We start from the raw sequence: 72,089 nt of genomic DNA, 5'->3' as shown, positions 1-72,089 counted from the left end.
ATGCAGTAACGTTTGTACATTATACTGCAAGGGAAAATTAAACAAATGAAGTAACCAGCAGAGAAGTAGATTTAAGTAACATAGGCTATATAAACGCAAGCGCACACATATATATATACATATACATACATGTGGATGTGTTTTCTTCTCAACCCCAATTCCCGATTCCTTCCATATTCAACCCGAACGGTAAACACAACTAAACAGCTAAGAGACATTTTTAAAAGACAGCATCTGGGAATGACATTAGCATCAAATGGCTCTTACCATGATGACTGCCATTTGGAGAATATATAGATCCTTCCATTCCAGTCCATTATGTCATTACCGCGCCCAGAGAGAGAGAGAGAGAGAGAGAGACTGTGGGAAATATCACACAACGAAAAGTAAATGGACTCATTATTAACCGTAACGGGATTCGATAAGCGATGCTACAGAGGCGATGGTATCCTGTTCTCTCTCTCTCTCTCTCTCTTCTCTCTCTCCTCTCTCTCTCTCTCTCTCTCTCTCTCTCCTTCGGGTTTGATGTAGCTGAACCTATTTCTCTCACTCTGTCTCTCTCGTTCGGGAATGACGTACCTGAAACTCATTCTCTCTCTCTCTCTCTCTCTCGTTCGAGATTGACGTACCTGAACCTCTCTCTCTCTCTGGTTTGACGTACCTGAATCTCTCTCTCTCTCTCGGGTTTGATGTACCTGAATTTCTCTCTCTCTCTCTCTCGTTCGGGATTGACGTACCTGAACCCCACCCCTTTTCTCTCTCGTTCAGGATTGATGTAACTGAAACACTCTCTCTCTCTCTCTCTCAGCAATCCTGCAGTCCCCCTCCCCAAAAAAGAATCCTTTCACGTAGCGTAAACTCCTGGTGTTCCCTCCTGCCGACGAAACGGCAACGCAGGCCAGGGGTCAATTAAAAGTCCCGCCACAGAGGAAAAGGAAAACGCACTGAAACAGCAGCCTCTATTGTCCGCCGAAATTATCAGGCGGCTTCAGGCCTGATTCCAACGGTGATCCCTGAAATTTCAGGGGACGGGGTTCCTGCGGCTATGTGCGCGCGATGCTTTTGTTCCGCCTGTGTGGAGACTCCGGTAGTGAATGTTCAGATTTTATAATAATTTTTGTTTTGTTTACCCAGTTCCGTGTGAATACTTAGTTCAATAGGTCTTCATCTACCAGTAATGATAATAATAATAATAATAATACAATAATAATAATAATAATAATAATAATAATAATAATAATATATATAAACAGGCAGACTGCAGCAAGTGAATGTTCTATTCCATGATATTTTGTTTGGTTGAAACATAGTTCCATACGAATAGGGTTCATCTTCTGAATAATAATAATAAAAATAATAATAAAAATAATAATTTAATAATATAATAATAACAATAGTATATTTATATATATATATAAATAATATATATATATATATATATATATATATAAATATATATATATATTCATTCTGGTAAGCAAAAGGTTAACAGACAGACAACCAAAACAAACCAACTCGACCTCTAAGAGCGCGGAGCAGCAGAAGTATAACTACGACAACGCGACAATGGGCTTAAATTAATGATAACAATTCGCCTTAAAGAAAGAAAAAAAAAATAGGCAAGATCACTGAAGCAGCCGGGTGTGTGTGTGTGTGTGTGTGTGTGTGTGTGTGTGAGTGCGTGTGTGTGTGAAGGGGCATGCGCGCGCGCGCGCAAAAGCGCTCCGCTCATGACGTTAACCTTGAAAATCAAAGCGGTTGGGTCATTGACTCTCCGGGGCCGACCGAATCAATGGCTGAATTAGCCGCACATGCAACGCACGCATATGACACACGCACATGAGTCCATACACACACACACACACGGCATTATCCCATCAGCAGCCCTGGCCGGCACTTTTATACATTTGCACAATTTATGCATTCACACAACTTATACATTCGGATCGATTTTCGGAATCTAAAAAACCTGATACTGTTGTCACGTCATGGCGAAGTTCTTTTTCTTTTTTGTTCCTGGTGTCGTGAAAACAATTTCGTGGCTCCCCCTTCCCCCCGCCCCAAAAAAAAACAGTCCACCGATTTCCAATACGGCACTGATGCCTAGCTGAGAGCCTACCCTTAAATTCAATATGTAATTCAATATATTTTTCGCCTGTCAAAATGTTCATGGATACCAATACCGAATGGCGTACAATAGACGTGTATATTAATATTACATCATTATATTTACGTACAATATTACTGGGACCGGAATACTATACATCTCAAACCAGTCTTGAAGTTAAAGCAGTCGAGCCCAGGGGTTAAAAATCCTCTTATTTAGGCAATGTCTTCATTAAAATAACTATACTATATTATATATATATATATATATATATATATATATATATATATGCCTTTACTATATATATATAAATACCTCGTGCTAAAAAAAATAAGCTTAAAATTGAATGCGTGAAGAGAACTTAAAGTGAATTTCCCTAAAGATGTTTTATATTGTTTAAACTCACATCATTTTTGTTCTTTGCTTTTCATCTGACCAAGAAATATGTACACTAACCACATATACCTGTAAAGATCAACACACTACACGCAGCAATGGCCTCTCAGACAGGTTCCCATACCAAGATCTATACCGAGACGTCATAGGTATACCGGTATTCATAACAAACATAGATACATACGGTAACTATAAGACCCCGGAAATAATTATGCAATAACGCACAGGCCACAACCACAAAAAAAATCTTACGCGATACCATAACATTAGCAGAAACACAAATGTCACAAATTAGCATAATTACAGTAATGGTATACCTACATATAGATACAAAAAAGTATTGGCGAATGAGGCGAGGATAAAAGTACTGGCGAATGAGGCGAGGATAAAAGTACTGGCAAATGAGACGAGGTTATGCCACGTTCATCTGTATTTGATAAATGTTACACACGACCGCTGTAAACGCTGCTGACATTACAAACACCGTCGCTCGTTGTGGTCCCGATGCCAAATACCTCCTGTACCGTGCATGGCAAATCAAGTAGGGAAGGAGAGAGAGAGAGAGAGAGAGAGAGAGAGAAGTACAGCATGAATTTCTTTGTATATTTTAGTAAGGGTGTGTAGTTCAAGCATGAATTTCTTTGTAGACTTTCTGAGAGAGAGAGAGAGAGAGAGAGTATACTTTTCTGTGTAGAAGCATGAATTTCTTTGTAGACTTTCTGAGAGAGAGAGATTTAAAGCATCAATTTCTTTGTATACTTTAGTAAAAACGAGAGAGAGAGAGAGAGAGAGTGAGAGAGGTGGGTAGGGTTGGGGTGGGGGCTACGAACATTCTTTACCCCCTGTATTTTTGGCACGGGATCTATTGCAGAAGAAGCGGTGGCAGCAGTTGGGTCCACCCCGCCCAACCTCACCCAAACCCAAGACCCAACCCATCCTGGGACCGCTGAAGACACCGTCGAAAATAACGGTCCCTAAATTTGTCCAAAGATAAAAAAAAAAAAAATAATAATAATAATAATAATAATAAATACATATGATGTTTTTCTTCTAAAAATAACTAAATAAATAAACACCAATGATGTTTTTCTTAACATTATTTTAATAATTCATATCTGCTGTATGTCACGACATCCTTCGTATCACTCGATCTCTCAGGCCTCATTGTAATCCATTCCCGTTCTCATAGGACCCCCAAACGCGCTTTACAAGGACGTTGGCTCCGTACCCAAGGCGGCGCCCCCTCCCCACAAACACACACAGACAGTTACGGGTGTTTTTGTTAACACTGTCTGGCATTCAGCGTTGATCACCCGCCCAATTCCTGACCAGACCCAATGTTGCTCAAGTTCACCGATTGGGAGAGACGGAAACGTGCAGCGGACAGGTTGCTAGTTAGTGATTAAAATTCAATTCGACATTTGGGGTCCTTTCTTTCCTAATTTATTTTATGTTACATTTTTGCCTACAATGAAATTAATTTTTGTATTAAATCTTTTTTTAATTTTGTTGTGTTAACATATACGTGATTAGAGGATTAAAATGATACATCCACCTATTAGTGAATAACTGAATTATTTCGTATCTACTTCTATTTCTGTATCTATGTCTAATTCTAAGTCTACGACAATATTAGTGCAATTTATCGCCTTAACAATAAACGGGAAAATGAATGACAAAAAAAATCCTATACCCCAAAGTCTATGTTATTCTCTCTCTCTCTCTCTCTTTTCTCTCTCTCTCTCTCTCTCTCTCTCTCTCTCTCTCACACACACATAAACACACACATAATCGAGTTGGACCCCAAGATATATAACTCTAAAACCTATGTTATTCTTCTCTCTCTCTCTCTCTCTCTTCCACACACACACACATACTTGGAATAGACATTGACATAACTCCTCTCTCTCTCTCTCTGTCGCCCCCTGCAGTTGCATGAACTTGGCCCAGAAAACCTTCACGCAATAAAGACCACAGTGGAGAAACCAGCCATCCTGAATCCATCAGGAAGCAATATAGAAAAAGCCCATAGAGGTGTGGAGCCGGAAAATTGGTGGAAAAATAAAGGGTAAATTGAAAGAGAGATTGTATACATGTTTGCCACAAACAAGACGATATGGGAATGAATGTGGAATGGAATATAGGATTTAGGCCAAGGGCCAAGCACTGGGACCTACGAGGTCATTCGGCGCTGAAAGGGAAACTGCGAGCAGAATGGCTTGAAAGGTGTAACAGGAGGAAAACCTCGTAGTTGCACTACGAAATTGTTAAGAGAGGGGTGGATAGCAAGATGGGAGAGAGAATTTGAGTGGAGGTACAGTAAAAGGAATGAAAGGGGTTGCAGCTAGGGGGCGAAGGGACGCTGCAAAGAACCTTTCTGTAAGTAATGCCTACAGTGTACCGCGTGAGGTGTAGTGACTGCACTACTCTCCTACGGGGGGAATGAATGTATAAATAAATGTAATTTCTTCATGAATACAAAAAGGCATAAGATGATAAAACTTCACTAAAATCGACGACGAGGTTCAAAAACTCTAAAAATAAACATCAGTACACGTTAATACATAGAAAACGGGAAATGAACAACAACTATACAAAAAAACTTCCATTCGAAAGAAAAAAAAGTCACGCAACCGTTGTTCAAGCTCCTAACAAGATGGTGACCTACCAATTCACTCAACATATTGTTTCCTAAATTCGGGAATTAAATTACAGAGCGACTTCCTCTCAGGCAAGAGACACGGGGTCTGTGTTTTGTTGCTTTGAAAGTCGCCGAACTTTTAAACGGGGTATATATTCCCTGGATTTACTATCCAATTCAGGGAAGAGAGTCATTGTTTTTCTCAAATATCTCTCAAACTAATTATTTGATCGAAATGGTGCTTTGACACGGTGTACAAGACACCTCCCGCTAATTTTTGGCAATGTAGTGCATTGTCAAACGGCTTTGAATTCGTTTGCTCTTGACAGATAGTGTTATGGCTTGCCTAAACTATGCATTCAGACATCCTTTATCCCCATCATCCCTCCCTCTCCTTCCCTCCTCATCCATCCCTCTCCTTCCCCTCCTCATCCCTCCCTCAGCCCGTTGGCCTCCCCATCTCCCCCTTCTGTCTATGGGAGATAGCGGACGTTCGATTGCGTAGATAAGTCCTGCTGACTCATGCAACTTTTCCTTTAAAAGTCAAGGGTAAACTAACTAACACCATTTGGCAATGTGCTACATTACCAGAAATTAACGAGAGGTGTCTTGTACACTGTGTCAAAGCACCATTTCGATCAAATCATTAGTTTGAAGGATATTTGAGAGAAAAAAAAAAAAATGACTCGCGGTGCCTGAAATGGATAGTAGCGGTCTCCTTAAGGTTAGGTTTTGCTCGGTGCGATATCACGATTATCGTTCTACGATATCTTGAACTGACTCACTGGCACTTCATTCGAGAATTGACTCTCTTTCGACTTGACCAAAAACCAAACCAACATCGTTAAAAACAAGTAAAAAAATGCGCCGAGGTTTCTTTGGCGCAATCGAGTTTTCTGTACGGCATATAATCAAGGCCACCAAAAACTGATCTTCAGGTGGTCTCGATATAATGCTGTATGAGCCGCGGCCCATGAAACTTTAATCACGGCACGGTGGTGGCCTATCTTATATAGTTGCCAGAAACACGATTATGGCTAACTTTAACCTTAGGTAAAATAAAAACTACTGAGTCTAGAGGGCTGCAATTTGGTGTGTTTGATGATTGGAGGTTGGATGATCAACATACCAATTTGCAGTCCTCTAGCCTCAGTAGTTATTAAGATCTGAGGGCGGACAGAAAAAAGTGCGGACGGACAGACAAAGCCGGCACATTAGTTTTATTTTCAGAAAACTAATAAAACCTCTGGTGAGATTTTTCCTTTTTTCACTGCCAACAAATCCTGAAAATTCCGTGACATTCTACTGATAATACAAATTACTGTAAATCAGATTCAAAACTCACCTGATTTTCCCACTTTGGAGGAGACTTCTGCCCAGACGTTGCCTTTTGCTCGTTGGTCCTTGTATTCGGAATAAGAAAGCTGCCACAACGATGGATATCTGGCATCTTCCTCCACAAACCTCATCTTGTTCCTCAGGAAACTTAGGAGCCATGTCGCCGGTACCCCTTCCAGTTCAAGCAATCGTTCACCCTCCAGCTGACTGACTATTCAGAACCAACGATGATCGTTAACAAGGCCAAGAGAAAGGGATCTGCTCACTTCCCCCCAAAATTCCTCACGTAGGCGGAGCTTCGTCTACCTACTTATTGCGTCAGCAGGCGAATTGCCGTAATAAGTAGTTACCTCTAAGATACGTCATCGCCTACGTAGTTACCCCAGGTGGGAGGCGACTCCGCCCAACTGGTATAGACCGTTAACGACTCTACCGTCAGTCGTTCAAAGCAAAACAGCCCAGTTAACAGAAACGAGCAAATCAGTGATTTAAAAATCGTTTGACCGAGCGAAACCTACCTTTAAACACTGGGCAGTTACTATAGATTTTGAAAAGCAGAGGGAACTAGAAGATATATAGGCATATCATACTGTAATTATATCTGCCTAATAACCAGTCGTCACTTTATTAGAAGGAACCAAACATGAAAGATAGCAAGAACAAATATAATATACTTTTGTTTTACGAGCAGCGAGTGACACTGGGTCTGGTCGGTTCTTGGATGGGAAACCACCAAGCAAAACGAACTGACGTTGGCACACAGATAAATACCCTGACCCCCTACGGTGCACGGAGACGGGTTAAAAAATGGCACAAAGCTCTCCGTGAGAAATATTTATATGCATATGCGTATATATATATGTATATACTCCTACTCAAAATATAATATATACCGTATATATATATATATATATATATATATACACACACATAACATACGTCTGAAATATACTTTTCTTAAGTAATGAAGCATGACTTTATACATATATACATATATATGTAAATTCATGCCTCATTACATGAAATTAACATAAGGACAGAAACAGTTCCTTCTACTCTAGTTCACGATTAAGAATATGCAAAAAACAAAACACTTCGTCACAAAGAGAATACCCTACGTGGTCATAAATAATCAGGTTGAGATCTCTCTCTCTCTCTCTCTCTCTCTCTCTCTCTCTCTCTCTCTCTCTCTCTCTCTCTCTCTCTCTCTCTCCACAGTACAGGAACACTGCTACGTCAAATCTGCGAACGAAGCTGAATGTCACGTCACAGGTCAGGTATTCCCCAGTGGGCATCCCGGAACCAGCGGGCATCCCAGAATGAAAATTAACATGGGAGTGTGTGTGTGTGTGTGTGTGTGTGTGTGTGTGTGTGTGTGTGAGTAAACACAAACGTATTTTCTCCTATGGACCTATTCAGTAAATAAGTTTGCCTTATAAAAAAAATAAGATATTCTCCTTATACTATAAATTATCAGACATGTAATTATATCAAACTTCAACTAAGATCATGGCGTGAAGGCTCTGTGCAAATTAACAATGAAGAATAATAATTACAAATCAAATTACCGAGTAAAGAAAATTGTGACTTGGTAAAACAAACAGACAGAGGTCTTTGCTACATTGCCAGACTAAAAAGCAGGATTAATAAAGATGAAAAAACTGGAATTTAACCCCTAACCCCAAAAAAATACACCAACGAACTTCAAATAAAAGTCCTTTTAATTAAACAATATGTGTCCTTGAAGATCCACCACCCTCTAATCTAACTCACAATCAGATCACCCTCTTATACACCAGCTCATTTGTCCTTTGGCTCGCGATCAACGCGTCTGAAACACGACCCAATCCATCGGCGTGTTTTCCAGTGACCCACAAAACACAATGTCGAAGAGACCGCGAGGAAATCATAACCTACTTGGCAGCGGTATAATCGCGGCGATGCCAGCCGATGTCAGCAAGCGACCTGGATGTTTCTTATGCTGTTGTTGTTTTGGATTAAGCTGGCCTTATGCCAGCACGGGCTCTCGCTCACAGAGCAGTTTATACAGCTTAAGAATAAACTATCAACAGAGAGAGAGAGAGAGATTAATGTTCTTCCCAAATTCAAGTTCACTTCCTGCTAAAGAGTAAAGACAATCTTAAGAGAGAGAGAGAAAGAATTACTATTGTTTCCAAATACAAGTTCATTTCTATCTTGTGAATAAACACACACACACACACACACACACAGAGAGAGAGAGAGAGAGAGAGAGAGAGAGAGAGAGAGAGAGAGAGTTAAAAAAAATTAACATTGTTCCAAATTCAAGTTGACCTGTTTTCAACAGAATAAACACCACACTGAGAGAGAGAGAGAGAGAGAGAGAGAGAGAGAGAGAGAGAGAGAGAGAGAGAATTTATTCACTCGATTAACTCGCTTCCTTATTTTTTCTTCCCGACGACATGCAAACGCATTCTTGGAAGAGGCCAACGCGCTAATCCCAGGACCGAAGGACTGACAGTCTCTCTCTCTCTCTCTATCTTTGATCCTTTCCCCCAAAATTAAAAGTTGCCAGGTGACATTCATTCCAGTTCCACGGGGCCAAGCATTCCAGTCGGAATCGATAAAACTCACGCGGGAATATTAATTTTAGGATCGTCATAACAATTCGTTTGTCTGACGGTCAGTTGAATTTGGGCACTGTTTCCTGCGTGAGATCATTATGTTCTCTCTCCTGTTTGGTTTCTAAATAGACTAGAGATATTGAAAATAAGCCTCAATAGTTATTATTAACATTATATTAACTTTCACTTCATGATTTTCTAGCCAAACGATAACTCGATTTTTGCTAAGTTTACATATTGCCAGAGGACTCATATTTGAGGATTCTACTTAAACATCTCGTTTGAAGATTCTAAACGTATATTATTCATAATATTAAACATCTCGGTTTGTAATATGTACAAACAAATATATATAACACAAACGTATATATATATATATATATATATTATATATATATATATATATATATATATATATATATAGTTAATATATATCAGTTATCACCAGACAGGTTTCTCCCAGCATTCAACATTTTTTTACATGTGACAATTCAGGTCACTCTTCCCGAGACTGCGAAATCTGATCTACTCTAATTCCTTCAACCTCCTGACACATCACGAAACTTGCATATACCGTAGCTATTGGTAGCCCTAAAGGCATTTCTTGATGTCAAAATAAATATAAAGACGAACTGCTTACATAAAAAACCTGGCATTTTCATCCAGGAACTCAAACTAGAAAAGAAAGGTCTTTGCAAAACGTACAATTTCATTACTGTTTATATAACTTACGTTACCAAAGAAATTGTTCAGATTAGCCTCTTTGTTATGCCATTAATTTTCCGCCATTTGTCAAATAAGAAGTACATACAATGGAGCTGAGTACAGAGGAATCAAGAGCAATGAAAACACTTCAGTTAAACAGCCAAGAACTCAACAATTTTCCACTGACTTGAGACAAAGTCTGTGTGAGTTAAGAACTTGAAACTGGGTATCTTACTGATCATTTACTGGGAAACTTTCAGTTTCCCAGTCAAGAATATCAACCAGTTCAACAGAAAATAATGACAAAAATTCATGGTCAAAATTAAAAATAAAAATTTCTGTTTAACTCTTAAAATTCATGACCAAACTTCAGAATGCTGTATCTTAATCATCTAAAGATTTCTCACACGTGGCAAGGACATTGTCTGGGAATGAAATCGGAGAATTTTTATATGTCAACTTTTGATAATTAATATAACCATTGAAAATAAGTACGGCAATATAATTTGGACTAAAAGGGGCATGTTACGTACTTAAAAAAAAAAATCCTATTGTAAAATACTTTTCAGACGGTCCAACATCCTCACACGAAACGCATGAACAAAGATAATAAGCAAAACTTAAAGGTCTACGCTGCCCTAAAGTGGAAAACTGCAGTATCTGCAAAATTTTCGAAATTGGGATATGCCACCTAATGGGCTCGTGAAACACTAATACACAGGCTACTGCAGTTTCAGCATGATTCTTCAATGCTTTCCACGAGTATTTAGGGGGTCCCATTTGCAGTATCTGCAAAATCAGTAGCGAGGCAATGGAGTATCTATCATTTCTCTCAGTTCTGTATTTTTGCAGAAATTGCAGTCTTCCGTTTTAGGGCAGTACAGATCCAGGCATCAATAACGTAAACAGGAGACGCCAAAATAAAATGGAAAAAATAAGAGGGGAAAATAGAGACTCGAAAATCTCTCATTAGTTCCAATTTCTCGAGGAATTATCACAGAATATTTCCAGCGTTTCAGCAGCGAGAATAATATTACATCATTTATTCCTCAAATGGACTCCATGCTCACAGAGATAGAAATATCTAATGAATTGCGAGGAAACTGAGACAGATATTCACATAGATTAGATACATTATACATCAAAAACTCTTTCTTTTTCATTCAAGATATTCAACGGCGATCCGGGAACCTTGCAAATCAATACTAATGAAATTCTACGAAGTGGCTGCTAGCTCTCTCTCTCTCTCTCTCTCTCTCTCTCTCTCTCTCTCTCTCTCTCTCTCTCTCTCTCTCTCTGCGTGTGACTGCGTGGGCGAACATATATCTCGACGGATATATGATATGAACTTATTTATACTGTATAGTGAAAGGAAGTTCGGAATATCGATTTCATCATTCATAACATCAGAATGCCTTGCCTCAATAACAAAAACAAACTATATAATCACGTGTAACGAATTAATTAAATAATCTCTCACTCTCTCTCTCTCTCTCTCTCTCTCTCTCTCTCTCACACACACACACACACACACACACACACACACACATATATATATATATATGTGTGTGTGTGTAATATATATATATGTGTGTGTGTGTGTGTGTGTGTAAGTGAGATATATATATATATGTGTGTGTGTGTGGCGAAAAGAGAGAAAAAAAGAAGAAAGAAGAAGAAAGAAACGAACCGTTACACGTTCAAACTTTACTGTTCAATTTATCGACATTATTTTTTTTTTTTTTTGAGGGGGGGGCTTCTCACATAATAAACAGTCATGCACGAAATCGAACACCAATATTATACAAATTCAATAACCGACTAACAAAATCCACTAAGAATAAATTTCCGACACTTAAATTTCCAACACATTAAATTTCAACACATTAAATTTCCAACACTAAATTTCTAACACTTCAATTTCCAACGACTTCTCAGTTACCTCTGATCCTTACCGCCCACATTTCCCTACATGGACTTGTTTACAAACAAATGTTAGAATGTATACGGCGGTGCATCTTTCACACACAAACAATATCTCTCGGGACCCGGCTAACTGTTTTAGGTACGTCAAATGTAGCGGGTATGTGATTATAAACAAGTTTTCTCACACAAATCCTTTTATGTGTGTGTGTGTGAATATATATATATATATATATATATATATATATATATATATATATATATATATATATATATATTATACATATTACTATATAGTATATAGTAATATATAATAGTATACATATATATATATATATATATATATATATATATATATATATATATATATATATATATCTTCTATCTATATATATATATATATTATACAGAGAGAGAGAGAGAGAGAGAGAGAGAGAGAGAGAGAGAGATTAAAATTAAAATCACTCTGGATAATACGATTCTCCTTGACTCTCATGAAACAACATCCCACCCCCTCCCCAAAAAAACTGGAGACTACCGGGAAAGAAAGAAAGTCGAAATAAGCAAGGCCAAATAAAAATACCGGAGGAACAGCAACGTAGAAGAAAAATAAGGACAGAATAACTGGGTCACAGAAACAAAAAAATGACAAATAACTAGCCCATGGCCTCTATCTCATCATGGCAACGAGCCATAGCCTTAAGACATAACCATAAATCCAAAATAGATGTCTAATTTACACTTGAAGTCTGTCTCTCTCTCTCTCTCTCTCTCTCTCTCTCTCTCTCTCTCTCTCTCTCTCTCTCTCTCTCTCTCTCATGGCGGCTGAAACGAACCAGTCTGTGCAAGATATAATCTTCTGAATGACAGTCGTAAACTCAACTAGAATTAGAATAAGAATATGAGATTTAGGCGAAAGGCCCAGCGCTGGGACATATGAGGTCATTCATCAGCGCGGTTGCACTGTGAAACAACTGTTAGGAGAGGATGGAAATTAGGATGGAAGAAAGGGAATGAGAACGGAGGTACAGTAAAAGGAATGAAAGGGGTTGCAGCTTGGAGCCTCAGGAAGGGACGCTGCAAAGAACCTTGGCAAGTAATGCTTACAGTGCACCGCGTGAGGCGCACTGGTGGCGCTACCCCCTCTACGGGAGTCGTGAACTGGAGAATTCTTGTATGATAAAACATGGACCTCACGTATCTAGCATGCTTCAGCTGAACTGAGCAATTCATCTCCCAGGCAATTAAGCAACTTAAATTATTCACTCCCCACTCGGAAAGTTACACGCCAATGTATATAATTATTTATAACCAAATGACAATAAATTTACTTTTCGTTTCCTAAAGAAACGTTAAAACTGTTTAAATGAAAAGCTAGTTCTGAATACTCGATTTACTTAATGTACTATTCTGCCCTAAAATGGAAAACTGCAGAGTCTGCAAAATTTCAAATGAGATATGCCACCTAATGGGCTCGTGAAACACTAATACACAAGTTACTGCAGTTTCAGAATGATTCTTCAGTGCTTTATTTAGGGCGGTCCCATTTGCAGCATCTGCAAAATCAGTAGTAAGGCAAGGGAAAACTGCAGTATCTACCATTTTCTCAGTTTTGTATTTTTGCAGATACTGCAGCTCAGAATGATTCTTCACTGCTTTATTTAGGAGGTCCCATTTGCAGTATCCGCAAAATCAGTGGTAAGGCAAGGGAAAACAGCAGTATCTACCATTTTTCTCAGTTTTGTATTTTAGCAGATACTGCAGTCTTCCATCTTAGGGCAGTATTACCATGAATCATCCAACCGAAAATCATAAGGCAACACTCTCTCTCTCTCTCTTTTCAAGTCCACCACCGAAAAACAAATAAAAAGCAAATAAAAAACAAACGGATTCCTTACAGAAAAAATAAAAGTAAAACCCCTTTACCCATCTGATTCTCTTTTACGCAAATAGAAGGTCTCGGAGTTAAAATAACGTGAGGGTAAAGTACCCGAATTCCCCAGCATCACGAACCATCTAAAAGGAGACCTGAAGTCATTTTCCAATTTTACCGACTTCCGCGAAGACAAACTTAGCAACGAAGATTACCATGAGATCCAAGGGCTCAATAAAAATACCAGACATGTGTAAGCGGGGAGAGAGAGAGAGAGAGAGAGAGAGAGAGAGAGAGAGAGAGAGAGAGAGAGAGTTTAAAGCATACAGCAGGTGGTTGAAATAAGAATTTACGTTCCTTAATGTTAAGGTCGCCAACTGCGTCCAAGAAACTAATTTGGATATTTACCTATTTTTCTCTCAGGTCAATAAACGAAATGCATATAAATCTTAACTACTCAGGCCCAAGGATAATATAAACAAGGAAAAAATGCGCCGAAGTTTCTTCGGCGCAATCGAGTTTTCTGTACAACCGCTACAGCGTATAATCAAGGCCACCGGAAACAGATCTGTCTTTCGGTGGTCTCGGTATGATGCTGTATGAGTCGCGGCCCATGAAACTGTAACCACGGTGCGGTGGTGGCATATCCTATATCGTTGCTAGAAGCACGATTATGGCTAATTTTAACCTTGAATAAAATAAAAACTACTGAGGCTAGAGGGCTGCAATTTGGTATGTTTGATGATTGGAGGGTGGATGATCGACATACCAATTTGAAGCAATCTAGCCTCAGTAGTTTTTAAGATCTGAGGGAGGACAGAAAAAGTGCGGACAGGCATAAGTGCGGACGGACAGACAAAGCCGGCACAATAGTTTTCTCTTACAGAAAACTACAACTGACACTTGCTCCTCAAAGAAGCAGCAGAGAATCAGAAGCTGAGCAGTGGATAAAAATTCACAGACCAAAAAAAAAAGTAACAAATAACTAAAGACAATACAAACGTCCATAGCTGAAGTAGCAGCATTAGCCAAAGCATTAAGGCCTTCCGGAGCTAATTTGTGTCTCATCGGTCTTCTAATTCATAAGAAAAACGTTAGATCGTATCAGCAAAGACTCTAATCTTAATTAAAATACAGAAAAACACTAACGTCAAACATCGATGCAATCCATTTGTACACCACAACCCCTGGCAATTCAATTAAAACAATACCTATAAACTCCAAATTAAATAAATAACAAAAAAGAACATCCGTAGCTGGCGCCCGTTCAACCAACCCCGAGTTCAGAACCACAGGGGCACTGGAGAAAAGCAGCGACGAACGACAAGACATTTGCTTATCTAGATTCGTTCAGTGGTGTGGGTACAGGGTCCGATGACCCTGAGACAAGATCTGCTGCATCGAAAACCGACGGCCACAGACACAACACCTGCCGACGGTTAGCCAATGCACAGGTGTCTGGAGACGCAGCAGAGTACACCGGTCTCTTGGGCTCTATTTGTTGTTGTTATTATTATTATTATTGAGAATTAAGAGCCACAGTAGTGTTGCAAATAATCTATGTACAGAGTTAGAATCGATAAGGAGAGACTTTCAGATACTACTAAGTAGTCCTCATATATATATATATATATATATATATATATATATATATATATATATATATATATATATATATATATATATATATATATATATCTATATGAGAATACAGTGGAAGTATCTGAAAAGTCTCTCCTATCGTTACAACTCTGTACATAAATATTTGAAGGTAACTGTAGTTTTACTGAATATTATGGCCCAGTTACAGAGTCGCCTTGTTTCAATATTATCATTATTATTACTATTATTATTCAGAAGATGAACAGCGTAATTTGGACATTCTCGCTCTCGCTCGAAACGAGGGTCTTCCTGATTTAATACCTCTCCCCTATCAGTCCACAAAAACAACCTTTTCTAAATCAAATCACCCAAACTGAAGAATCTCGTGAGTCTTATTACACTGCGTCAGGTTTTAGATTCCTTAAAATCTCTACATACGAAAGTTTACCCAAAGTCTTCGACAAAACCAAATAATCTGTTTTCCACTGATAATACGACAGGAAGGAAGTCCTGTCAATATCATCTGTGGTCTGACGTCAGCAGGATTCTTTCCTGACACTGAAGTGGGTTTTAAATAATAGCCCTGATATATATATGTATATATCACAAAAATAAAACACACACAAAAAAAAAAGAGCTCTACATCCCCTCTGACCAAACTGTCACTAAACTTCTCTACACGTGAAGCTCATTCCCTCCTCAACACCGCGGCAGACGAAGAAGCTTTATCTGGCCCGATGATCGTGGAAGCTTACCAAAAAACAAGCTTCCTGTTCCAACGTCCACTCGGAATAAGGATTCTACTCGATAAACAAAACACTCGGAGTGTTTTTTTTTTTCTCTCCCTCTCCCGACTCTGATACAGTTAGCTTTTTCTCTTGAATTTTTCCTGTTCCTTGGCTTTCCTTTATTTTTTGTCCTCATCTGCATAACGGAAGATTGTCCGTTCCTTGTTACTGCCGTTATAATAATTTCCAATCTTTCCCAATACCTACATATACATAAACACACACATACACATATGTGTGTGTTAGTGTAACAATGCAGCTTTTACCATAAGAAAGGTGGCCTTGTAGTTTTCAAGCAGTTATACATACATACATACATACACACACACACACACATATATATATATATATATATATTCCTATATATATATAGAGAGAGAGAGAGAGAGAGAGAGAGAGAGAGGCTGATTCCCCAGAAAAGAAAAGAAAACAATGAACATTGCCAAATGGAGTTTTAAAATGCTGATTCATGGATAATCTACTGAACTTCCACATTACTAGGCTTTGTGTATATACACAAAATACACACACACACACATTATATGTGTGTGTGTAAATCTGAACTTCAATATATTCTTTTCCAACACAAATAACACTTACTCATCTACTCTCTCTCTCTCTCTCTCTCTCTCCCTCTCTTCTCTCTCCTCTTCTTAACACCCTGCATAAAAATACCTTCCTCGTACAGAGGCACTTCTTCCCTCATTCTCTTCGCTGCAATCAATGTCAATGTCTCCCCCCCTTTTCCCACTTTAGTATCCTTCTTCCTCTCTACACATCATTTTATTACTTACGACTAACAATCACCCTCCCCAACTCTCTCTCTCTCTCTCTCTCTCTCTCTCTTCTCTCTCTCTCTCTCTCTCTCTCTCTCTCTCTCTCTCTCTTCATTCCATTATTCACTACTAACAATCACCCTCCCCAACTCTCTCTCTCCCCATCCTGTTTTTCACTAACAATCACCCTCCCCAACTCTCTCTCCCCATTCTGTTTCTCACTTACAATCACCCTTCCCCAAATCTCTCTCTCCCCATTCTGTTTCTCACTAACAATCCCCCTCCCAACTCTCTCTCTCCCCATTCTGTTTCTCACTAACAATCACCCTCCCCCAACTCACTCTCTCTCTCCCTCTCTCATTATCTCTTAGGCTTATATCCAAGCGAGAGGTATTCTTGACACACTAAATTTAATTCCTTTGACACAGAGACCTCACATATTTTTTCTTCTTCTTCTTCTTCTTCTTTTCTTGGTTGTTTAAATGGGATTGCCTGTGCCGTTGGCGTCGTTTTTTCCTTAGCATGAACGAGGTTGTTTATGTTTTTTTTTATATAATATTTATAAGGCAAATATCGTATTTTATAGTTTTACTATTTAATGTTAATTCATACTTTCTTCTGGTATTTTAATGGCTAATGTCAAACTTGCCTTTCTTGTAATCCCTTTTATCATTTCAATTCTAAGAATCTTGAAAAAAAGACGAGATAAAACATTTAATAACCAAAATTAACTTCGACTGCCAACATACATTAACAAAAACTAACTTCGACCGTCATATTCCAACTCATTCCAAATTTCTCCAGCCTACAACAGGACCCCATTCAAACCCTATCCGGCACATCAAACCCAATTCGGAATTCAAAGCTGAACATAATTGACTTCAACGACCAGTTCAAATAACGATCGAATCAGCTAAACAGGAAGGTTGCCATGAGGCAGTCTCTCTCTCTCTCTCTCTCTCTCTCTCTCTCTCTCTCTCTCTCTCTCTCTCTCTCTGAAGCTCAGCGCACCTCAAATAGAAACATACACATGCAATCTTCTAAATTCAATGTTTTCCTTTTCATAAGAACGGCGTCAATACTAATTAGAAAAAGGTGTGACACCTTTACATCTTATAAATATACAAACAATACTTTTACGACGTACAAAAGAAACAAAAAAAAAATATAGAAAAAAGAAATGACATAGACTAAATATGGTACTAGACATATTTAGCCGAAGCCGAAGCCAAAACACGCTAATCTAGTTAAGCACGACATGACGTTAAAAAAATAATACATTATCTTTGTTTCTCTTTTCAAACTAACTATCTACCTGGTTAAGAGTTGAAACTGACGAGCAATGGGATATAACAAGTACAAAATGCGCCTAAGTTTCTTCGGCGCAATCGAATTTTCAGTACAGCGTATAATCAAGGCCACTGAAAATAGGTTTATCTTTAGTGGCCTCGTTATAATGCTGTGTGAGCCGCGGCCCATAAAACTTTAACCACGGGCCGTTGCTGACCTTTCATATATCGTTGCTAGGAGCACGATTATGGCTAAGTTTAACCTTAAATAAAATAAAAACTACTGAGGCTAGAGGGCTGCAATTTAGTATGTTTGATCACTGGAGGGTGGGTGACCAACATACCAATTTGCAGCCCTCTAGCCTCTGTAGTTTTTAAATAAGATCAGAAGGCGGACAGACAAAGCCGGCACAATAGTTTTACAGAAAACTAATAAAAAAAAAAAACGAACACGTCAGCGATAATCCCTTTCCGAAGGGCAGACTCAATTCATTCCCCCGAGCTCCCTCTCTTTCTTTGAATTCTTCCACGAACACTCCCTTTCTCGTGAAAATTAGCCTTCGGGAGGGGCAATTTAACATCTTTACTTGATCGAGTCATGAAGGAATGAAAATGATGCAGTAAAATTAGGGCCTGGCCGAATGGCCTCTTAAAAAGAAAGTTTCAGAACGAACCCGCGCATGCGTACACATACATACATGAATACAGCAGGAGCCTCCTCCCCCCACCGCCCCCAGTGCAATTCGGGCTCTCTGCCAGCAGAGGCGGAACTATAAACAACGACCAGCGTAGAGTCGTAGACAATACAATATGCAGTACTAAACCGTAGAGCGATTATCCGTCTAACGCTCTAACCCGTGCGCATTCGAAGAGATCGCTAGCAAAACGAATTCTTCATTTTTTTGAAAAATATTATTATTAATCAAACCATTCAAACCTAAAAGACCAACTGGCGTGAAAATAAAAAAATACATTGGCCTACACCATGCACCGCACACTATCATTCCCCTTATAAGAGATTTTGTGAAATATGGCTGCTTAAGTCTACCAAGAAAGGCCTTTGTCTAGTGATTAGAGGTTTAGAACCCTCACTTCACTACCGATAAGCCTCAGATTCAATTCTCGAAACACTGGCCAGAACACTAAGCACAGTCGATTCTTGACCTGAGCAGTTAATAGGGTACTTTGTAGGATAAAATCCTCTGGAGCCATTCCCTTAAGAGGGAAAGAATTATGGCAACTGTGTGTCCGTATGTACTGTATGCATGTATGTACGTATGTATGTACACACATAAATATATATTATCATAGCAAAATGATAGATTTTTTAAATTACCTTAAATAAAAAAAAAAATACTGCCCAACCCCTGAAGAATCAAGATGCCTCAAACCACAAACGAATTCAAGTATATAATTTTAGCTTAAGCCTGTGACGTCACAGTAAAAGAAACTGTTTGGGTCTTTTATTTATCATTCTCTCAAATATTATTTTCACGCCTCTTGTTTACGATGTAACGGTTTGGTAGACCAGTTAACTAGCTCTCTCTCTCTCTCTCTCTCTCTCTCAATCCTAGAATTTACGTTAGGCGATCTATGCCCTAACATACACTTTGCCGAAGTCCCAGACGCAGAGATTCGTTGTGCTTATTCATTTGAACTCACGGTCTCAAACTTAGGGAACTGTTTCCCTCGTGCATTTCAGCTGCCTCTAATCAAGCATCGTCCATACTTAGGAATAAGTTAGTCTAGATGATGTAGTTCTTACGCAACAGTTGCTAAGAAGTATTCGTTGCTTCTATTGTTCCAATATTTCTTCTCCGAACGCTGAAAGTTGCAGTTTTTCTACATCTGTTGTCGCTATTCTTCTTTCAGTGAGTCGTCCTTTGACTACAGAAAAAATAACCATACAACTAACTTAACGCGTACTCCACAGCTGTGCTGTTCATCCAGAAGCAAGTTGTTCTTCGGCAGTTGTTTTCCCCACAGCCAAACAACTATCGCATCATCGTGATGGCTTGAGCAGATGATTTCATTATCAGCTCTACTCGGGGACATCCCCTTACATAACCGGTTTTCGGGTTCGCCTCTCTCTCTCTCTCTCTCTCTCTCTCTCTCTCTCTCTCTCTCTCTCTCTCTCTCTCTCTCTCTCTCGTAGTAACGGTTATCCTTGGTAGGTGGAACTTACATTGAACATGGCGATTTTAACATACTCGTATGAAAATGGAATGCAACGCAGACACATTTTCGAAGTCTTGAATTTTAATTTTATCGTATACACAGCAATACAATATAATCTATTCACCAATTTGGGAATTATCGTCAACATCCTAAATTTATTTTTTGGATGCCCTCATCTGATGTTTCCGGCAGGCCCTATTTGAACAATTAACTGTTTATGAATAGTTAAGTCTTCCGTTTCTTAAATGGTAATGATAACCACTTTTACTGTATCTTCTAGTAAAGCTTTCCAGCACGGACAATAAGATAAAGATTATTGTAAGTAAGTTCTAGTATTGTCTCATTATAAACATCTTCAGAAATTATGAAAACATCTGACACTGTTTGTCAACAATGAATGACTTACCTGAAATTCAGGATTCTTTTCAGTCCCAGTACTTGTCTTGGAAATCCTAAACTCAACTGTTCTGTACTCACCTGAAAATGGAAAAACGGTATTTCACATTAACTATGATTCATAAAGGAGTTGAAAACATCAAAAATAATGAATTACCCACTTCCATATGCTAAAAAAAGGTCATGTATTTGAATAAGCCTGTAGTGTGAACAAAATTACAAAATATGTCATATCCATTATAACAGGCATCATCATCTTTGCTCTCTACACTTAAATATTACATCAATTGATGTGAGGGGGTTTGTGATGTGGGAAAACAGTATGCTACAAAAAAAGTCCAGGACAAAAGTCCATTATCACTGATAAAAGTCGTAAAGGTATCAAAATGGATTGATATCCAGCAATGATATGACTTCACCACAGCTCTCTAGAGCTGTAGTATGTATGAAGAGAGAAACCAAACTGATTCATAATGAATGAAATTAACAAAAAACCAAAATAACAGAAGTGTGAGGTGAGGACAAAATATATAACGCGCAGTGCTGTGTGTATATAAAAGATAAAGTAGACCTGAAGAAATTTCAAATACTGTAGTAATGGGAACCGATATATTCAACAGACATGATTTATTTCTTTAAAGTTGATGGCTTTTGAATCCTGAAAACTATAACAAAATACAAAACTCCGGAACCCCTCTGTGTATGTTACCTCTGCAGAAACATTATCAGCATATGACAGTTACTGAACTGTACCCTGTAACCATTCACATATTTCACGAACCATACAAAACAAAATTACAAAACAACTGAAGTCTATTACCTATTCTTTCAACTTGGCTAAATACCATTGATACATTCTGATCACTTAACCATGGCATACATTTGACTACACATCTTCTAAACATTTTCACTTCTCCATTTTTAAAAAGTGCTTTACTATGCATAAACAATTTCAAAAGATTCATTCTCTCTCTCTCTCTCTCTCTCTCTCTCTCTCTCTCTCTCTCTCTCTCTCTCTCTCTCTCTCTCTCTCTGTGTGTAAATGATCTCGTTTTGTTGTCCGTTTGCAAGCTTTGCCACTAAAATTCAAAGTTGAATAACCATCAAGTTACGGACTACAGATTAATTCCCTGACTTTATCCTGACTTCTAAAAACATAAAAAAAAAAACCACAGGTGTCATTTGCCAAACACCATTATTTTACAAGTCATTTTTCCCTATTATCTGCAATAAGTGAAGCAAATCCATAATCAACCATACTAAAATAATTTCTGAAGTCTTGTTGACTTTTACTGTATTCAACTACACACACAGTCCTCAGAAAAAACCATAATAATACTGCAACTATCTGAAAGAACTTGTATAGTGAGTTTAAAGAAAACTACACACTTGCAATCACATAAAAAAAAAGGTGAAGAAGAAGAAGCTGACGTTGACCAAAAGCACACAGCAGTACTTGTGGAGACTGTAAACAAAGCGTGTATAATGGAAGTGCAAGATAAAAACGTAAAGAATGAAGGTGATTGATAAAAGTGCTGCACAGAATGAAATGAATTAATCAACTGTTTCAAAGATGATGATACCACCAACTGTCCAAAATTCAGTAGCGTGCATTTAAGCACAATTTGAAAACGTGATAAAATGTGCAATTTAAAATTTGTAACCTCTGAGGACGAGTGATTGAAAATAAACTTATGCTCTGTAAAATCATTGAAAAGGGCTCGAGTACTGACAACTTCTGGCAATTATTGAACTTAGGTTTGAAACCTTATGCACAGCAGACAGAGATGGTGAGAAACGTCTGTTTTTGATGCTACGTTATGTTTATGAAAATCTTCTGAGAGAAAAAAAACTTACGAGCCTTTCTTATCTACATCCCTTAGAGGAAATCCTGCTCAGTCTCATCCAAAGACTTGGGAAATCCAACCCAACCTATGAAACCTACGAGCAACATTTTAACAAGGCTAATGTGGGGCATATCAAAATGCGCTACCAACAATTATCGGCTTCAATAAATGTCCGAGCAATTGCTGCCCCAGGCAATTTAAATTTATGTTCTGTTAAAGACTAATGGAACCTCATCAATTTTAACACAGAATTGCTGTATATTTAGTACATTTCATCAGGAAAATATCTGACATAAATCTATCTGTTCATCAGACACTGTCGAGAAATCAGAAATTGAAACACTACAACTGCAAGTAATACTTAGTACTGTGTACCAATAACAATCACCCTTAAAATTAAAGTTACTCACCAGCTTATGCATGTAAGGTGCATAATCAAGAATAAAGAAATCAATTAACATTAAAAGGGAGAAATTAGGCCATTGATTTGGCAAAACAAATGACCACTTATCAATAACTGTTTACTCAATAACACATTCTAGTACAGAGCAACCAATCAGCTACAGCAGCCAATGAATAATTCCTTGCATCAGTTTTTTTTACACATTCCCATAGCAAAGACCTTATGCACAATACAATCCAGTCCTGGGAAAAGAAAACAATGGACAAAGCACTATATACCTGTAGATAGCAGGCAAGGCACTGTACTCTCTCAGCGTGTAACACTCTGAACTGGCTTCAAAATTCTGAATATGCAATTCATCTATTCAAAATTTAGCACCACACTATCGTTTGCCTAACCTCTAGCTGCTGATGGTCATCTCCACTCAGGTTTCTCAAGCCCAGGGAGATGTTTCTAAGCTTATACATAAACCAATAATATAAATGAGGGTCACTGATGCTTGGTCAACACGAATGAAATATGGTACTACAGTATAAATGATCACATTCATCCCATTCTCAGGATACATGAACCAAAATATCTTTCTGGACACTTTCATAAATTCACCACTGCTATGTCTCTCAACTATATAAAAAATTAAGTATTTACGTAATACAAAAAACTGACACGTACAAAAACGGGTGTAAAATCATCACACAACACTAAAAAAAAAAAAAAAATTCATTCAAATCATAATGGATTCCGGGAGGTGTGGTTACAAAGACTTCCACAGGAGGTGCCAGTAGCCAGGGGGAAGAATAATGATTACACACCAGTAACATGCAACATAACCAAGTACATTTCAGGGCATTATAAACTCACACTGAAGAGTGACATCCGAACTTGCCAAATTCACATGATGCATACAGCATACCAACCTGCATCACCCATTCGTAGAAACAACTGTTTTTCAGAGACACTGCACAGCCTATCCAACCAATCACATGTTCAAATACTCGAGAGGAAATGAAACAACTTGATGACTATCCACAGACCTAACGAAGTGCCGTGTGTGGCCGTACGTCTCTGCGTAAAGCCATCACCTACAAACAGTAGTTTCTATCACCTATAAACAGTAGTTTCTATCAAGCATAAGAAAGGCGGGGTGGGCTTCTCTCTCTCCGAATATGCATGAGAGTAAGAGGAGGTAACAGGAGCTGAATATTGCATTCACTTTGTGGTGGACATGGGCTATTTCACGTTCAGTTACCTATTGTACACTCAGTAGAAAATAAGTACGCTATCCAGAATAGACCACACACCACTAAATCAAAGACTGTCATGCTTACTATACAGTATGGCATAACAACAGGTAGAGTACTGTACTACTAGATATCCTACAGGGAGGCATGCTACACAGGGCACGAAAATCTGGAAAGAAATGAAACGGAAAAAAAGAAAATCCTTTCTTTAGTCTGCCGCTATTGACACCTACGAAGGATGCACGTACTCCACTCGACCTATTGTGAGCGCTGACTATGTAGCACTACTACCAATTTGTTCACATTTAAATGCCCACACTATCTCCTAACACGTCCTCTTTAGGAGACAAATCTGCTGATTTCTCCAGTACAAGAATAACATAACCTATAACAGGACAACAGTTAACCCAGATATGTCTAGTGGGTAGAGAGACCTTGATCCACGAACAAGTTGTTACTTTTAAATAAAAAGTAGTCAGGAATTATAAGCGATACAGGATTCATAAATTGTCAAGTTGTGACTTCCTCAGAGCGTATCTAGACAAGAACTTTACTGCAGGAAAAAATGGAAATTAATATCGGAACAGAAAGTAACCATGCAGATTTTAAGTCATACCAACACTATTGCTTAGACATTAAGGTTGAGACATCTGATATCTCCAAAGAACATATGCATAAAAAATATATCTTCATATCCAATGCTTTCACATTCAGAGAGTGGCTCCCCTCAGCTTCAGGTTACACACTGAGATTAGGGAAGTTAAGCGGACGTGCATAAAAAAAAAAAGATAGGAGAAAAAATTCAAATACAGTATATATATATATATAGTCTTTTTTAACATATCTAACAAATCTGATGAAATGGACCGGAACTGACCCTGACTCCATTGTGAGTTGTCCAGTTACCAGATGGTAGTAGTGACACTCAGCTCAGGGGAAGGGGGGAGGAGGGGTTTTTGACCCCTGGGTGCTTCAAAGTTTGTCACGTCTTCCTAGTAACGTCACATTACAACAACCTGGGAGAAATGGCTGCTGTCAAACACTCCTATCTCCAGTTAATGCAACTCTCATTATCTTTTGAGACACAAGGACTTGGAAAGCAACTTATCAAGCAAGAAAAGGGGTTAGATACAAGTTATTAATCCAGGAATCAGCAACTGTATATCAAAATTCTCAAAATTACTGTGGGATTGCACTGAAAAATTAAGCACTACTCTATGTTTAGCAAGAACTTGGGGATACACAATGAAAAATTTTCTGGTTTAAAAAAACTTGTTAAATCATTATTATACTGTACAGAAGGATGAATTCAATGGATAAAATGCATAAATAACACCTGATGAGACATTATATGATGTAGAGGGGAAGGAATGCACTTTGTTAACAATGTACAGAGAAAAATTATGACCTAACACAACCACTGCATCAACTAAACTGGCTCCAGGTGTGAAGAGTTCAACGCAATATCAGTCGGAAGTATAATCTTATCTAATCAGTCAATAACTAAGGGATACAAAAAATGTATGTCATAACTGTTTTCTTCACCTAACAATCTAGCTGGATCAAAAAAGCTTATATATATCCCCAACAAAACCTCTCAAGTTGTCATATATCTTTATAATTTATGAGTGAGTAATTATCAATTATTTAATGACATTTAATGTCACCATATTCTGAGCCTCAATTATCTAATAACAAATCTATATCAAAGACTACTAAGAAATTTCAAATTACAAAAATATTGCTGGTGAAGGAGATCACCTATCTGAATCCTAAATTATAAATCGGTTTCAGGGCTAAGCATGAACTAAAATGGCCAATTCTTCCCATGCTGCGTGTCTAACTCCCTATGGTGTCACACCAAGTTTATCTTTTCATTTGTTTATATCAATTAAACATTCCACAGCTAAGAGACAACAAAATTTCATGTGACTGGCTTAACAGTATGAATATATCACCCCTAAAAAAATGAAAAAATAAAAAATAAATCATAATGCCTGGTAATTATCCTAATCAAAAGCTGTTTACGTACATGTCTCACATTAAGAATGATTTAAGCAATATAAAATGAAGGTAGGTATGAAACAAAAAATATTATAAACTCTACTTCACAATTAAACTACCTATTTTCATTAAACCCTCACGCACTAAATGGGGATTACTGTAAGCACAAATTGCCTACCTACACAGATCTGCGCAAAGTTCACGAGACTTGTAATCTTCGAAACAAAAATACAGTAAGACATGTTGTAATAAATATTCTTCCAAGGAATCACCCCTAAATGAAACCAAATACCAGATTACGAGCATAATCTTGATCTACAGTACTTCAAAGTGTTGTGTCTCCCAATAAAGTACTGAAGCAATTTCCCTTAAGATTACGGACACCAACAGACTTCCATGTTGGTCAAAGTCAGTCTCTTAAGACCTCATACAGTTAAACTGACAGTTACATGAAGGAGAATAATAGGCAAAATAAAAGGTTACGAAAGCTTTAGCACGATATGCAATAATGCATGAGCTAAATACAGTACTAGCCTATACAGTAGTAGGTATAAAACAAGTCAAAGCCATGTCACTTTTAACTGTGCTTTACAAGTTTACAACTCAAAACAGGAAGCGTATATTACACAAGCTTATGACAAAAATTATAAAAAAAAGAAAACGACAAACGATTAAAGAATCTCACTGACTGTTTATTATAACTAGGAAAAACAGTGCCTGTAAAAGTACATTATTATTATTATTATAAATTAGTTTACTGAGACCATCCATAACATTTCTAAGCTCTAATAAAGCTTCCCTGACAGTTTTCTTCTAAAATGAAAGTGAAAATTACAGCAAGATAATGTTACGGAAAATGGAAGAGACCAAATGGAGTGGATAAAAACAAAAGTAAAAAAAGTAACTATCTGCAGTGTGTCACACAAGGTTCATTGATTGATTGATTTAATGTTCTCTGGCATTATGACAACTGCGTCACAAGGCATAACATAAGTATCGCTCCTTTCCATGCACGCACCTTTGGGTCTTCTCGTTAAAACCAGGTCCATTTTAATCAAAATCACATACAAACATGAGAAAAATACCTGACAAAGTTGATCTCACTAACACTCAGATCACGAGTTCACGACAAGGCGGGCTTTAATCGGTGGAAACAGTTAATACGTCTTGCAATGCGTTTCCAATTGCAAATGAAGCCCTACGTCACTTGCTGTGCTGTCGTATGGTTTCTGTTTTAACTTTTATGCAACAGTTTTGCAGATCAAGGAATAAAATTGCTGTTACTGTATTTTCTTATCAAAACATTTTTCTTCTGACGCTTTTAGTAGGTAGTTATAATCATGGGTTTAAAAATTCATTCAATATTAGCCATACTTTCAAAAGTTGAAGTCCACACTAACCACCATAAGGAATAAGAATTTATTTTAGCATTTCTTAAATTGTACATATAATAGTTCATTTTCCTGAAATTACTCATGATCTTTAAATCTTTCCAAACGTTTTTACAAACTTGAATAACGAGAGACCAGTGTTTTAATAACTGTGCACTGTTCTTTTGAAATAAACTCAGCCAAATTGCCTAGTACGTATATTTTACTTTTACTCTTCATTGTTCTGTACTGTTCCTTTCATAAATCAAAAGACTTAGCAATGAACAATCAGATACATCAAAATCTACAATCATAAAACTGCGGACATCCATTAAAGTTTCTAAGTTTTCTTGGCTTAATCTCGGCCCAAGTTTTACCATATTGCAAATGAATTTAATAAGCAATTAGTAATAAAATTGTAAAACAAATCTAAAAAAGGCAAAACTATTCTCCACCAAATAGCATTATCACCAACAAACTTAATTATACATATCCTGTTTTCTAAAAACTGTAAGATAGGATGATTTATAAATTGTATAAGAACTCTCAAAATGCTGATTGTTTTATGAGTATAAAATACTTCGTAGAAGCAATTCACATATAAACATACACAGAACCGGTACTACATGTAGCCTATACTGTATCTGTAAAACTTCTCATCACTTGGGCTAAATGATATCCAATGTATGAAACGGTAGCTTACAATCCACCTTTAATTAGGCAAAAAGTGTGTTCCTGACTTCATATTCTTTGTTGTTACTAGATACAATCCGTACTGTACACTTTTTATTGATATTCTACTATAACTGTATCAGGTAGCTCCTGTACTATACTTAACACTAAACATACTGCACTCTGTAAAACAAATGCTTTACAAAACCCTGTGGAAGATGCCAACCCAAGAAATTACTTGGCCATCAAATTGGTTTTATAATTCAAATACAGGTTCCAGTAATTTAAAATTTATGTACAATACAACAGCTTTACTGGCATGCAACATGGGTATATATACTTTGCAAAATATGCATGCTGTTTATGATGATTTCAATGATACCCCCAAAAGAATACTGTCAATCTTGAACAACTAGTAAGAAATTTCCTTGATGTATGTAACAAATTTGTGACAGTTTTAAAAGTTTGAGGATACAATGTTACTAGTTCCTATTTGACACTTTGAGCAAACCTACATCACAGTGCAGTAGTATAAGCTCATTGAGTAACTTACACAATGATTGTCCTACAGAACAAATGCAAAAATAAAGTAGTGTGTGTTAGGGCATTGTGCCCTTTCAACATTTCATATTTTTCATTAATGTTTCTTTTAATAAATGTCACCACAAAAAATAAATTCTTCCAAGAGGCTACTGCAGGCATCAGTGAAGCCTTGGGCAATTAACTAGAGAAATAACATACGTCTGAGATGTAATACTGACCCTCGAAGGTCCCTCCATTGCTTAATATCCCCAGTGGCGTAAGACCCAGGTTGTGTTTTTATACAAAGTGCTGCTGTAGTTTTAGGCTAAATGCAATGAGCCCTCAGCAGTATATATCTTTTCTAATGCATCTACTCAGGAAAAGGGGATACTTGTACTCTAATTAAAATGAAATTAATAAAAATACAAAGACCAGATAACTACAGTACTACATAAATGATACAATGGACTCTGATCTACCTGCAGCATGATCTAGTAAAACAATTAAGAGGTTATTCCCATCTCCATAAAAATTGGCCAAAGTTAATGCAAAATCAATAAAATAGCGTATGTGGGGTATTTTGCATTTCCACTGGTTAGCCTGCTTAAAAATGCAGACAGCCTACTGCAACTAAAGTATAATGAAACACCCTACAATCACCTCTTAGTAAAATCAAGAGGCAAGCTAAATTGGGTAACCTATTTCCCAGTTTCAAAACAATAATAGAGTATAATCACAATAACTAACAAAGTATTGCCAATTCTGATAAAACTCACTAAGTAAATTAGTAACCAACTGAATTCACATTTTAAGATTTTAAAATATAATATATGTAGGACTCTTATTAAATAAAGTACCAGTATAACATATCTTCATAAACACATTTCTTCACTTAATAGTACAATGAATAGTTCTTTAAAAATCAGTACTATATATCAGAGAGTAAAATCTGAATAAACATCACCTCAATTGAACTCCTATTTATTTTAGCAGAAAACATATCGCTTTCTTAATGTAATATGACAAGGGGAAACTAGAAATTTTCAGAAATATAGTAATACGTTATGCTTGTGCAACTGCTGTAAGTTAAGAATAATGTTACTTTTCAACCTCCAGACATGACGTAAATTGAAGATCTTCCATAGTTTGCAAGAATGGCATACTTTTGGCAAAATTACATCAAAATCATACTGGAAATTTACAAAATTTACCCTTTCGTAGTGCCTACTCGTATGGAACTGTCAATCATTATCAGTATGACTTCTCGTGCCTGCTACCTAATGATCACATAAAAAGGATACATTTTAACATCAGCCTCATCTAGACTAGCCTACACCATCCTACCTGGCCCAGGGTGGAAAGGGAAGGCTGCACGCACACCCTGCACCAACTCAAACAACACAGGCCTACCATCGCTGAGGATGCAAGTAAAAGTAGGCACTGCAAACATAATCTATACAAATAACAGCACTAATTCCTGTACAGTTCTGTACACTTGAGCTATCCACTTTCTTATGATTTATCTAACAAACTTTCCCAATAAAGACAAAGGTTATACATTCTACAAGAACACTTCAATCATATTAATAGGCAACACCTACCATCAATTGCTGATAATTCTGAAATACTAGACCAACCACCATATATTAGGCAGCGATAATCTTTAAACAATTAAGAGCGTGTAAGATGCATCTGTATAGTACATTAAATATGGCAGAAATTTACTTTTCAATGAAACATCAAATATTACTTAATTTTGACTGACAGCTATTCAGTTGCCAACAACCAAAAAGCAGTCATCTTGGATATGTATGCAGCTTTCCGATTCATTACATTTACAGTTATTCTACGCTGTATGATGTAATCACTGGCTGGCATAATCAGCCCAGTAGATGCATCATACATAGGCTACTCATCAATCATTATATAACAAAGATTTATCAGAAAACTACTTCACTGTATTTTCAAATTGGAAACATTTGGAATACTGTACGTACCAATAAACCAAATTCAACCTTTATGTAATACAGTATGTACTTGAAGGACATAAGTAGCCTATTTACATGATGCTTGGGCAAACAATTCAAACTTGATCTTGCCTATCCTTATAAATTCGTGCCTGATGTTTTATGTACTAACCTGCCTTCATAAAATTACTTGCTAAACAGTTGAATCACTAAGTTTACTATCCTATATGATCCTAAGTCAGTTGACTTACAATTTAAGAATAGAAACTCAAAAATTACTAAAGTCACAAAACCATATGAATTGAGACAGTTATCAAGCTGACTGTGAAAGCATACCATATGCAATGTCACTGCCAAGCCAAATCAACAGTGATAAAACACGGTCATTAGCCGAATCAACAGTGATAAAACGCAGTCATTGAATGGTACCCTTGATATTGGTGATTTATTGCTGAAATACACACTATACAATTTTACCAGTTTATCTTATAATTTAATTACTGTAATTTTTGTATAACAAAAATTGTTCCAGTATTATCATAATAAAACCCAACACTTGTTACTGATTTATATTAAAGCAACGTAATCCACCCAAGTGGGGAATGTGATGAAGCCATTGCATATCTGCTAGTACATTTCGCCCAATACATATTACTACCAGATGTTTACATTTTGCAATGTCTGCATAGTTTGCAACACAGCTACCACAGCAAATAGATCTAACTTTAATTAATAGCCTCATTACGAGAAAGGAATTAAATAATTCTTTTATTAATATGCAGGTTATGGTGATTGTTGCAAATATGGAAAAAGACAAACTCTAAGAATTCTTTACGACAAAGTGATAACAGTCTCAGCTGAAGCTCTGTTAAAATACCATTTGATAATGCTACACTGACACTATTTACAACTTGTTACAGTTTAAAATATAAGAATGAATATAAAATTGGTAATGTTGTAAACCTAAGCTTCCATCAATGTGCATCCTGGTATCTTTTTTTTTTTTTTTTTTACAGTAGGTCATGATAACAAGAGTGCAACTGTAAAGTTATTAGCAGAAAATTAATGAAAATTTCTGATATTACAAATAAATATGTCCTTTTACACTTTTTACACAGAAATGTCCCTACCATATAATTTAATATAGATATAATACAACTCTTGATTCCTACGTTACGTGTGAAACGAATGCTTTGTTTAGAGTCGTTAACATATATTAATGAGTTGTCGGCAGTAGACATAATGCATATACAGTAATAAAATGCATATAATAAAACCACAATAACTCTGCATCCATGTATAGTAATTTACAATTTTTCATTGTAAGTCTGGCTTAGGCCTAAAAATTAACAAACTGAATTTGACCATTACTTTTCATCTGAATTACGCAAAATAACTTAAAACTTTTTTAGACTTAGCTACTAGGTCTAGAAGCATCATACTTGCTTATGATTGTCAAATATTGATTGTGATCAATCAGAATTACCATCCACCCTTTAGCCTGAACAATAAAGACCATTGGCATTGACTCCATAATTCCTGTTAAAAATGAATTCTACCATTATTATAAATGTTAAAAATTAACTCTAAATGGAATTTTTAAATGTTTAGGTGTATTAATTACAGACGTTATTAATAGTGATCAGTTATAATTATCATCTACCCCCAGCCTCAAAAATAAAACCAAATGCATTAAATCCATTGTTTCTGTTGATAATTAATTTCTTCATTGATATGTTAAAGATGCCATTTTTAAATGTTAAGTCTGTTAATTACTTACATTAAATGTTTAGTGTTGGACCTACGAACCAGTACCCCTAGATAGCTATGAGATTCTTATTAGTATCTACCTAGTAATTCTTTGTTCTTATTTATAATTCTTCATTTTTATAAGATATCCATGTTAAATGTTAAAAATGCCGTCTTTAAATGTTAAGTCTGTTAATTATTTACATTAAATGTTTAGTGTTGGACCTACGAACCGGTACACCTAGAGAGCTAAGAGATTCTTATTAGTATCTACCTAGTAATTCGTTATTCTTATATACAATTCTTCATTTTTATAAGATATCCATAAACCCATTGCGTACCTAACCCTGACTCAGCCCCCTGCCGAAAAAGGGGGGCGGAAAATAAAACGTAAATCACACTTCGACCTTTAAGAGATGAGGGGGACCTCTGCTCTGGACACTCAATAACAAGGCAAATGTCCGTCTAAATGGCCCCGAGGCCCCTGGAAAAGCGCCCTAACTCGCCCTGAACCGCAAACGACACCTCCCTCCTGCCGATCTCGCCGGCGGCGACACTTAAAGGGAAAGAGCGCGTCTTGCGGCCGCGTCTTCTGTCACTTAATATCAACAAAGGACAACAACGCCCAAAAATAAGTCTCTGGGAGCCGCAGAGGCTTTTCAGTCCTGGACCCCATTTTACGGGCGTTTTCGCCCCCCCAGAGCGTGACTCACCTCATTTTGGCGCTAATGAGTGATCCAAAACGAATGGGCGCTTCTTTTCACTAGGAAATTCCCACGTAAATCCTCATCAAGACCATTTATAGTTTGAAATGTGACTCGACTTATCTAACACAAGTGTGCGCTCACTATGCTACACTGACACTGGCGGCCATATTGGAAAAGAGAATTCAACCCTCATTGCCAGACTGGTCTACCCTGCGAATCTTCCCAATTCATCTTAGCAAATCGTACTTCCCGTTGTCATAGGTGCGATTAAATACTCGTATATTTATCTGTCAACACGATCATTTTGTATATTAATGCAGATTAACGACGTAAATAATGCCAGTAAGATATATCCTTAGTAAAATCTGACAATACATGTAGCATTCATTAGTAAACTAAAATATATAAATATATTCACACTGCACGATAGTTCGGTCTATTGTATTATTAAATCATATTTTATAATAGTTTATATAATGCTGATAAATATCACTCATAAACTAATGTACAGTTAGTGAATGCTTTTCTGTTTACGAAAATTGTGGGTGCCAGAACTACGATAACATTAAATTGCACGGTTCAATAACCTAGAGGGTCCATTCTGTTGCTTGCAAAGACTTGTGACCGATCGAAAGGCCCCGATCACTAATTGCAAATCGTGTTTCGCACAATGGCGAAACACTGTCTATGGGATCGTTTTAATGTTGCAAGAAATTAGTATTTTGAAGAAAGTAAAGAAGCATGGACACTGTACTTTCTAATCAAGTTGCGCGCACCCGTTAAATGTTTTAGAGATAAGCTTGGTATCAGACATCGCATCTAAGCGATTCAGAAATGTAATAGTAGACATGTTTAAAGCTAAAATAGATGAATGTTTGGGCTCTTAGTATGACAAAGTTAAAAAGACAGAGGCTGCAATAATAGAAAGGACGAAAAGTGATTGTGTCTGGGGTAGCAATTGTAATGTCAAGATTTCTAGGGATGTATGAGTACAAATGTGTTTGCTCGATATCTGTTTGGGTAATGTAGCAGGAGAAAAATATGTAATAATGTGTATATTGTCCAGGAATGGAAAAAATGAGACTGAAAGACAATATTTTTGACCCTTGCTAGTTTAGAACATGAAACGCAGTTTTCTTAGGTGATTTATGAAAAGGTAGGTGACATACCAAGATCTAGTATTGTTGGTAGGCATGGCATTCATAGAATAAGATTAGTGAGAGTGAAAATAAACTTATAGAAATGTGTTTGGGAAGGAATTTGATTGTTGGGAATGCGTAGTTCCTAAATACTAACAGCCATAAGTATGGGTACATGGGTCTAGAGTTTGCTAGGTGGAAGAGCAAATTAATGGATGTAAAGATGAGAAGAAGAGTGGGCAAAGATATATCCAGTCAGCATTTGTTTGAAACAAAAGTCTGATCTTAGAAACAGCAAGTTTTTGTGGATATCAGGAGGCAGGAAGAAAGAATAAATACAGTAAGTGTGGCGTGGAGAAATAAAAGGTTTGGGATGTAGAGAAAAAATTATAAGCTGAGTTATAGTCGCCTCCCAGAAGACAGTAGGCCTATTGTTTGCAAGTTTACAGGAGATTTCATAGCGAATTTCAGAAAGAACCAAAAGTTCTTCCAGAGAAAAGTAAACACAGGAAAAACGATTATTGAACAACTAAATCACAGAATAAAAGAGGCAAAAGAAGAAATGCCGTATGAAGTAAATACAGCAATGGCTACTGGTTTGATGGAATGAGTACTTGTGAATCTGTTGAATATGGAATATAAAAGAAAGGTAAGGCTGATTGTCGTAAGAGTGGAAAGGGTCTATGTATGGATTTTAATGCTTACAGGAGTGACTGTTAAAGATGCAAGGAGGCCAGTTATGAGGTTAAATAATGGAAAAACACCTGAAATGCCGCAGTACAGTGGCAACAGTGTGGCATGAGTGGTTGACTGGGATTTCTAAGACATATCTGGATGAGGGGAAGGTTGCAGAAGAACAGGTGGAGTGAATAATTATTCCAGTGTGTAAAGGTAAAGATAATAATAAAGATTAAGAATTAAATAGTAGGAAAGTTGTATGGTAGGATGCTGATTAAGAAAGTAAGACACATGTCAAAAGGATTTATAGGGGAGAAGTGTTTGTTATGAAACAGATATACGAGAAGTTAAAAAGCAAAAGAAGAAGTTTTGTGTGGTATACATGGACCGAGAAAAAAGCCCTGTGATAGGATGTGGAGAGTGCTGAGAATTTGTCATATAGAAGATAAGTTGTTGAGCGTGTTTAAAAGTTTATAAGACAGAACTGAAGTATATTTCAGAGCATGAGGCGTCAAAGTGGATCTGATTACAAAGATGTGCTATATCCCCGTGGCTGTTCAATATCTTTGTGGATGAATTGGTTTGAAAAATAAGAGGAAGAGTAGTAAAGCAGCTGCAAGGTTGTAATATAAGAAGATGGGTCATGAGTAGAGTGCTATGAGGATAGTGAAGAGAAACTTCAGAAACTAGCGAAAAACACGAGTGTTATTAGGGTATAATCAACATGCTTTCACCTGCCAGTCAGTCTTGCATCAGGATGCAACTTTCTCTCTCTCTCTCTCTCTCTCTCTCTCTCTCTCTCTCTCTCTCTCTCTCTCTCTCTCTCTCTCTCTCTCTCTCTCTCTCTCTCTCTCTCTCTCTCAGCTGCATGTAGCATACTGTTTGCTGATTTTGAGATGCATCAACGAAATCCTTTGCATTGGACTCCTTTATGAGTTAGTGAATGTCTTTTCAGTTTTTCACAGGTGAACTCGCGTCTTTCTTACCTGTCTGGCGCCGTAGGAAATAAAAAAACTACCGTACTTGGAATCTGCTTGTGTTTCCGCACCCGCCCATTTTAGTATGTAAAGTTTTCCCCGTTCTTCGCTCTTGTAATTTAGATTACTTTCACATTTATAAAGATTGTGATTCTATGGAATTTCTTCTCGCGATCAACAAAGCCACTGAAATGAAATATTTGAATACCATGCACTACTGCAAAATATATTTTATCACATGTTTTGATTTGCGCAACTCTTGTCTTTCAAAAAAGCACATTGTTCATGGTTCAGCATTTTATCAGGTCTCTGTTCAACCTCTTGAGAATAAGCATATTGAATACTTTCATTTTGATATTCCGTAGCGTTCTCGTTCTCTCCCTCTCTTGATTCATACTATGCGATCTATTTATCTCTTTGACTGCTACGTGGCGAAATCCAAGTGTATCGATGGATGTCCTTGTATGAGATTACTTGCATCACAAAACTAATACACTGCATCCCATTTTCGTTTGCAGCCTCTCCTAGACCTTCCTTACCAACTAAATCCTCCATAGATATATTGTCCCTCTCAACTTTAGAGCTCACAGCACCAAAAACAATTCGCAAACCTCTTTTTTGGTACTTTAACAGTAATATCCAGCATTCTCTATTATTTTGTTATGCGTTTCTTATTTCACAAGGCGAGATTTCATGAACCGGCGCTACAGATTAACAAAATCACATATAAGCTTTTTAAAGAGAGCCTAATATATTTCTTGTAATGGTATATTTCTTTATAAGGTTGTTATGAGCTTCTTATTTCACGAGGTGGGATTCTACGAAGCGACGCCTCAGAGAAAAAAAAAGGTTACTAAAGACAGCCAAATACATCTCTTGCAATGGCATTTAAATTATACACTTCAATTCTGAGAAATTACATATAAGCTTACTACAGAGAGCCAGATACACTTCCTGCAATGGTATTTTTTTATTATATAAACTTTAACCCTGAATACATGCGCTTCGTTGACGCGTTCTAAATTATGCAAAGAATCGGGAAAGAAGAAGATCGCAGTGTACGATATTTCTGCCTCAAACAAACGAAACACGCTTATCTGTTGTTGTTGAAGCACTAGAGTGTTGGAAGCAGGAAAATTTAGAGGCAAACGCTTCGAAAATACCGCAGCGGTGAGCTTATTCGAGATTTTTCCCGTGTCATTTAATGAAAAGCACAGGTATGCCTCGTTATTGTTGGCTGGTATAGTGCAAATGACCGAATTAGGAACGTAGGTAGCATAAGCTACAGTGGCACTTGGTGGTCTACCTGCTATTTGTTCATGATAGTTTCAGTGTCCGTAATCGTAAACTAAATGTGTTTTGTAATTTTGGTCAGTTATTTTGGTAAATAATCTGTAAAAATGATTTTTACATCTAGAATAAGAAGCTTTGCGTAGATTTTATTTTCTTCTTTGAGGTAGGACAGCTCATTTGCAGCCGACTGGTAGCCTAAGCCTGTTTTATGTAATGATCATTATTGATTGGATAACTGTGCAAGTTTAATGATGCAAGAAAACCACAATATATAAGTATTTGTTCCTGTGAAAATACAAACCATTGCCTCTTACGTAGGAGTGCCCTTCGGTGGGAGCTGGAGTTGGTCGTTAAGCTTGGTAACAATGTAGTTAACTAGTGGCCAGGGGGGGGGTGAGTCGCATGACGTCCCCAAGCACTCTTTCTCTCGCTTGGTGCAGACTTCGCTCTTCGTTCTCCTCTAGTCTGCCGTTGAGCTTGAGTATTCTGTTTTCTCGTGCAATTGATGTTTTGCGTTTGTTTTTATCTAGTTTTTCTTTTAGAGGAAAAGTAGAGAGGTGTTGTGAGGGACATGAGCGTTTTTGTGGGCGCTTTATGTCCCCTTGTGGCGCTGACCTACACAGGTAATGTATTTCTTGTAGCGGTAAAAGAGTGCTTGGGTTGGTCTTCCTCTCAGTGGGAAAGATTGCGTAGGTGGAAGAAAAGGGCCGGGAGTGTTTGCCAGGCTCCTCAGGAGGGAATTCTTCCTCAGTGACTCCTCCAAACCCTTTGAGTATTTTTATTTTTGGATTCCCAGTCAGAGCTCTTCCCTCACAGGAACTCAACCAAACCTTTTGAGTACTGTGTTTTTATTTTTGGATTCCCAGTCAGATCTCTTCCCTCACAGGAACTCGACCTGTGCACCCTGTACCCTTCTGTCTATGTATACTGGTTCATTTGAAGTTTAAGGTAGACAATCAGAAGTCTTTTGTCAAGTACTTAGGGAAGACGTGGCCTTCTTATCCCAAGGAGTCCATATTTCACTAAGTTTCTTGACCACTGAGCTTTGGCCAAGAGGGAGCATTCTGCTGAGTCATCTCCTGCTGATGCTTTCCTTGCTGCCACTGCTCAGAGAAACACTCGGTCAAGTCGTCACCTCCAGCCTGCGCAATTCAGCCTCAATCCAAGAATTGAGAGTGCTCAGCTCAGAGGTTTGAGGGCCACTGCACGACCTTGGGACGGCAACTTTCTGCCTAAAAAAAAGTAAATAAAAAAAAAATCAAAGGAAACCTATATATATATTTTTTTAAGCGGGAATGAAATCCTTGCTATTTAACATAATTTTTTGCGATGACCCAGCGTTTACTAATTATGTCTCAAGTAACGTACAATTTGATGATAAGTTTGTCCCGTTGTTCCGATCAGCGGGTTAACGATCTGTTCGGACACATGCTTTGGCACTAGCTGTGACCTAACCAGACAAACCAAAACCCAACCTAACCTAGAATATCATGTCCTGACCTAACCTAACACAACCCAACCTTACCTTACTTAGGGCACCGTGCCCTGACCTGGGCAGGGGCTTTGCATGTAATCCAGTAACTCGAACATGTGGAGCAGCCTAGGCTACCCTTTAACAGTAGTAAGTCAAAATCATCATTATTCATTATGCAATGTTAACTGCAAAGAAAGAATTGCACCACTTACCTTACCCGACCACGAGGGTACCAGCCTCGGCTTCTTTGCAGCGATTGGGAGTTCATGTGAATTGAAAATATTAGGTCTGGGTCTTACTGTGTTTGGCTGGGAAAGTAAATCAGAGAGCGGGGTGGATGTCTGGTGGCTTTTGAGTGGGTAGACATGTTTAATTAAATCCAGAAACAGCCGAAATGGACACGGAACAGACTCTAAATATCACTCAGGTGTTAAATTTGTCAGCGGACGCTATGTTAGGGAACAATGTTTTATCGTGACACTCCATCTCGGCGGTCAAAGACGGAAAGAAAGGGTGACTGTGGGTCAGGGCGTAGGGCTATGGATCATGTTAGGGCGTAGGTGTATGGATCATGTCGATCAGACACATTCTGATTGGTTAGATGTATTTAATCCATGGCTGTAGGGAATGACCTGGGTCTACTGGGTATACGATTGGATGTAAATGAAGTTTCCTTGTAGTCAGGTCAGGCTGATACGTGCAGCCTTAGGAACTACGGGGTGAGAGGGGCGCCGCACTACGGCCATCTTAAGAACTACTGGAGAGTGCTGCTGCTGCTGCGTGGCACCGTTCACGTCAACTGGGTACAGTACTTAGAAAAAGTGACATTCTGCAGAAAAAATTACCGAATGTTAAATTGACGCAAACTGGTCAGATAAGTTACTATTCCGGTAGATTTTGGCATATTGAACATCTTTTATTCTATGCAATTTGTCATTTGGAGTTATTGTTAATGAGCTGTAGGCGTGTCCCGCTGATAGGTCTCGTCTTGGTACAAGGGAGTATGAGTTGACCCACTTGCTGTTGATCATGCCCATGGTTCACCACCAGCTCTGGGGTTGCATGGGATGGGTGGTTCAAGTATGGGTCTTAGGCTGCCCCCATACAGTTGACCTTGTCAGTCCACAAACTGATGAATGACCTTTCCTTGGAGGAACATAATAAGGCACCTCCTTCTCAGCTTCAGTGGCCATGGAGTCCATCTCCTTGGCCTCTTTCTAGGCTGCTGCTTGGTTTGACTAATGGTTGAACAAGTTGGCAGATTTCATTGATACAGGTATCGATCCCAGTATGAGAGGGTGAAGTTCAGGAGGTTTTTGGTGTCAGGAAAAAAGGGGATGACTTTTCTCTCACATTATAGTACCAACCTTTTGGCTAACTTTGTCTTGAGAAGATGTGACATGGTGTCTTTGCTCTTCTTGAGACAATTTTTACTTAAAACAGTCTTTCACCATAGAACAGTCTGGTTCTAGGACCCTTTTGTATTCCAGAGGGTAAGGTAGAGTAGATGGTGGAGTGGAGATGTGCCGACAGCCTCAAGGATGGAAGGCAGAACAAATGCAGCCTGTGTTAAGTCAACGTCAACCTCTTATACCTTCACTTTACTTGAAGTTCATTCCAGGTGCTTCGCAAGTTACCAAATTGTACGTTGCAGGCAGGGGTTGTTCTTCCTGTTGTCCTGTTATGTTATGGTTTACTGTAAAGTATAAGCTTTTTTTTATAATCGTTGGATAAGAGGATTTGTATAGTATGTAGTAGGTTATGAAATATTTTAGCCAAATAACCTAGTGTATAAGCAATTTTGACAGAAGATTGTTCATATGTACACTTGTTTTTAATTTAAATCTTTATTACAGGGAAGAGGCTGGCATTGTGATGGTAGCCTATTAAACAATTTTGTTCCGTATCAAGAAATATTTGAAACCTACAATGATGTTTGTTCTAAGTGGTGTCATCCCAGGGTCATTAGATAACCTAAGCAACATACTTTGATGGTGTTTTTTTCACATTTTTAGGTAAGCAGAATTATAGTTTGTTGATTTCAAGTAAATTATGCCAGTTAAATTGGATGATTACACCTGTAAAGAAGTTCACAGCTTTGGCTGAAACATCGGCAGCTCACAATGATAATCTGTAGTTGTGTTTGTTCCTAGGGAAATACAGACTGTTACCTTTTATGTAGGAGTACCCTTAAGTGCGAACTGTAGACAGTTGTTAACTTGGTAACCAGGTGGTTATGGTGTTGAGTTAGGGAATGCTCCGCACTCACCAACCAGCCGTAGCTAAGCTCTTTTTCAGTGGCCACCATCAAGTGAGGATGCCTTGCATGCAGTCCTTCTGACTGCTAAGTTGAACTTTTGTTTTTGTTCATAGGGTTTTTAGTACAAGAGATTGTCATATTTGGAGGTGTGAAGGGTATTAGTGAGTAAATTTCATATTATTGCATTGTGTCTGTTAATAAGTAGCTTTATTACTTACTTTTGCAAACATATGTAATATGTATTCTGGTAAAGTAGTAATACTGTTCATGTATGTTAGTCCAGAGTAAGAATGTAACACCTTCTCACTCGAATAGGACCCTTTTAGTTGATTTTGATACAGCTCATAATTTCTTCCTAATTGCAAGATTCGTCATCCTTATAGGGGTGAATAGAGTAGAAGGAAGACCTTCAGTGCTGATTCAGAGCTGTGAATATCTGTCCTAGGATGACAAACTTAATAGAAAAGGGGTTCTTCACTGCACTTATCTGCTTGTATGCTCGTAACAGAAGTAATTCTGAAGTCCAAGCATCTTCAACGTAGATATTGGGTCAAGATTAGTGGCATTTTCAACCTCTTTGAATAGTGGACAACAGTTTTCAAGTAATTTGATTTTATATGCCCTGGTGAACCTTAATAGTTTCTCGTTTTTAGCTGGTGGAGAAGCAGGCCAAATGTTTTTAGTCATTGAAAGAAAGGGTGAGATGTAACAGACTCTTCTTCCTCTGTAACCTTACTACAATCTTGTCTCTTGTTAGTCTTTTGATATTATGAGTACCACTCAGTTACCCTTAAGTTCTTTGGCTTTACCACTTTGCTTTTGTTATTTATTTAGCTTTATGTATTTATTATGCATTATTTACTTATTTAGCTTTCCAGTTTAAGTATATAGCTATTGAGGCTGTTGTAAAGTGGTAGGTCCTGACAACACAAATAATGACTCACTTGAGGGTTGGTGTGCAGAGTGTCTGAAAGTTTCTAAGGATGCGCAATGTATACGACAGAATTGTTTTGTTTTCAGCAATTTTATACTTTAATCAAAGACAGAGATACCTCCATCAGGGGAATCTGTGGCTGTTATTTTGGTGGAAGTGGTGATGTCGATTGACTCTTCACCAATGAAGGTCATCGTAATTTGGAGTTACCTTCCTCTTTTCACACAACAATACGTATAATCTTACGCTGCCATGATCCTCAGTTTTTTGTGCTATAAATACTGTGTAGCCATTGATGAGAATTTGTTAGGAATTCTGTGATCTTTTGAAGCATTCGTCTATGCTGCTTTCCCAGTTTTAGATTGGTGTAACAAATATTATTATGAATTTTGTATTTTTGTGTTATCATACCATTGTGTTTTTGATCTCTGCAAGATAAAAATATTTAGAACCAAGATTAAATTGTTTGACAATCAGTCGGTGCTCATTACTCTACTATATTTATTTTTTTTGTTTTCCATTACAACTTCTCCATATTGTAGTGAATATACTAATAATGTATTTTGTGTCTTTGTTTTTTTATGAAATTCAGTTTTGTAAATCTGAGAGAATAGGGAATATGGTCTCCTGGGTGTGTGTTTATTATTATGATTGACATTTAGAAAATGCGAATCTTTTAGATTTAGTGAGCCAAGTTTTAAGTTAAACCTCTCTCAGATGAAATTTAGGATTTGTGATAAATTTCTACAACTGCAATTTGAATCTTGCATATCCATGTACAGTTTTGTTGGCCTCCATTAATCTTATATTTCATCAGAGTACTTGTTGATCATGTCCTAATTAATAATGGTCTCCGTATTTTTTAGTACTTTCAGAGTTGAAATGGAACCTTTGCACCAGGCAATAACAATCATAGAAGGTGTGACTGAAGAGATATGTAGTGCCTTTGGTAATGACGCTCTTAAACGTATAGATCCGGACAGGCTGTTTGCTAAGGCTGAACTTCATATCAAGAATGGCCTGTCAGTTGATGCAGCTAAAGAAGAGATTCTAGCTAGCATTGCGCTAAAACCTGAAAAATGTCAGGAGAGAAGGAGGAGCAGAATAGATTCTTCGGGAGCGACCACAAGCAGTAGCGAGAATACGTCAAGTAGTAATGATTCAGAAGAGATTGGAACTCAGCTGTTACATGGTCATGATTTAGAAGAAACTTCGAGTCATAGTGCAGTTACGTATAATGGTAATGATTTGAAAGCGGTGATCGGTCAAAAAAGTGAATCTTCTACAAGCTGTGCAGGAAGCTCTAAGGTAGATGTAGTTTCTCAAATGTGTAATTCTAATCTAAGTGATCCTTGCGTTGCCGATTTAGGATATTCCGAAGATAGTAAAAGTCGTAAAGCGAGCAGTTCGAGCGAAACTGACGTAAAACACTTTCAAGAAGTGAGTTCATTGGAAAATAAACAAAACGATAGTGAACAGTCTGAGGAAAAATTCGATTCCCAGAGAAGCAATCCTCCCGTGACTTTTAGTGAATCTGAGAGAAAGGACATAAATACTACAGAGTGCAAATCTGATAGCAGTGAGACAGATTATTTTTCAGGTTTTTGTGGTCCCTCCTCTTCAGGAGCTTTTCAAGGCCATGGAGTGTGTAACAAAGAGGCAGAGAACGTAGGAGCTGCCACTTCGCAGTCGGGTTGTGATCTTCAAGCTGATTTGTCGTCCATTGGAAGCCCCGAAGTTAGTGTGTTAAGTCCTTCGCCGAAGCCAACCCCTTTGATAGACTTGGGCGACGATAGCACTTGCTCTGACCGGTCATCTTGCAATAGTGACATAGTTGTAGTTGACGAAGTGGAGAAAAGTTTGAATGCAGAACTAAAGTTGGGTGGTAGGAAAATGTCGGCTTCGAAGGCAGGCAAGGGAATGTCCGACTTTGAAGGCATATTAAATATTCCGGGTGCGTCGAGTTTAGTGCCTAGTAAGGACTTTGGTGGTAAGAGTGTGGAATACGCCGTAGACCAGGCTTTTGACCTTGCGTACACTTCGGAGAGTAACATCATGGTAAATAAGATGGAGACTCATAGCGTAGATTACAACAAAATTAACTCTCCCGAGTCGCAAATGATCGACATGCAGCAATCCTTAGAAAATGCTGTCGAGCTGGGGAAAAATGACTCGTCTCAGAATCAAAAGACCCGAAAGCAGAATGGGAGTAGTGATTTTTTTGACAGCGATTCGTCAAGTGAAGAAGACCCAAACGACAAGTTGTGGAAAGATGCTCAGTTCATTTGCTCATTGCTGCCTTTTTTCGAGTTGGCAGATGTACACGAGACCATGGTAGCTAATTTTTATCATCCTGATCGCAAAGCTCACGTTTTGGAAGCTTACATCCAGCTGGCTCTCGATCGCGATGAAATGGTACCTGATAATGTATTTTTAAGTTTAAACGCTGCCAGGAAGCGATCTCATGCAGAGGCTTGCGGTCAAGAGGCTGTGAACGGGAAGAAACAAAAAGTTGGTCACGGGGATCCTGGGCCAGCTGCTTTTGGAAACACTTACAATGCAGTGAATGTATTTGTCGAGGCAAACGAGCCCGTGCCCTCCACAAGCAGAGTAGTTCCTAGTGCCGTGTTTAGTGATCGTCCCGACTCCGGCGTGCAGGAGAACGCAAGCAGTCTCGAGAATCGAGAAGAAAGAGAGAAATGGATTCGAGAAAAGTTAGATTTTGTCAGTGCGGTGGTATGTGATATGGATAAGGACCACATTCGCACGCAGTTGAGTAGCTGTTATAGTGATGTCGACGTTGGGGCATTAGTAACAAGACTTTTAGAGGAGCCGCCGAGACCTCAGGTTGCGAGCCAACTAAACATTGCCAGCGGAACAGTGTCTGAGGCAAATAACCAACCAAATACAAGTGCCTTCCAAGCAGTGGATAGAGGAAGGCCTGCTGAAGTTCCTGTCAGTGAGGACAACAGTTCGTCTGGTGAAGGACCCTCTGGCGAGGGTGAAGAACTGCCGAATGCTGCCGATACAGAAGACCGTATTATGGTGCAAATTAACACCCTGGCTGAGATGTTCAGCGATGCGGATCCTGACTACTTGCGAGAAAGGTAAATCATTCAGACATCAGGTATATTTGTAGAATGTCGTTTGTAGTCAGGAATTCTTAGACAAGTGAATGCTTAAGTAACATGCTGTGTTTTGCTATATCTGATTTGTAGATAGATAGATAGATAGATAGATAGATAGATAGGTGATATATATTTAGAAGAAAAATATTTAAGAGGCCAAGCAACTAATAATCTGGGTCTCCAACTCAGCACTTGAAAATGGTAATTGGAGATAGGGCATACCTGAACACAGATGAATAGAAGCCTCTGCAGTTCATCCTGTATTGAGTTGTGTTTTCTCATAATCATTTTTTCAGCCATGATGAGATCTGTGTCAGTCGTAGTACACTATCCTTGTTTTGAAGGAACTCAGTGTTATTAGCACATTGTTCTTCATTGTTAAGCAACACGGTATCTAGCTTCACTTCAAGAGCTAAGGTCCTGTGCACATTCACAGGCTTGGAACCCCTCATTCCCCATAGGGGATTAGTGACATGCACTGTAGGCATTACTAATGTGTCTTTGCAGCATCCCTTCGACCTGCTAGCTGCAACTGCTTTCATTCCTTTTACTGACTTCCGTTCACATTTTCTTTCTTCCATCTGACTTTCCACCCTCTCTAACAGTTGTTTCATAGTTCAGCTGCGAGGTTTTCCTCCTGTTACCCCTTTCAAACTTTCTTACTGTCAGTTTCTGTTTCAGCACTGAAAGACCTCAAAGGTCCCAGTGCTTGGCCTTTGGCCTAAATTCTGTACTCTGTTCGACTCGTAGAACCCTCATCATGATAAACTTGAACCTGTACATAGTAGCTTTATTTAACTCAGCAGGCTTGATACAGTTGTCTAAAATTTACTAGACGAGTAATAAGACAAGGTTTACTAGGAGAGTAATAAGACACTCGCTTATCCAGAGTTGCTGGGAAATTGCTGAGTATGATACTGAGGGATAGGCATCTTCACTTTCATACTGGGGCAATACTGTTGTCTCTTCTTGCCCTTAAAGCTAGCATTTTTTAAGTATGGTCATTGTTATAGAAATTGAAATTAATTTTTTTCATTCTTTTAGAGGTAATCTTAAGATCCTAAAATTATGCACTGAATGATTGTAAAGGCAGTTTCTGTTGTAATGATATCTCATTATTATGCTGGTTATGTTTGTAGAATAAACTCAGACCTACGAATTATCTTCAAATGCTGTGGAGTGTACAGTTGGTGCTTGCCCCGCTGATGATGTGGACATTGATTCAGCATATGCAGTAGGACAACACTATTGCCTCTATAACTGCAGTAAATTTAGTTTTGAACAATTCTTTCAGACAGGGTTTCATGAAGATGAAAAATAAGATACCAAATGATTGCATAGACAGGCTCAACTGTAGTACATATTATAGGGATAAAATATCCCCTTATTACGAAGATTAAAATAAAATATACCTCCCACCATGAATGACCATTTCTTAATAAACTTGTGATGGTACTTTCTTTCTCCTTAGATGTATTAGTTTGAACGGGAAACAAGAAGATTTTCAGGCTCTTGTAGAGGAACTGATGGAGAAAAAGGAGTACCCTAAACTGGAAGAGTATCTGAAGCGTCAGAAGAGATTGGAGATCAAAAAGAAGTTTATCGAGGGGATGTCTGTGGAGGAATTCCTCGAATATTTTGAAGATCCTGAAAAGGTATTTAATTTCTGTTTCCTTGTATGTTGCGTTTAGGAGGTATTTTGCTAGTTTGTAATGTTTTAATAGATTGTAATCCAATCTATGTTTGGACACTTGAATATTTACTCTGTAATAGAAAAATGATAGATCTGTTGCTGCAAAGTACAAAATTCTTCATGTAATCATTTGCAGTACCAATATTGATGAGAATTAAGCAGTGTTTGTACTCTCAACTCATGTTCTCAAACTTTTCATTAGAAACCTTTGCTGCTTAGCATGCAAACAAAATGGTGTTACCTCTGGCTAGCAGTGACCATTACATCTCTATTTACTTTTCTGATTTTTGTAATATTGGTATAATTCTGGTTTGCTGTTATTGATAGGATCTGGTGACACAGTGACTCATTGTTATAATCTGAATTACGATCTATTAGAAGAGAGGTCAGGACCATTCTTATCGTCATATTTTTTGAAAATGCATGCCTTGGAATTTTGGCCATCACTGGCACTTTCTAAAAATCTGCATTTACTGGAATGCGTGCGACTTTATGTTGTAAGTCTGGTTTTCGTCTTTCAGGTATTTTGTGATACTGAGAAGAAAATGAGTGTAACGATACATGGAAAACGCCCGTACGCAGCTCTTGAGAGACCTGCCATACCATCTCAGCAAGGATATAGACAATTTTGAGAAAAAAATAACCTCACTCACCTAACTCTTAGACAAATGAAGTTAGTAGAGAGCTTTTTTTTCCAGAGTAATGTTTTTTTCTTTCTACAAATGAAGTGAAGATTTATGAAGCTTCATTGTAACGCATTGCTGCTTGCACCATACCTGCTGCAACCTTAACGGCTCTCTTTTATCCATGCTTGGAAGAGGGTACTATTCTCTCTGAACCCCTACTTAGGGAGACTGGCCTTTCAAACCCTCACAGTGTTTTTTTTTTTTATTTACCTCATGTAACTGTAGTATATCTTATTCTTATTGATGGTTGATATAAGAAGCAACCTTGGGAATTTTGTCCTTTTGGTACTACTGTTTTGCTGTATAGCTTAAAGGAAAACTCAAGTTACTCTTTTAGAATTTATAACATTTAGTTGAATTATGAAAATAAATCTAGACAGCATATCATGTGACTTATTGGAAATGAATGTTTTACACCTCAGTTGCATCAATTGCCCCAGTCAACACTGGCTGGTGTAGGGACTTTGGAGTTAGTGTGTGGTGTGATCCTAACTTAATGTTTGATTCTATCAGTGCTACCAAGGAAAATGAGGGATCTCATATCAGAACAACAGAGGCAGACAGTGGAATCAAGGAGGGGGTGCACACTGTTAGAAGGCGTATAAGTGAATAAATCTCATGTAATATATGTCTAGTAAGATGCCCAGATACATGCTCAGTATTATGATGAATCTCAAGAGCCTTACTCCATTAATTACCCAGGCCAGCCTGACCAGCTGTGACAACAGGTTGTAAGGAAATAACTTCCATATACTTCAGTCGTGTTAAGTTCCCAGGCATCAGCCTATAAAACTCTTAATTTTAAGTTCAGTTTAAAAAGCAGAGAAGTTGCTAATGCTCTCTGATTGGACAGGAACCTGGAACAAGTCTTATTCAAACAACAAATGGCTCTGACTGGATAGGGGGCCAATTCATCATTTGAAAATGTTAGAAAAGGTAAGCAAGTTCAGTGAAGTGATGGTACAAACCTGAGAATTCGAATTTTGTGTTTTAGACAAAAGATCAGGTGCTAAAAAGAAGCCAAAAAGCCTCCAGATTTAGAGTGAGAGACTTGCCTAGACAGGCCATTAATCTTAATACCCCCTGTGACCTGAGGCAATGGGAAGAAGGATGTTGAGGGTAAGGTCTAATGACGAGGCCTAATCCAAGGTTTCATATGCAGGTGTCATTGGGCGACTCAAGACAAGTAATGAATCCCACTTGGAGGTAATTGGTTATGGATCTAAGAAGCACCTCCTCGAAACATTGACAAGAAGATCCTCAAGTTGCTTGGGACATTAAAAAATTTGAGCTATACCTGTTGAGAGTAGATACTGTACAGAAAAAGTTTCTGTCTCCTTTGGTTTGATATAGGTATTGGCAGATGATGTTAATATCTGAGGCTAAAAATTTAGGGAATACATACAAACTTCTCTCAGAATAGATTGCAAACCATTTTTTAATATTGTGGCAGTACAGAATGTTGGTTCTCTGAACTCTTTAAGATTTTGTCATGTCAGTATATCCAGTTTCTGAATCGGCATAATTTTTGCATTCTTTTCTTAAATAATTGTCAATCTTTTCCAGGGAAACAGAAAGCTAAGTCGACGAAAGACCAAACGTGTTTCACCGCCAAAGGAAAGTGACTTAGATGATATATTTATAAAGGAACAGTGCTATGTCCGCATGGAGCTTGAAATCAAGGAGTACCTTTTAAAGAAAGAGGAAAATAAGCGGAGAGCATTTTTGTGGGTGAGTAGGAATGTATTACTGGTTATTTATGGTAGTTCGAGTTAAGATATTTTAGGATTTTTAATGGGTCATAATACACAGCTTATTCTTGCGAAACAATTTAGTGGTTTTAATGAATTATGCTTGAAAGCCAGGCAACAATACCAGTTAGTTTATAAGCATCACTCATGAAGACGTACTTTTGTGTATGAAGTGAGAATGAACATAACTCTCAAAGGAATAACATACGAATTTTGCAGGCCAAGGCAGCAAATCAGCTTCAAGAATGTGGTTGCTGTTACGATGATGAAATTTTAGAAGAGGATATGGATTCATGTAATTCACCTGAGATGAAGCACAAATTTTGTTGTAACTGTATAAGAAGGTAGGACTTTGATTTTATGTGAATATATAATCAAATTCATAATATTTTATGAAATACCTGTAGATAATTCCTACACGGGAAAAATTTTTTCTCAGCAATCCTCAGAAACATTATTTTAGAGTCCTTTTGAGACCTGTAGCCAGAAAGGTAAGCCTCCTTAAATTTCTTAGATGGCTTAACGTCATTTATATGTTATTTTTTCGTCAATTTAATATTCAAGTTTCCATTCCGTTATATAATTGTCTTTTATTTCTGTTATAAATACTGTAGACATATCCCAATAAATAAAGATTTTCATCTTAAAGCAAGTCCCCTGCCCCCGGAAGCTTTGTGTTTAGATAATATTCAAATTCTCTTTACTTACAGCTTTATCTTTTCTGGAAGTCTAGTTTGTTTCATGTATTAAAATAAAAACTTTTGCTGAAAGGGTTTTTGTATGTTAGACCTTGGATATTATCTTATTTTCATATACTATTCAAGCTGCAGATCAAATGCATTATTTTTTAATTGTAACCTTAAGTAAGTGTCTCCTCTCTGTACACAGGTATTTGTTTTTGGTCCTTATTTATATTTATTGAGTGGTGATATGCCAAATATTCATTTGACAGATTTGCTGAAGAAGAAATTGGTCAAGGAAGAATAAATTTCCGTTGTCTGGAAGGAGATTGCAAGGCGGAATTTTCCCTCGGCACTCTAAAGAAACTCTTGAAGCCGTCTGTCTTTTCGAACATCTTAGCTCGTAAGCAGTTGGAGGAAATAGCTGCCGCTGGTATTGAGGATTTAGAATCATGTCCGTTCTGCAATTTCCAGACAATCATGCCCAACAGAGAAGACAAAGTTTTCAAATGTCTGAATCCTGACTGTATGAAGGATTCATGCAGGTTAGACATGTTTTTTTATGGTATTCAAATTTGAAAAAAAGTTTATCTTGACAGTGATTTTTATTGTAATGAGTTATATGATAAATATCACTCTATCTAGTCAGGTTTTTTAATGTAAATAACTCTCTAATTATCAGATTGTGCAAAGAACCAAACCATGTACCTCTACGATGTGAAGAAGTTGAAAAACAGCATCAGAAAGATGCAAGAACGTTTTTAGAAAATAAGATGACAGAAGCAATGGTTAGGTAAGTGCTGCATTAATGGTGTTGCCTTCTGCAAAGTGTATGACTTATAAATGCCTGATCTTTTCAAGGTTGAAAGTAATCTTCAACAAGAATACACTTATTAAAGTTTGATGTTTAAGATTTACATTTACACATGTATGTAAAAAATTTGAAAGGTATGGGTATGGATTTTTATTGGCATCTTTTACAAATGTTTGATTTTGTTCATAGTATGTGTAGTAAAGATGCACCTCTTTTCAGGGAGTGTTGGAAGTGCAAAAAACGTTTTATCAAAGCCGATGGTTGTAATAAGATGCGTTGCGCGTGTGGTGCTATGATGTGCTACATTTGCAAAAAAGCAATTAAAGGATATGATCATTTTGAAGATAATCCTGTCCCTATAAACAAAAACAAGTAAGTAGAAACATGTTCTCCATTGGTAAAGCTTACTGGAACATGCTGGTGGTTTATGCTAAGAAAATTACGTGCTTTGTGTGTTGTTTCAGTTTTATATGGCTTAGCTGAAATATTAATAACACAGTAACAATTGCAGGTTTGTCAGTTGGAAGACTTTATCACAGTCCTCTCAGTGATAGCAAGTCTTGTGGAAGTCACTTGGCTTAAGCATAGAATTACATAATCTGTGCTGAAGCTGTGAGATGGACAAGAAAGGTCTCAAACTACGGGAATCTAGTTTCCTCCAGTTCAACTACATATTTCACTCATGATGAATTCTGTCTCAATATTACTTCAACTTTATTCATATTATTATGGATGGATCTTACCTATTGTTAAAGTTGTCTTACATCTTTGTGCCATTAGGTGCAATTGGCATTCAAAATAAGCAAAGAATAACTCTTGACTGACCTGGATGGACTCTCTCTGTAATCCCCCGTTTCCTATCAGGTGCCATTGGAATATTTACATTGCTGTCAGAATTCTTCATGCCCTGTCCTTGTGCATATGGTATGAATCAGCTGTAATACTTTTGACTTTCTGGTTGTTTTTCTCTTATATGGTATGGAATTTGGATGTAGTCCTTAAGTATTTAATGTTACCTCAGTTTGAGCCTATTGATAAGGCTTCTCTTAAGAACTTTTGAAGACACTTTCTTTCAGCTTTTGCCTTGGCATTGTCTTGTCCACTGCAACTAAATATTCAATAATGTCAAATTGATGGTTATGGTATGAAGTTTTGCAAGAAGTTTTAAAGGGGCGGGGGTGGGGTGGCCATCCTCTACCCAGATGTGTTGGGAAAAAGAACATTTTGGATTGTTGCTGGCATGTATAGTTCCCATTTCGTAAAGTAACCACTTTATCACGTAAGCTTGTTTATCTAGTACAGGTACCAGTAACTTTTATTCCAGGCTGATTTTTTAAAGGACTTTATGTGAATGAAAGTATTCCTTACGTGATGGGCAATACAATATGTGCTTGAATGTTTTGGTGTACTTTTTAAATTTTTAATTTGGGATGCTTTCCCGTGAAATTACTTGAAAACACTTAATAATTTTCAGGTGTCCGCTGTGGAGTAACTCTGAGAAGATACATGCTGAAGAAGTACGAGATGCAGCAAAGAAATTAAAAGATGAGCTAGACCCAGGCATTGAATTGAAACACGACCCTACGAAAGACTTGCCGGAGGTATGGGTGTACTTAATATTCAAGCATGCTCATATATTTATCGCTGTTCATTCCCTTGCCTTTCAGCTGTGGAAAGCAGAATGTCATGTTTTTTTTTTTTTGTCTCTCAACCATATTGTCTTACGAGGTTTTTAACTGTAGAGAATGCAGATTTTATCTTTTATATGGTTGTTTAAATTTTTTATTCAGTGTTGTAAAAAGTAGTCAGTCTAAGTTAACATTACCATATTTCCCAGTGTCGAACACACTCCGACCTTGAAGAAGCACCCCAATTTTGACCTTTTAAAGTTTGAAAGTAAAAAATAAATATAAAAATAATTTGGCAGTGTGAGATGATGTCATTGTTTTGAATGATGTAGTACACACATTTAATTATCACAGTGCATTGAAATGCAATGACCTTGCCCAGTACAGCTAATTCATTATTGTAATTCTCTTGTTCATTTCATTTATTTAAAAAGTTGTTTGTTTTTCATGTTCATTGATTTTAATGTTAAATAGTCTTTTCTGAAGATTAACTTAACAGTTAAGTGAAAAATTTCCCTGGTATGGTAACACGTTGCCCAGCTGTGTGGCATCAGAAATTTTCTTGACAAATAGTGTTTCAGTGTGCAGATGATGGGGCTACAGCTGTTGTAGTATGTAAGATTTTGAAAGTATTGGAAGTAGGTTTACACAGCAGTTTTTTTTAAATCTCAGGTAAGTGAAAACTAAAACTGCAACAGGAAGTATTAGAAATACTTAATACTGTAACATTTTGTTCTCATTTACACTTTCATATAACTAGTTTTAATTTTCAAAACCAGAAAATATTTTACACATTGTTACCAAGTATAAAAAAGGCAAAACTGAATACGTTTTACCAGAAAAACCTTTTAACACGCTACTTTCTAAGTTAATGATGTTTCCTTGTAGTATTTGCATTTCTTTACGTTCTTCCTCAGGTAAATTGCATTTTTAACATTCTAGATTCCGAAACACTTGGAGCACCGGCCCACCCCAAACGTCGCAGGCTTCATCCCCCCTCCAGCTCATCAGCGAAGAGATCACCACCATGTGATTCCCAGGTACGGAGCTCTCTTCCCGCCGCCGCTTGCCCATCACCACCAGCGTGTCCCACCTCAGGCCCATCACCACATTCATCAAGTCGTGCCGCAGATACAAATCGATCATCACCAGCCTCCGCAGCCGGCCCACCAACATCCGGCCATTCCGCCTATACATCTCGTGATAAATCCTGGGAGGAATGACTATCATCACCACCACCACCACCATTACCACCATCACGTACGGCATCAGCCCGATGCTAGGGAAGTCGGCGAAGATCGGAGGGTTCTGTTGGAACAAATTAATGAGTTCAATGAAATTATACGGAATGTGAGGCAAGAGCATCAGCAGGAGGTACGTAGTCACCACTTTCCGTGAGTTATGAATTACTTTCAGGTTCCTTTTAATGTTAGATTTTCTAATTGTAAGTAAAAATTTTTAGAATACATGTACCTTAGGTAGAGCTGTGTGGTTCTCATCAGGCATTTTGTAACGATGATAAAGGAAAGTAAAGCACCACGTTCTATCGTGATCTTGGGAATAACTCATAAATGATGTTTTCAGCAGTAGAAAAGGGTACAGCTTTTAATCTCAACCAAGGACTGTCTAAATCACCCATTTGAATATTTCTTTGGAATGTTTCCGAGCATGGCAAAAATTAAATGTCGCAGTTTTGAAATTGCCATTTACTGGGATGATTTAGTGTTATTGGGTATTGGTGTTTCTCCAGTTTATTGACTGACTTTGTGACAGCACTAAGTACTCTTTTTTTTGTATTCATAGTATGCTATATGGAATGATCAAGTTTGTAAATGGATATCAGTAGCAACTGAACATCCATAAAGTCTTTACAATTTGAAGAGTAAGGTTCTCCAATCTGGCATCACTAAAAGTTATTAACTGTTGTCCTCTTTGATGGCTTGCTCATGCTTGCCTTTAGGTAAAAAAAAAAAATAATTTGCAAGAACTATTGCAGGTGTGTTTTGTATGTATGTTGTTTGATATTTTTCTTTGATAGAACCTGCCACCAGTGGTGTATGCACCAAATCTACTGCGGTTTCAACAGAGAGTTGTGCAGCATCATCCCCCACAAAATCTGCAGAACCTACCTCAAGAACCCCATGACCCATTCATTAGAGAAATATAGCAGAAAATTTTTAATTCTTCCGTATCTGTTTAGGTAGACTAGTTTCTTTCATTAATTTTTTAATAAAGCTCTTGGGAAGTCAAAGTTTTTGTTTTAATTTAAGTTTGGTTGTGTTGTGCAATTTCATTTGGTTATAGAGTATATATGATTTTTAAAAAAGATTACTCTTGACAGAGATGTCACTTTGTATGGATTTAGAACAGTATTGTTAGTCTGCAGTATTTTTTGCCTGTAATAAGACTATTTTTAAAATGCTATGTCCCTACATTATAAAAATCTTTTTATTTTACTTAAGCTTTACTGCCTGAAATGGTGTTTGTTAGCCAAGAATAGGTGTGATGTTAACGAAGAATAGCGAACAATCTGTGAAAGAACTTTTAGATTGAACTCTCAGGTGAACACCCTCCACTGGAGGGAGTCTCTTACACGATTCCTGAAGTGGTAATTGTGCATCAGCTATTAACTGAAAAAGGAACATAGGTGGTAGCCCTGTAATAAAGACCCCTTCTCACTTAGCTCCTGATCTGAATAACATTCACATGATGGTTTTGTACTAACTCTTATAATCAGGTTAAGTAGGTAACGTCTTGGCTGTTAATAGTGATACCATTTTCATTCAAGTGATGTAGCTTGTTATGTCTGCTGAGTGAGTGAGTGAGTGAGTTTGAAATTTCAAATTACAAACCACTTAGTTCTGATTTAATGTAGATTGTAGAAATGTTTTCAATCGTAAATGTTGCTTGTACAGGTTCCTATTTCTGGGTTAGTTAGACTAGTTGTTTCCTGCAACAGATATGGTTTGTCATTTGTCATTTCCAGATAGATGCCGAGCTTGTGTTGATGGTGCTCTTAGTTACATCTGGTGTCTCAAACGGCTAGGATATGAGACCGTTGTTTTAGTGTTCACTAGTGATATGATTGTTGTTGAAAATAAGATAGTACAATTTGCAGGTAAGACAATTAGAGGTATGGTCCAGGTTAGTACCTAGGGTATGAAACTTGAGTACAGCAAAATAATGAATTTATTAGTTTTCCAATCTTATACTGTGGTTTTGCCCCAGTGAGTTACTGCGGGGATCACAAATTATCGTCAAATTCTTTGTTATACTGTTGATTCCAGTCTTTGTTTTGCAGCTTCAGAAACTAGTCTCTTTAATCTATCAGCTAATGTTTTTATGACGTTTACACAGAAAGATAGTTTTTCATTTTACACAGAAAGATAGTTTTTCATTTAAAAGTAGGCAATATGTTTTCATGAACTTTTGTTTATTACATTTGAAAAATAAGACTTTTTCTATAGTTTCATGTTTCGTGTACTGTACGTGTTCGTCATTTCTTTTCATTTGTACATAGCTGGTAATATGCAGTTAATAATAATAATAATAATAATAATAATAATAATATCCTTTATTTCAGCTCATGGTCATAGACATGGAATATACACGTACAATACACACATTCTAGATACGTGAGATAACATGATAAAAATGATAATCGGCAATATCCACACAGTTGCTGAAGAAGTAGAAACAACAGTATTCATAATACATAATGGTAATTATACTAATAATATGTAGAATAATAATAAAAAAATATTAAAAATTATAAAAATTAAAAAACAGATTGCATACAATTAATTTCCAGCTAGGGGACCTTAGGTGGTTGCAGAAGTCAGGTCCAGAAGGCTGAATACAAAAATTGAAAAAAACAAGGCTCATTAATAATAATAATCACATTAATAATAAAGATAATACTGTATTATAATAGTAATAAACATAGATATAATAATAATAATAACAGATTCTGCAGATGGCACTTAACAGTTGCAAAAATAGAGAATAAGTTTACAGTACATTAAAACTCAGGCCACCCCTGTGTGAAGGAAGACTTTCATGCCTCAATGCATGAGACGCTTTGTATGAGCGAATTGCTGCTCTTTCTCAGTCAGGTGATCAGACTGGACATTGTTTGCCTAACGATGATTTTTAAATCATCCAGGCGGCTATCTGAGAACATCTGCGTGGCACACTGATAGCGAGGTGTGTTTGTGAGGCGTCTCAGAATGTTGTTGTGAACGACAGTGATGCCTCTGTGCCTCTGTTCTATGTCTGCCGTATCTTTTAGTAATACCTACACACACACACACACACACACACACACACACACACACACACACACACACACACACACACACACACACACAACATTGATTTGATTTAATGATGGTTATTTTCTGTTATCAAGCCTAGTGACATAAAGTAGACGTTTACGATAGATGAATAATTGCAATTCACTGTATTCTCCATGCTAATGCATTCCATCATAATTCATACTTTTACAGTTCCCTTACTATCCTGTATGTATCACGTAAAAAACCAGAAGAGTAGTTAAGACGCAGCAGTGATGGAAGTAGACGTCTTCAAAGACTAAGACACAACATGGTGTTAAGTACAAATTCACAGGGATTCATATCTTTGACATCACAACCCCCTCTAATCTTTGTTTAGACTTAATGATTGTATCTTTTGCCATGAATTTTGTATTTTTGATAGTTTTTCTCCTGTCGAAGCTGTGCTGTTTCTTTTTATATCACGTGCATAATTATTTTACATGTACATTTTGTACTAGCTTGTGTGTTTTATTTACAAAACTTATTTTTGGATATCTTTACCTGTTTTGAGGTGATAGTTTGTCTTTGCCCAACAGCAGTAATTATGATTTGGACTTCCACCAGAAGATTTTCTACATAACTGCCTTTCACAAGCTTCTACATTTTGTCATAGGCCTTTGTGCTCCCAGAAAGAATCACACTCGTATGCTTTAATTTGCGTTGGCAACTTACACATACATACTTTTATATATACCTATATATATATAGCCACAAAAGGAAAATTTGGTTGGAGGTAGGACTTTCGTTTATTTGACATCATCAGAACATGGTCTTGCTTTGATGTTAATTTCTTGGTTTCCTCAGATAGGTTGGACTTAACAAAAGAGGATAATGGAAGGGTTTTACCCTTATTGTACAGGATATTTCCTTAGGTGGTCAGTAACATGGACTACTGTTGTCCCTTGACCAGTTATTGCTATGACCATAGTTAAGCCAATCGATGACCAGAGCATTGCTTGTGAACCTTTTTGGGACTGCATTTTCACACTGCTAGGTTCATGTACAAATGCCTTTATATGTTTGGCCTGAATAAAACATTGCATTCTGAACATGGGATAATGTATATTATTATTGTTCGTGGGACTGTTTTTAATTATATTTTCTGTTAAATGTTATATAGATCAACAATAGCTTATTTCCTTCTCCCAACAGTTGTTATCTTCAAGGAAATATTACAGAGTTCATATTCCACCCACTCATATTGTAATAGATATTTTTCACAACATTCCTCATTTAAGAAAAATAAAATCTACAGTCAAAATATTGTGCTTATATTAACCGTAAATCAAGCAGCAGCAAGGACGGAGGTAACAGAATAACATTCAAAAGCAATAAAATATCATTTAAAAATTTTACATCGAGTTTTGTTGTCATATTATATATTTTTGTAAACAATTAAGTAGCTCTTCAGTGTTGAACTTCTACTTGATTGAAATGTCAGTTAGGAATCATAGGTGATTGGAGAGTAACGTAGATGGAAAATGTGGATAAAATATTTAAAAGTTACATACACATTAATACCTCTAGTTGCATCCTTTTGAGTTTTGTTATTTTCGGCTGTACAGTGGTATTTGGTGAAAATAAGGGGGGAAAATAACAATTGACTTACATTGGTTTATGCAACAATGGTTAAAATGCCTTGTTCAACAGAAATCAATAAAAAAAAAATGGCATTTCACACAATAATTAATGTTATACTTTAAAGTAATATACTGTATAGTAATGAAATGTACAGTATAAAATAATCGAAAAGCTTAAAAATGTTATAAATATTGTCCTATTTACACAAAATTCAGCTATATAGTAGAGTATGTACTTTCTATTGTACTTACTGTATATAGTTTCAACACTCACTCATCAGCCATAAAAATATAGAAATCAATAGAAAATTGCCAAATCACATAATATTAAAATATACAGAATATACCTGTACAGTACATATAAACCATTTACAAGCTTAAAAATATTAAAAATATTAAAAATATAGTGCATGACATTTGGGTACATAGTTCCAGCATCCATACATCTGGTGGTGTTAGTTCTTGGCAGCAAATTCAAATGTGCTTGCATGCCTGTTACTGTATTTGCAGTGTTTTGTTTGCAATTTATATGTTTAACTGTTGAACGACTAATTGTACAGTTATCAGCAACCTTATGGGACTATGTTTTGGGGTTTATAGGGTATCTGGGTCATTTTTTTTTAGTGCTTATTCAACATGGGTAATTATTTGATTTATGTCACATTGCTGGGAACAAATTGATTTTGCTGTTGTGTATTTTAACACTGTAACACCATACTGTACTGTATATTAATCTTTGATATATTTTTGTACGCAGTACACTAAGCATACATAGATTTTCCTAACATTAAAATGGACAATATTAAGATCAGAGGCAGCCAGGAACCATAAGATTAAAAGACAGTAATCGACTTTACATCATCACTTATGCATTCACGTTGTGAAGGCATTGTTTACATTTATGAATACATTCCTTCTTTATATACTGTATATGGTAGCATTTATATTAAGAATTATACTTTTTAGCATCTGTGTGTACGTGTTATTCATTGATAACAGGAATCACAAAACTTCAAGTTGAATGTTCATTCTCAGAGAAAAGAAGTGAAATGTTTGTGTGGACTTGTAGTGGGACTTAAGTCATTGAGATTCACACATACACGTGCAACCCGAAAGTAGGCCATAGGTCCGAAATTAGGCAACAGCCGACTCAGGATTATTTCTTCAGTGTTTTGTTATGCTTGTAGAATTTTTTGTTGATGGAGCTGCTCTTGAAAACAATGTGTAACTGGTTTTTGTCAGCACAGTGATTCAGGTTATCTGTATGACTGAAAATTGCAAAATTTTTTATCTATATCTGACTAAGATTTTATATATACTGATGTTTGGGGTTTTTCTTTTGAATATTATAACTACTACTTTACTGATAGCGTTGGGATAGATGAAAACAAAACGATTGGCACATCCTAAGGTAATGCTGTCCAGGTACTGTACAGGGATTTTGATTTTAGGGCTGTATAGGCTTAACTTGTGGGGTACAATTTGCATTTTGCATTTTTGCTTATACTATTCTTTCCCTTTGGTCTCTTCCCAAACTGGCTGTCCAACTTCTTTCATTTTACTTAGCTCCAATTGTCCAGTCTCATACAGGAATAAGTTTTTTGGGCAAACCCTCTGAATCTTGAGAAATGACTAGAGGGCTTAAATTATTTTACAATGTATATGTAAAATTATTATTGTGTGCTTGATTTCATGTTAATTTACCAGAGAAAGTTATTCATTATCTTGTGTATTTTACATTATTCTGTTATTACAGTTAGCCAGTGTATTCAGGTCAAAGTAGACAAGTGAGAATGCTTTTTGTCATGTTCCTACGCTTGAAGATGTGAAAGAGAATGATCCTATGGTTTTAGTCATCTGATTCACAGAGATTCTTGGAGTATTGTTACGTGTACAAATAGGTGTTACAAATCCTTAGGTACATTATCTCATGAGCTAAAGTCAGAGAGACTGAAATCCTGCCTGTGACCTGGGTCTTTTCCTCTTCTGTTCATTCCTCTTAGTTTCTCAGGACTGACATCTGTTGATTATGATTGTTGGGGGCATTATTTCCCATTCTGTCCTAATAGAGGCTACTGAAACACTTACAGGTGGTAGCAAGCGGGTAATGTCTAGTAACAAGCGCCTCAGATAATGTATAGGTGATATAAATACCCTAGATACTTGTCATATTGTCCATGGGACCATAGAGGACCAGATTTCTCATGACATAAAGTGGGAGACATTCATGACCAGTGTAGTACAAATGATGTCTTAAATAAATGGGAAGCACCAGAATAGAAGCAGTTAGAATAGGGATTTTTTGGTATTGCAAGAATCTTCTTGTAGCAGTTTGTCAGTGTTTATGCTAACAGGAAGATTTGGTGGCAAGTCGGACGGCAACATTCAGAGCCTTTCCAGATTTTACCGGTTTGCTTGAAAACCATCTTTCCAGATTTTACCGGTTTACTTGAAAACCCAAGCAATTTCTTGAGTGTAAAAGTCGAAAGATGACAGAGTTATCATATTGATTACACTGAAATAGACTGAGAGTTAGTTATAATATTGATTACACTGAAGTAGACTGTGAACCCATTTAATAAGTGAGGGAGAGAGCACATAGAGCGCTAATTACTGTATCTTGACCTGCTGGATAGATCGGAGGACAGCTTGAGACAGCCAGTTACAGTGGGAAGATTCTTAATATGCCACTCAGTATGCTAAATTTAAATGATTATCATTCCCAACTGACAAAATACAATATAGAAAAACTCCACCTGTTGACCTTTGTCACACTTGGTACTATTCTGCATAAATTGTAAGCCAGTAGTTACTGTATTCTTGCTTACACCAGACTGGACAAGTGAGCAAATGTGAAGAATCCTAGACCTGATGAGTCAACTTAAAGTTTGAACATTTGACCAAATGAGGATACCAAGAACAAGTCATTATTGAGTAAAGGTCAGCCAACTTGATCTTCAAGTTAACCACAATGGATAGTGCTACATGGCTAGAGGGAAGGTAGACTCTTCATTTGATAAGCTGGAGGTTGGGGCCATATCCAACCATTCGAAAAGCTAGAATACTTTGAAGGTAGTCATTTTACCTTTCCCAAATGATGATGATATAAATTGTGACTGGATGTTCAGCAGTATATTTGGTCAGAAGTAGTTGGATGAACGATGAATTATTGGCATACTTAACCAGTAGCTTTATACAGGAGCCAAGTTGTCAATATCCATTTCAAATAAAGGAAACATGTACGGACATTGTAATGACCTCATATGAGAGGCTCTCAAACTGGAATGTAAGCATCCTCACCAGTTTACCCTGTATGTTACCCTCCCCACTGGAAGCTGGTATAGTTGTGCAGTGTTATTACTTGTAGCTTACTCATTGGAAGTAGGCAGAAATCACTTCTTACCGTGAAGAGGATAACTAATGACGTACCTTATAAATGCATGTGAATGATCTTGCAGTGCTTCTTCAGGAGCTGACAAAAATAATACCCAGATTTGATAACTGTACCTCCATTGAATTCCTTTTGTATAAGATGCATTTGCTTACTGTATTTGGATTCTAGTTTTGTCACTTCTCGTACAAGTTAGTTTCTCACAGACAAAGTAATTACACTCTTGGACTGCTACTCTGCTCAGGCCAGACTCCAAATTTGCACAGGAAGTGTGAATGAATTGAAGAACAAGCCTCATCATATCAATCCTTCCTCTATGGCGAGTTATCCATAGAACAAATTTCAAATCTCTTAAGATCCTTGACTGTACAGGGATCTGTCTCTTAGGCTTCTCATGCCAAGATAAATTCTCAAAAGTCTTACTCAAACGCTTCTGAGGTGTAGTGGTTAAGGGTGTTAATTTTATGCTGCAATTTCTGTGTGTTTCTTCCAGTTATGGAATAAAGTTCCACAGACTACCAGCTTAGGTGACACATTCCAGGCAAAGATCAGTGATAAATACTTCCACCATGATGGTTGTCAATGTAGAGAATTGGCTCAAACACAAATTTCATGAGACTATGGTTCTCCCCCACAGTTTTAAATACTGTAGATATTTTTCTGGGGAAGGAGAATATATCGTCCTTGTGCTCTAGAGCGGTCCTGAGGAGATACCTTAAGTGGACAAATGATCAGCTTCTTTTCATGGACCTGTAGAAGCACTTCTTTAATATGCATTCTACCCCAATACATTGGCAATAATTGGCTTCCCATCTTTTGTATGTATTCTATCTTTATTAATTAGAAAGTACTGACCCAGTATTATAGGACAATACTTTATTAATGTCAGCGATCATATTGGTAGGAATTTTTCATCTGTACTACTTGTTACATAGACTTCTTTAAGAATAAGACGGAAATATAGTTTAATTTTGCTGTCCTTTAATGCACTGTTGTCACTCACTACATGGTCTTGTTCAGCAGGATTAGGACTAGTAGCTGATCTTTAGATTGCTCCATCATCATCATCATCATCATCCTTTCATTCTTATGCCTGATGGTCACTCATTTTTCACTTGTAGCTCTCCGTAACCCCATGTATTATTAAACTTACTCAATGTCTGGTCTCTGTGTGATATGCTTTTGTTCACATACTACAAATCCCCTCTTTCCTTAACTCATAATTTATTCTTACTAATGCTAGACAACCTGGAATTTCCAAATGGTCAAATATGTCTTTATGGTAATCTGGTAAGAGAACAGTATTGAAGAGCTACAACGTTACTCACTCATAGGTAGCAAAACTTTATTGTTATATTTCTACATATCAATCTAAACCTTTTATCAGGAATGCCTTCTCACCAGCTCGTACGATAGATTTTATCCAGCGCTTGCCCAGGTTCTTGGCGGCAGCAGTGAGATTTGTGACGTGGTGAGCGTTGAGACTTGCCTCCAGTGAAGGGCATGTAGTTGAGAGGAAGACACAACTTGTTTTTAGTCTGGGGATGAATGACGGAATGCCTTTTCAAGCAGTAAAGCATATGTAAAGTGAGAAATTTGTGTTTACAGTACATAAAAATTTTCGTGTACTAATATTTTTGTTATTTTTTATTTAGTTGTAATTTTTAAGTAGAAAGTGATTATATTTGATATTCAGATGACATACTGTTAACCATCATCAAAATGTTTAAAAAAAAAAAAAAACACCAGGGTCTTTGAGCCTGGTAACGTGCATGCCGCTCAGCACCAAAGCGTCAGAAGGGCTGATGGGTGGTTGTTATGAACATGGAAATAGATATTTTTATTCATAAGATATTACCAAGTATGAATATTTTGCAATATAACAAATATGGCCAAATTGATACTTTATGTTGTTAGTCAATAAATTGTACCAAATATCGGTTGTGTGTCTTTCTCAGAGGTATCCTTGTACGCCGTGGGTGGTTAGTGTCGCCTGTGCACCACACGGTGCACTGTAGGCATTACTCAAGGCTCCCATGCAGCCCCCTTGGCCCCCAGCCACAACCCCTTTCATTCTTTTTACTCTACTTCCATCGTATCTCTTTCTTTCCATCTTACTTTCTCCCTCCTAACAATTGTTTCCATCGTAAACTGTGAGGTTTTCCCTCCTGTTACACCTTAAATCCTTTTTTTACTCTAACACCATTTTAGCACCAATGACTTCAGAGTTCTCAGTGCTTGGCCTTTGGCCTAAATTTTATATTCCATTCCATTCCAATATCCTCGTGTGCTTGCTGATTAAAGTTTGAGTTCTTGACTTTGCATGGTATTGTAAATCTGAGTGCTCAAATTTTTGTGTCTCTGAACATTGTTTCTGGAAGCTTGAAAACAAAGACCTTAAATTTAGTGGGTCCAAAACTAACCAGAATGTCTTTTCTCCATTTTTGTTTTTTGGTTTTTGATAGTTAACATACAAATTCTAGGAGAATAATTGTTGGTATTGGGATCATGTTCTACTGTGAATTTGTAGAATTCTGGTATTTAAAATGTTTTCATTTTTTTTTTAATTTGAAGACCGAAGCGTGGATAGAACTCATTTCATGTATAATTCCATAAAGGAAAACGATGTAGAATTGTTCTTGATGATGAAGAGAATCATGTCACTTTCTTCTGTATTATGTAAATGAAGAAACAAGGAAATAATTACAATCTGCTGGTACAACATACTCAGTTCTAGTGCAGTTCTTTAGAGCCTACCAATAAATTTCTTTTATCACACTTGATTTATTTGTAGTGATATGCTGCTTGTGATATTTTGAAGCTGACATTGAAATTTTTTGAATATTTAAAAATGAAAACAAAAACTCAGGTGTTGCATTGAAATTAGCTTAGAAGAGAAATTTCTTTTCTTTTTGTAAATATTTTTTTTTAAAAAGTAATAGACTTTAAAATGTTTTTGTGCATATATAAATACTGTATGTATGTATGTATGTATATATATATATATATATATATATATATATATATATATATATATATATATATATATATATATGTATGTATGTATATATATGTATATATATGGATAGACAGATAGATATATCACCATAAATGAAATTGTATTTTCCATGATGCAAAAACATTTTACAGTATATATATATATATATATATATATATATATATATATATAAATATATATATATATATATATAGACATATCTATATTTGATGGAGGTTGGCTTCAGCAAAAAATCAATATATATATATATATATATATATATATATTATATATATATATATATATATATATATATATATATATATATATATATATATATATATATATATATATATATATATATATATATATATATATATATATATATATATATATATATATATATATAAAACTGCACTGCACTGGTCTGATTTGCAAAATTTACTTCGAGTCTGGTCAGTCATTGGGTGGGTAACCATAGGACGCAGACAGACGATTCAAGCACATTATCCCCTTGAAACTTCATATGGGGAAGCCTTTTACTAGAATAATCGCATAGAATCGACAATTCAACTCTCTGGAACCATTCTTATAAGAAAAAAATAAAACCTTACTAAATGTGACATTGCTTTTTAAAACAGTCGACATCAGGATGTGCGCGGTTCCTGGCAATGAAAGTAATTTATGAAATTATGCAAATTGCTAACATAAAAGAGAGTGGGTAATATTGCCATTCCATTGTTACAAATTGAATTTTGTATTTGCTATATTTGATTGTTGGGCGCCGAAGGCAAAAGACCGCTGTCTGATGATAAAGAGATTTGAACACCGATTAAGCAGCAATCCTGTGCTTGGAGGCTGTGGGATGATGATGAGACCTTCAACCAGTGGTATGAAGATGAGAAACATTTGTAGACATTTTATGTTTCTGCAAATACAACCCATTTGTTACCTATTTACAATTAAATAGTTCGAGTGGTAATGTTTCTTGTAATGCTAATCTGCGGTTGGATATAATAATAAGAGATGAAAATCGGGTTGCTGAATAGCTTCTGCAGACTTCAATAAAGCTTTTTCGCATCCATGAATGAACTGAACCGTGAACAGAGAAAGAGGAAGTCCGTGTATGCTGAAAAGAAGAATGAGTCTTGTTGCCCACTGAACGGCGCCGTTACTTAATCCAAAAACTTGTGGTGTGTCTCAGATTTTTAAAAATGCCGCGTACACTTCCATTTATTCTAATAAACCACATTCCAGCCGCACAATGAGAAAACAAACAATCGAACGGACAAACCGGTGGCAACAGTTATTACAGGTAAGAGACAGACAGAAAGAGACAGGTGGCCCAACACCATCGCCAGAGAAAAGCTGCTGCTGCTGCTGGTGCTGCTACAGACAGTCACTGAGTGGAGTGGAGGAGTTGCCAGTTGTTGTTTGACAGTAGTGCCGAGCGGGAGGCTGTGAGTGAAGTCCCCGCACGATGTTGCGCATGTGCTCTTTATTCGAAGCAGCATTTTCCCTCGCTCGCCAAAAGCACAGATTCTCTGGCGTTTTTTGTTTTTCAAACCCGTTTTCGTAAAGCCATTCTGACATTCGTTATATCTATTTGATTCAGTGTATTTCCCGACGTTTACGTAGAAGTGGTCTTCTTGCTGGATTTAACATAAAAGAATTTCACTTCGCCCTCGACACTCATTTTATTTTCCTAAGTCGTTGACGCAAGGTGCTTCAACAGTCTCACTCATTTATTTTTATTTATTATTTTGAGTTTCAGGTGTCTATAACGAAGAGATTTCAACGGGTGGGGGTCCCGTTTTGGAAAACACCGCCCGTCGAGTTGCAGTATCATCGAAATGACTCGAAAGTACTGTATACATAGCCTTAGGGGGAATTTCGATGCTGGACCCCAGTCGTCAGGTTCTGATCTCTCTGTTGTAACTTTCTTATATAAATTCATTTGACGGTTACTTATTTCTTCTTGGGTCCTTGGACCTTTTTTTTCTTGGTATTTTATTTACATTGGGGTGAATGCACTCTGTAGCCATGACTTACATCTCTTTAAAAACTAGTTTTCTGTCACAGGTACTCGTCAGCAGCCAACACGTTCGCCATAGCTACTGGAAAAAGCATTTGTTTATATATATATATATATATATATATATATATATATATATATATATATATATATATATATACGCACACATATATATTCATATATATTTATGTATATGATTTAGGTCTATGACCGTATTAAAAGACCAGGCCTATAAAGATATGAATTTTTTTTGTCACACTCATGACTTGTTTTCATATTCACAGATAGTTAGCGATAATTATCGTTTAATATCGAATCACAATATCTTGGGAATAACGTACACCGTAATGAAATTATATTTCATTGGGTGAATGTAGTTCAATACTCACTTATATATATATATATATATATATATATATATATATATATATACCTATATATACAGTATATATATATTATTATTAATGAAATTTGGTTTGGCAATGCCAGAAGGCAGAAAAAGTTAATGCTGTATACTTAGAACAACTGTCTTCAAGTTACAGGAATTTGTTATAACAGAAATATTTCAGTCTAGTTATATATATATATATATATTATATATATATATATTATATATATATATATATATATATATATATATGTATATATATATATATATATATATATATATATAGAGAGAGAGAGAGAGAGAGAGAGAGAAACGAGAGAGAGAACATTAGGTCAACATAGGTCTATGCTGATACGTAAGAGTCCATAGGCCTATTTTTACATGTTCGACACCGCATATTCGTAACTTGAGTGCGCATATTACGAAGTGAATACATTTGGAATTGATGAGTGTAAAGTTGAAAGCAGTAATTGAGTACCGAGATATAATTTTCACGGTAAGGGAGTGAATAAAACACTTGAACACTTGATTCCAAGGAAACTAATCAGGTCATGTTAATGTGCAGTTTATAAAAAAATTGGGCCAATTGGTGCCTATTTGAAAGATGGGTAGGTATTTCCTGTTCCAAGCCAAAAATTATTATTATTATTATTATTATTATTATTATTATTATTATTATTATTATTATTATTATTGTGGAATACATATTTTGTCATTTTTTATCAAGCCTTATTTATGCTGTTGCATTGTACATACATATACGAATTCAACAAAGACACTAGCTTTTTTTATTTTGTCCTAACTCTTATCAGCTTATCAAAGCAACGAGAAGTTCAGAGTGTGACAAGTGTGCTGAAATTAGACAAAGCGTAATTCTAATAAGGTGCAACACTGCTGTCAGTGCCCTGTGTCCTAAGTCTTATCAGTGCCATGAACATTTTATTTTTCATGGCAACTCAGTATAGTGCATGTGACTGGCATATACTTCGAATTGTGTGAAACTTTTACGGCCATTGTTGTAATTGATATTTTTAGAAGATAATGTTATTTGGTCTTTTCGATGTAAGGGTAGTTATACTATTTAACCCTCCTCCCCACCCTCCCAAGAAATCCCATTACAAACACGGTTCATCCTGCCTGTTGATAATCTGCAGAAATCAAAGAATTTCATAGATTGTTCTGTAAACTACCTTAAAGAATGTTGATGATCACTAGATAGGTCCAATGGTCGCTAGATAGGTCTAGCTTTGCGGCTGCTACCCAACATCAATTTTCTTTCCTGTTATAGACCCCGTTATATGCATTTGGGAATCCCCGTGGTAGCCAGCCAGTCCCGACGGACGCCCACAGTGTAATTTTTTAATGCAAATCTTCTTTTTCAAGTGAATTAAAGTACCAACTTGTGATAATTGCTTTTACCTACCCAGCTTGCTATGATATTTCCAATGGGACTTTTGAAGTGTCATGAGGTGGGCCTATGCCTGGTATGGTAACGCCGCGATTTAGTTAGGTTTTCGGCAAAGCCGATATATAAAAGTACACAGACTTTTTAAACCAGGCTCCAGCCATAATTCTTAGGTCTTATTGAACTGAAAATGTTAATGCCAATGAAATTATATTATGGAATGTCGTATCCGGGACTTGCTTTGTATTGTGTAAAATTGTCGTACTGTGCTTAACCGGTGTGTCAGATTATTGCATATAATTATATGCTATGTAAACTTTAAGAAAGCACGATCCAACTGAAACCCTATGCAAAATTGGTCCAGACAGAGATGAGAGAACCCTCGAATCCATTTTTAAGAGCAGTAGCAGATCTCTGCCTGAACAAGAGCTGACAGCCTGGTTGGGTGTAGTAGACTTTTACGTCAGCTTACGATTCCGCAAAAACTCGCCCCCCTTTCGCCACGGCATATGGCTTTTCGTAGCTCAGCAACGATGTGGATCGGTTCCGCCTTTATAGTGGTAAATGGCTACGAACTAAAAATTGTTGAGGGAAAAGAATAATTCGTGAGATGTGACGTGACATTTTATTTTTGATGTGGTCACTCGCCCCCCTCTCCGTGCGAAAGCTCGATCACGCGTGTTTTGCAAACTGGAAGAACATTAACCGTAACATACGTTAGACAACACGAAACCCGTTTATTATGCGAAGGCTGGCGATTCTTTCTGCCTCCTCTTCACCCAGTGAGCAAATCTTGCAGCCTGGGAGGAAAGTGACGTGTAGGAGTCTGCGGCTTAGTTCTGACCATTTAATTACACGGTTGTTATTATCCTTGAAAAGTGTGATTGCCATTTTGGGGTCGGCTTACTGGTGGTTTGCGGCTGGTATGCAGTACAGTGGAGGTCATCTTGCATCACGTCGTAGAACTGAAGTAGTTATTATTATTCAGCGTCATCTACCTTATATTATTTCCCTAAAGTTACCAGTTTTCGAATCTCAATATCGTAACTATTAGTAGAAGCAGAAGCAGCATTATTAGCCTACTGGTTTTTTCTTGTTAATGTACTGACACTTTGTTGGTTCCAAAATAATAATATTTATTTATTTCACCATAAATTGATTGAAAGTTTAATTTGTGATGAAAACATATTGTATAAAAATGAATACGCATTCCTTTCTACCAACCCTGCAATGGTTGGTTTAAGGTTGGCTTGTTGCCCGTCCACTGCTGATTTCACTGGTTAAATAAGCCAGTAAAGATGAAAATCGCTCTAATAATGGCTGATTAGGCTAGTTTAGGCGACAATATGGGCTTGGATGACCTGGAGATAAGATGCGTATGTGACAGTGCATATTCTCTAGATCCCTCACAATATGTTTAAAGGACTTTGCATATTCTTATATGGACATCTTGTATGTCGATCGCGGCCGCACAACAATATTCAATTCAACTTTTTTTTTTTTTTTTTTTTTTACTCTAACTGGTGCCACGTATTTGCCAATTTCACGACTTTATTTGTTGTAATTTATATTAAATTAAGTCGAACTTATTCCAGCAATTTATTTTTCGCTGTATAAGGAAAAGAATGAAGGGATTTAGTTTTCACTTAAACGTCAGGTAAATGTATGCATCAGCCATTCAAGATTGGCTAACATGTTAATAATTGCAAAAACATTTTACAGCCATCGTAAAGTGATCTCGTGCACACGTATGAATATCAGTTCTCATCTCATAATTTCCACAACCACCTCTTAACCAACGACCATTATGAGAGTTGTTTTTGCTGCGGCTCTGGAGGTCACCTTTATGTGCGTTAGCTCAACAGTTTCCTCAGAAACTGTGAAACTCAGGAGTTCGTTTGTATACGTGCGCACATATACAAGTGCATTTTCGTCGGCAAATATGGTAGGGCAACTTTCAGCCCTGCTGAGTATCGCCATATTTCTATAAATCCCGCAGTCTAAAGTCTTTTGCTATCTGTCGACAAAACGTCTGAATGCCTGCGCTGAAAGTAATCATCTGTTCCCTGGTTTGCGGTTAACTTTCGCAAGGGCTTGGGTGCTGTTGTCGTTCAGTTTCTAACGTCTTACAGAAATCCCTGGATTGGCCTTGACTTCACAATGCTGCTTTTGACCCTGTTATTCACGAAGTCTTTGTTTTCAGTCTGACAGATGGAAGTTGGTGGATCATCATTGTATTATATATTGAACTTTTAACCGAAGAGTAGTTATTATGGGCACGATAGGAACTACGGTAATCGTGGTGTTTTCCAGGGTAGTGTTCTTGGTCCATTACTTTTTGTGATTTGGCCCTGGAAACAGATAATGCTTATGCAGATGAAGCTGCCCTTTTTTTTTGCATCAGTCCCATCTCCTGAGAATGACTTTGTAATTGCTGAATCTCGTGACAGAAATTTGGCTAAAATTAATTCACGATGCAAATTATGGGAGATGAAGTTAACCACTAACAAAACTCAAGGTGAGACTGATAGCATCCCTAGGAGATTGCACCCCTCCCCCCTTGTCAGAACTTTTCATTGACAGTTTCTTTAACAGCAGCTTGTTTAAAATTCTAGGTGTAGTTCTTGATTGCGAATTCACATTTGAGAAACATACGCCTATCTCTCAAATGCACAAAAACAAGGTATACTGAGGAAGTGTGTTATTTTTATTTTCTTCCATGTTTTGAATACCGTTCCCCTGTTTGGTCTAAGGTACGTGACTCTCATCTTGGAGTATTGGTTCAATGTCACACAGTTTTCTGGAAGTTTTTATTCTTTAGGCAACCACGTTGTGTAGCCTAATGATCTTTCTAATCTTGCAGTTGAATCGTGGGCAGTTCAGAAACCTAAACACGGTGCAAATACTTTTTATATTTGTTGAGCTGGTTGACGTGAGTCTCACTTCGTAGTTTGCTTGCTTTCTCTTTATTTATTTTACCTTGTCATTTATCTTATTTGTTGCTTTTCATTCGTAGTAACACCTCGTAAATATTTCCTGGAGAAAAGAGAGCGAAAATGATTATATTGCTTATTTGAAGGTCACTTAGGCCTACTTGGAGACCACTGAACTCTCATTAGTGGGTGTAAAACTGTGCGAAGTTTTTTTTATGCAAAGCCACATTGGACGCGTATCATCAAGCTATTATCAAATCAAGGTTTAAAGATGACAGAGGTATGCTGAAATGAAAGGAAATTCAGTTGGGCAGAGAGAGAGAGAGAGAGAGAGAGAGAGAGAGAGAGAGAGAGAGAGAGAGAAATAAGCAAGTGCAAAAGCATCACTGAATAGAAAGCACCCGCAACTCTGAAGTGACATTAACATTTCAGTGAACTTGAGAAAGTTAGTTGCCAGCCCATAAAAGCACGAACAAAACATTTTAAAATTTTTATATTCTCGAGTTAACAATAACATAGACCTGAAAGAATGGTCGCGTAAGGTTTATATGTGCGTTTCCTGTTTTCTCAGCAAGAAGCGCGGAATAGTTTCAGCTTCTTACTGAGAATAGGCAAAGGCAAATAACGTTCTGTGACCTTGTAACTTGCACTATATATATATAGGCCTATAATATATAGGCCTATATATAATATATATTATATATATAATATATATTATATATAATATATATATGTATGTATGCATATAGGCTATATAACCTGATTTAGCTTCTCACTGAGAATAGGCAAA

General features: G+C 37.1%; 2 protein-coding genes across 8 annotated transcripts in view; one reads left to right on the top strand and one right to left on the bottom strand.

The window, feature by feature from the left end:
- The window catches only part of ena (enabled), a 205,831-nt gene extending 172,567 nt beyond the window's left edge, over window positions 1-33,264 (bottom strand). For 2 of the 7 annotated variants that reach the window (XM_067132624.1, XM_067132628.1), the window contains exons 1-2: window positions 33,104-33,264; window positions 24,984-25,122 (exon numbers count right to left, since the gene is read on the bottom strand). In XM_067132624.1, coding sequence (XP_066988725.1) covers window positions 24,984-24,994 — 11 coding nt within the window. In that variant the 5' untranslated portion in view covers window positions 24,995-25,122; window positions 33,104-33,264. Of the gene's footprint in view, window positions 1-6,489; window positions 6,680-24,983; window positions 25,123-25,442; window positions 25,462-33,103 lie in introns of those variants that run through there. The other 5 variants (XM_067132626.1, XM_067132629.1, XM_067132619.1 and 2 more) reach the window with 3 other exon arrangements.
- Window positions 33,265-36,942: 3,678 nt separating this feature from the next.
- LOC136855318 (uncharacterized) lies at window positions 36,943-63,479 on the top strand. Its single transcript, XM_067132223.1, is given in 14 exon segments — window positions 36,943-37,061; window positions 40,515-40,673; window positions 42,719-44,959; window positions 46,452-46,635; window positions 47,195-47,230; window positions 47,232-47,309; window positions 48,926-49,090; window positions 49,330-49,454; window positions 50,063-50,335; window positions 50,473-50,583; window positions 50,824-50,976; window positions 52,079-52,205; window positions 53,175-53,606; window positions 54,271-63,479. Coding segments are annotated over 12 exon segments (4,038 nt in total). The 5' UTR covers window positions 36,943-37,061; window positions 40,515-40,673; window positions 42,719-42,734; the 3' UTR covers window positions 54,400-63,479.
- Window positions 63,480-72,089: the final 8,610 nt, after the last annotated feature.

The sequence above is a fragment of the Macrobrachium rosenbergii genome, chromosome 31, assembly GCF_040412425.1.
Source record: "Macrobrachium rosenbergii isolate ZJJX-2024 chromosome 31, ASM4041242v1, whole genome shotgun sequence".
NCBI classification, from domain to species: Eukaryota; Metazoa; Arthropoda; class Malacostraca; order Decapoda; family Palaemonidae; genus Macrobrachium; species Macrobrachium rosenbergii.
This window is presented reverse-complemented; position numbering and strand designations above follow the sequence as displayed.